The 52,456-nt window shown below is 36.5% G+C and overlaps 1 protein-coding gene across 1 annotated transcript; it reads left to right on the top strand.

Annotated features, from left to right (window-relative positions):
* Window positions 1–38,794: 38,794 nt before the first annotated feature.
* LOC141703163 (peptidyl serine alpha-galactosyltransferase-like) lies at window positions 38,795–52,452 on the top strand (the record flags this gene model as incomplete). Its single annotated transcript, XM_074506758.1, has 6 exons — window positions 38,795–39,300; window positions 39,434–39,604; window positions 43,471–43,714; window positions 43,816–44,016; window positions 51,104–51,579; window positions 52,305–52,452. Coding segments are annotated over exons 1-6 (1,578 nt in total), but the record flags the coding sequence as incomplete, so codon positions are not given.
* Window positions 52,453–52,456: the final 4 nt, after the last annotated feature.

The following is a 52,456-nucleotide window of genomic DNA, read 5'->3' as shown; positions in this document are numbered from 1 at the left end:
CATATGTTCATCTTGGTTCGTGAATACGTATGAGCTTTTGTAAGTAATAGATCATAGGAGGCGGAAATGAAAGAAATTTATTGTATTTCTTCTGAATTATTTCTCTTCTCAAAATATTACTTCCTGATTGAGACAAATAGCGTTATGGTGTGACGCTTTGTCGAAATGACGAAGGGTCGGGTGGGGCGCCACCTAATCATGTGTTGTATGCCATATAGTATGAAAGACTAGCCATCTTAAGTACGAATATGGTTGTCTCATTCTTCATTCATTCTTCTTCCTTCAATTTATTAATTTACAGATTCTTCCAACTGTTTGTTGCATTGTTATTCCTTATCCGGTTCTTTTCAATCAAAATCATATTCACAAACTCTCCTCTTGTGTAGAGTCTGTTCTTTGATGATTACAAAAGAAACGGAATAGTCCCGTGTGATAGGTAGAATTACGTGTCGAAGGAGGATATGATTGCAAGCTGATAAATGGTGGACATTTGCGTGCAAGGAAGAATTGATACACCGATAACACAGTCGTGGAAAAGATATCAAATCATACAGTTTTTCATGTTACGAGGATTTCATCAGTATGGTAGATTACGTTAACGCGATGCACTTCAAATCAGAGATTTCGACGTGAAATGAATGGTTAGCGAACTGTAACAAATAAATTAGTTATAAAATAAGGAAGTAAGGTGGTATGCATCAGACAAAGCGAACGAGTGTTGGGACGATAATCAAAGATCAGGGGAATTCTGAACAATGCCTCAGACAGGCGATTAATACGTGAAGCATCCTTTCTTCGGGAAGATATTTGTCGTGAAGATTCAAGATAGAAGGAATCTTAATTGCAACCAAATTTCGAACATGTTCTTCAAGAAATTGTGAGGTTCTCTAATTTGAGTAAATAAGTTATGGTAAATTTAATACCCATAACTGGACTAGTGACGAAGGTTCGATACGGGAACATAAGTGGAGATGAAGCAATGGTGACTCGACTGTGAAACCTTTTAAGAAATAATGATCTGGCAATTGAGTTTCCACCAGATTGTGACGATAATAATGAAAATCATGCGTGGTTATTAAAACATAAACAAATTAATTAATGAAACTGAGTGTGTATCGCCAAAGATAGAGGACTGGTGTGATTAGTTGAAGGATGCGGCTTAATTTCTAAAAGCAACTATACACAATTAGTAATGACAAGAAATAAGTTAAAATACTCGCGAAATAAAATTTTTGAGAAACAACAAGATAAATTTTAAAGTTCACTAATAAAATTTTGTAATATTCTGAAAAAACTGAGAAAAGTATGGTTAGATTAATTATTATTGGTTTAAGACCTTAGTCCCATTTCAAAAAGATATATGTTATGCCAGTTAATCATACATATGTTGGTCAGAATGATATAGTTTGAATTATGGTGAATGGATGAATTTGATTGATGGAAGTGGATGGATATGATTGTGGACGATTTGGTTGATTGATGGTGTCGGCTTGAGTCCGACTGGTAGTCGATGGTATAGGGGAGGTGCTGCCCAAATTTTCAGAAATTACCCTACTTTTAAGGATAAAAAGTATACTTTCATATGTTATTGAGATACCCGGTGGTACTCCAAATGATTGCGGTCTCGGTTCTTAGAAAAGGTTGTTATGATCAAACCAACTTTATATAATTGGTCATTGATTCTAGTTAGCTAGTCAGCACTTGGTTTAATTGATCAGTTAAAAGAGTTAATTGATTAACTTTACCAACTAATGGTTAGTTAAATGGAGGTCGATTCCAATTAGATTAAGTAAAATTCTGACATGATTTTCAGTTCCGAAATCAAAGCAATTAGGAATTTGGAGGAAGTGATGGCATTAGCAGAAATCAAAAGTTTAGTGGAATTAGCGTAATGTCACTGCAGACATGTGCGAGGTTTTATCTAGATGAATAGGCCTTTGCGATAAATAAGAAGAGCAATTTGAAGAACTGAAGGTGTAAGATGAAACAGAGAGATTTTATCATCTGTAATAACGCTCCAGGAAGGACTTGAATGTATACCCATGTCGAATGGCGATTGAATGGAAGTTGCTGTAAAATAAAGGGAAACTCGAAAATCCAAGTATCTGATGTAAGACAGAGACTGGCGAAATTCGCAGGTGAATTCAGGAAAAAGAGATGTTAATCAATTGGGAAAATCCAAATATGCGATCAATGATGATTTATGCGATATTAAGAAAATAGCTACCGATGAATTTTGATAATTATGTTAGTGAGAATTTAAATATTATAAATAAAAAACCTTCATTCGAATATTAACTCTAGAAATAACCTATTTAATAATGAACAGATTAGTATTATCAAGAAAAAGAAATTCCTTATGTTTAAAAGAGATAATGAATAATGAGAATGAAGAAATAATGAAGAAAAGAAGTGGAATCAAAGGATGATAAAGAAATTTTATAAAATAATCCAGGATATATGCAAGTTGTGAACGTCGGTTGTGCCAGAACTGATAGGAGAATGAAGTGAAACGCCGATAATTGGAGATAGTAATTCATTCCAAGAATGCGTGTAAACAGGGAAATTAAACAAAGATATTAGTGGCAAACGGTTAGAAAAAAACGTTACAATGAATCTCATATCAGAATTTTTTAGAATTAAAGTAAAGTCCCGAAGGTTCTGACGAATAATTTACCAAGGTTACCTCAGGGAATGAGTAAGAATTTTCATCGGTCATTGCACAGAGTCGAGCTGGTATCAAAAGCCCTGTATCGTATAACCCAGTAGGGATGAAGTGTTGAGTGAAGGAAACTTCAGGAGTGTGGAATGAAAGAATAATGAACTACGCACAAAAGTGGTCATGGGAAAAAATGGAGGTATGAAGTTACGCATCGATTATCAGAAGTTGTAAGTTTGAGGATTATATGAACATTGTGTATACGGAATAGTTGGATAGTGTAATTGTATTTATTGATAACACCTCGCCCATTCAAGGACTAAGGAAGACCAAGTTGAACACCTGAAGATATGCCTGCGAAGGGTTGAAAAGTAGCAACTGCGTTCTAAGCTTCAAAGGTATGAACTCTGGTCATAATTGATTATGAGCTACGGAAGTATGGTTAATTACCAACCAAGCAAGATCCCTTTAAAAACAGATGTCTTGGGTAGAAAAGAAAGAGTGAATGTCACTAAGATCGTTGGGGAGTGGATAAAAGAATTGGAAAAGTTAGAAATTAAAGAACAGGTTTTGATCCGACTTCTGGATTATGGTGATACTTACTTTGTTATTGGATATCAAAGGTGGTATTAATATAGATGATTGATGTTGACTTTAGTATAGAAGGTTGTGAGCATCAAAGTCCATATTGATATCTAATTTGATATGACAACAAAATGAGTATTATTACCAAGAGTTCAGTTTTGAATAAATTTAAGATTCAACACATATTCCAAATTAATATATTTCCTTTCAGATAGTAAGAGATTCTTGCTCGATGAATATACTTGATAGTGGTTGAAAAGAAATTGGGATATACTGTTAAGTGGTAAGTTAAATGCAATTATTGAAATTTTTCTATTAAGTTTAAGCTTTTGAATAGATGTAGGACATTTTGAAGAATAAAATGCCATAAGCTCAGTATATCAGACGCAGATGAACGAAAGTACAAGAGATCGGTTAAAGATTCTTGAATATGATTGAAAACGATCATAGGTCAGGCTAATCGAATGGAAAGAGACATGAGAAGTAAAGTTGAACAGCCAGTAAAAATGGGAGGCATTCATGAGCACGAATTATTAGGATTAGAACCAAAATAAGATTAGTACAAACTAAGTTAGTCCTTTGAGACAGTAAGAAAATAGAATGATTGTAAATGAGTTGGTCTTGTTGTCACAAGTATAACGAGTTCATAAGACGTTCATGTGTGTATAACCAGGAAGAGTAATTTAGCTCCATATATACGGAATGGAGATTTAAATTAGGTTGCATGTGCAACTGATAGATGTTAATATTGGCTAAAGACTGGAGTAGTGATGAAAAAGATGAGTCCTGAGAAATTTTAAGTAAGATACTCGAAATGTATCAGTGTCTGTTCCTTAGCATGATTCTGAGGACAGAATCCTTTTAAGGGGGGAAGGATGTAACGTCCGAGAAATATTTTGTAATTATTTTTTTATCAATAAATAATTATTATGTGATTTTTATGTGATTTTAGGTGAATTATTTGATGATTGATATTAATATTTGGATGTTTATTTCTGATAAAATTTAGATATTTTAATCTTTAATAATCCAGAATAAAATATAGATAGTTTTGGTTTTTTTAGTAATTTTTGGAGTGTTATGTAATTTTATAAGGATTTATAGAATCATAATGATTATTTTTACGTGATTATAAAATTACTTTTTAGAATCATAAATCGTCCCACTTCAACCGTTTTTGCATTTTTACAACCTGAAACTCTTCTGAATACTCCTTCCTAACCTAACCTGATAATTCTGAACACTTTTCATGTTTTGACTTTTTCGATCCGGGGTACGGTTTGATCCGTACGAGTCCCGGCGTGAAATTTTCGATACACTAATCATTTTATATATCAATAAAAATCCGTATTCTCAAAACGCGAGATATTATTACCTTACTTTCGTATAAAGTGTTTATATGAAGCTCCATTTTGATAATTATCCAAATCTGGTATTAAAATCGTATGGTCTTTTTAGTTACTTAGCGGCTAAGTAACCTATTTTCTGATCCGATATGTAAATGTAATTATCGAATTATTAAATAAATAAAATATGTGATGAGTCTGTCAGCTGTGTGTTGCCTTATTGTTAATTATGGGTAATTGATGGATGCAAACCTTATTTGTATAATTAATTATTGAGCTGTATGACATTATTTTGTTTTAAAAAGATTTTGTTGAATATTTATTCTTATAAATGCTAAAATTATTTTTGTTACTTTATAATTTCATTATTTTTTGGGAGTTTGTAAAATTTAGAAATCAATATTTTATTGATTATTTATCTCTAAATGATTTTCTGACTTTATTAAATTATAAAATCAGTATTTAATTCCAGAATGCTTCAAAAATCACGAAAATTTTATTTTATCAAGGTTGGAATATTTTGAGAGTTTTAAAATTATTTCGGAAATATTCTGGCTTTTATGCACCCGCAAGTTCATTCGTTAAACCATTAATTGCAGACATATTATGCATCTCAAAAGTATTTTTAAAAATTACAAAACTTATGTTTATTTGTTTGGAATATTTATAAAAATTTAAAAATAATTTAAACTATTTTGAGTTACCGCTATTCGCAAACTATATCACGATATCGCTAAATGCGGAACAAATCAGTTAAAAAGAAAAAAATGAGAGACAAAACAAACAAAAACAAAAATAAAAACACCCACAGCCACATCACCGCCTCTCATCTCTCCCCTTCGATCTCTTTCTCTCTCTCTAATCTCTCTATCGTTCTTCTCTCTCTCTCCTCTATTTCTCTCCCCTCTCCCATCTCTGTTTTCCCTTCCTCCGTTTATTCGCTGCCCCGAAGCTCCTGATGTTGCTCCTTCTCGGTATCTCTCTGCGGTTTTGTTGGTAACCGCCGTCGCCCCTGCTTTTTCCGTCACCGCCTGGCTTGCTTCATCGGCGGGTCGTGGTGGCGCGTATAGGTGGGGTTTTGACTGGGGGTTATGTGTTGCTTGTGTGTGTATGTTATATGAATGTATATGTTGTTGTGTGTTATGTGCGTGTATATGCTGTGTGTTATGTATGTATATATGTTGTGTGTGTGTGTTTTACTGTGCGAGTTTGTGTGTGTTGGTGGCTGGGTTGTTTCCATCGTCGGCGATCCCTGTGATTCCGGTGACTGCAAGTGTGTTCTGTTCGGGTGTTGAGCGCGTGTTGCGCGTGCCTGACTTGTATTTATTATTATGTTTTATTTTCTACGGGAAATTGATTGAGTGATTTCGTGAAATAAAAAGATTTTCGTGCGAATAATATTATAATTAATCGATGGAATTTACGTATGATGCCCGATATAACGGGAACCGTTAAATTTTATCGCCGTCGGCGATGAGCCTCGGCGAGCCGACGGTGGGCGATGATGACTTTTATCTGAGTACTACGTTTATAAATTATAATTAAATAAAATTAGTTGATAAAATGAATTGTGAAATAAAAAATACGAATAAAAAAACATAAAAACATGGATGATAATAATAATTGATAATTGAGTTGTACCAGTGATTGGGAATTGTGAATTTTGAATTGTGATTGGATGTTGTCGTTTGATTGGATTGACGTCGAATTGCTTCGACGGGTAGGCCGATAAACAAAAGAGACGCTGCCCGATTTTCAGGAAATTAATTCCGAAAATACGGGAACGTAACCTATAATTATCGGAGACATCAAACAAAGATATAATTATGTGATACAAATCTAGTTATGTGTAGTAACAAAATATTTTATAATCACCCTACTATTTTCAAACCAACGAGTATACGTACTTTCGGAAAACAAACACCGAACCGAGTTTCAAAGATGTGGACCATAATTGCTATGTGTATTTCAATAATACCTATAAATACGAGACGGGGTATGAAACCGTATGGGTAGAAGTGATAGCGATTTGATGATAAGCTTAAGCGATTATCTGAGTTAGGGTATTTCAACCTTGTAGGTCCTAGATGGAAAACCTGAGTATCGACATCGGACTAGCAATGATCTAGTGATTAGACGTCAAGATCAACGAAGTTCCAATCGAAGGGCCTGAGTGTTGAGATCGTATCCAAAATGGGATAGTAGTTTGACGGTAAGGCCGAACGTTCAAGTCGAACCAAAGTCATCCATTATCAACGATTAAAGCTTATTAAGGCAAGTATTCTTGATTTTTCTTTTAAAATACTGCAATTATCTCTTCATTCCTATTCTAAGTTTAGATTAGTTAACTATTTTACATTTCGCTGCAATTACTCTTATTATGCATGTTCTTTTCATTATTGTTCCTATATTATCGATTGCTCTCTTGAGCAAATACCCATTTTTTCGGGTTATTTGCGAACCCTGAATTGGGATATTTTGAAATCAAAATGATTTGACATCAGAATACTCCACGGGCTAGATAGTAATGTGTGGGATTAATTGTTCTTAATCCTAAGGACCGGGACATAACCGGATCCTTGAGATGGGCCGTAGAGCCTGGGTACCCGACTGGATCTATATAGGGAGATATAGATATGCACTGTATCCTGGCTGATGAGCAGGATATAGGTGCGAACTATTGTCCAGTCTAATTTATTGTTGATCGCCATTAACAGCATTCTCTCTTGAAAAGTTTTATGATTCCAAAACCGGACAAAACCCTGATTCAGGAGATGAATCTGGGAATCGCTTATCACTTTTGGATTTATAATTAAAGGTTGGTAACAACCAATGTTTATTCGCTCAACTCCCTCAAATAAATAGAATTGTTTAAAATTGTTTAAAGATTTTGTCCGGAAATTTTCCTTTGATACTAATGCTTGAAACTCAAATTAAATACTTGCTGGGCATTTTTGGCTCACTCTTGCTTTGTAAATTCTTATTTCTTTCAGAAACAGATAAGGATAAAAGTGAATAGCTTTCGTTAGACAGCAAGAAGTTAGAGAGATCTCCGCTGCGAGAGGACGGAGATGTTAGAAAAATAAAACAAGGGCATTAGCATAAAGGTATTTACACTCATATTGTAGTTGTTGTGAATTGTGGAAGGTTAGATTCTTGTTTTATACCATGACCTGTAAGCGATCCAGAATTAAGGGGTTATTTATTCATTATTTTATTTTATGTAAAGATTGTTTAGTGACACCAAATCTTGACCCCGGATTTGGGTTGTTACAGAGCGTGCTGTTTCTCGAAGATTGACTTGAGATCGGGCTACCATTAGTTAAAGATTGAGCCTGAAGACATACCAAAGACTGCATTCAGAACTAGATGTGGACATTATGAGTTCTTAGTGATGTCATTTGGATTGACCAATGCACCAGCTGCTTTCATGGATTTAATGAACCGGGTGTATAAAGAGTACTTGGATAAGTTTATGATTATATTTATTGATGACATCCTCATCTATTCGAAGACTAGAGAAGATCATGCTAACCATCTGAGGATTGCCCTGCAAAGGCTAAGAGAGAAGCAGTTGTATGCTAAGTTTTAAAAGTGCGAATTTTGGTTGGATGAATTTCAATTCTTAGGTCATGTAGTGGGAAAATATGGAATTAAAGTGGATCCCGTAAAGATTGAGGCTGTATCCAAGTGGGATCAACCAAAGACCCCAACGGAAGTTAGAAGTTTTCTTGGGTTAGCGGGCTATTACTGAAGATTTATAAAGGACTTTGCTAAATTGCAACTCCATTGACCAAGTTGACCAGAAAGAATGAGAAATTTATTTGGACAGAGAAGTGTGAGGAAAGCTTCCAAGAATTGAAAAAGAGATTAGTAACAGCTTCATGCTAGCAGTTGCCAGATGAGACAGGAACTTCGTAATCTATAGTGATTCTTCCGTTGAAGGTTTGGGTTGTGTGTTGATGCAACATGATAAAAGTCATTGTTTACCGCCTCCAGACAGTTAGAAGCCTCATGAGCAAAAGTATCCAGTGCATGATTGGAATTAGCAGCCCTCGTGTTCGCGTTGAAGCATCTAGAGACATTACTTGTACGGAGAAAAAATGCGAGATTTACAAGGTCATAAAAGCTTAAAGTATATATTCACCCAGAAGATCTAAATATGAGACAACGAGAGATGGCTAGAATTGATTAAGGATTATGATTTTCCATTAACTACCACCTAGGAAAAGCCAATGTAGTGGCAGATGCCCTGAGCGGGAAGGAAAGATTGAAGGCGATCAAAGTTTCTGAGGAACTCGCAAAAGAATTGGAGAAGCTGGAAATTGAAGTTCGAGTGCCAGATGAAAATAAAGGACAATTGTATGAGATCACTTTTCAGCCGGAATTGATGCACAAGATTAAGAAGCGTCAGGAAGAAATAATGAATCAAGAACTAGATAGTTTAACTGGAAAAGAGCTTTGTACAAAAAGATAACAAGGGTATGTTCAGGTTTTCCTCAAGAATATGGATCCCTAATGTGACTGAACTGAAGAATGAGATTTTGCGGGAAGCCCATAATTCTACGTTTTCCATTCACCCAGGAAGCACTAAGATGTATCAGGATTTGAAGACGAACTTTTTGTGGCCAGGAATGAAAAAGGAAATTGCAAATTGGGTTAACAAATGCCATGTATGCCAAAAAGTGAAGGCGGAACATCAAAGACCAAGTGGGTTGTTGCAACCTTGGAGATTCCACAATAGAAATGGGAAGAAAATCCCGATGGATTTTGTGGTAGGACTACCAAAGACGAAGGTGAACCATGATGCTATTTGGGTAATTATTGATAGATTGATTGAAGTCTGCAAATTTCCTTCCGATCACATGAAAAGTATTCTTTGGAGAAGTTAGTCAGCTGTACTTGGATGAAATTGTGACCAAAGCATGGAGGTCCCTGTGTCAATCGTGTCTGAATCGAGACCCGAGATTTAATTCAAGAATTTTGGACAAAATTCCAGGAATGTTTAGGGACTAAGTTGAAGATGAGTACCCGCCTACCATCCCCAGACAGATGGCCAAGAGTGAAAGAACAATTCAAACAATAGAAGATATGTTAAGGGTTTGTGCTTTAGATTTTAAAGGAAATTGGGATGAACACTTATCGTTGATTGAGTTTCTTATAATAACAGTTATCATGCCAGTATAGGAATGCCGCCCTAGCGAAGCTTTGTATGGACGTAAGTGTAGATCCCCTCTCTGTTGATTGAAGTAGGATAAAAGAAGTTATTAGGCCCTGAGTTGGTTCAACAGACCAAGGACGCAATTGTATTGATTCGAAAAAGGTTAGAAGTGGCTCAAGATAGACAGAAGAAGAAGGCAGACCTTCATCGAAAAGACATGGATATGAAAATAGGGTCTTGGTATTGCTGAAAGTATCGCCCTGGAAAGGACTTGGTTAGATTTGGACAGAAAGGCAAGTTGAGTCCTAGGTATATCGGACCCTTTGAAATATTGAGGAAAGTTGGTAAAGTTGCCTATGAGTTGACATTACCACCGCAGTTACAACATATCCATAATGTATTCCACGTGTATACGCTGAAGCGTTATATTCCCGATTCTAACCAAGTTATTGAATATGAACCCATCGAGCTTCAGCCAGATTGTCCTACGTGAACGGTCGATCCAGATCCTAGATCGCAAAGAGCGAGTCCTTAGAAATAAGTCTATCCCCATAGTCAAAGTACTGTTGAGGAATCCTCGAGTGGAAAAGTCCACTTAGGGAATTAGAGTCAATATGCTTGACAAATTATCATCATGTTGTTTAATTGATCAGATTCTGAGGACGAATCTTTTTAAGGGGGGAAGGATATAACGACTCGTATATTTCAGTATATTTAAATGGGTAATTACTAAATAATTAAATAAATAAACTATGTTGTATGGGTTTTTTTCAGCTGGATATGGTATTATTGTTAATATTTTATTAATTATTGTGATTGATGGTGTTCGAGGATCAATTGTTTAATTAGTTGTGACGCTGTTGTATTTTGTTTTATAGTTAAAGGTGATTTTATTCAAATTTATTTCCATAAATATTTTGGATTGTCTGTAAAATCATTTTTATATGTCGATTTATATTTAATTTATTAGTTTTTAGGGAATGTATAAAATTTAGAAATTAATATTTTATTGTTTATTTATCTTTAATGATTTTCTTGATTGTATTTATTGTAAAATCAGTATTTAATTCTAGAATTCTTCAAAAATTATGAAATTCATATTTATTAAGTTGGAATATTTCGAGAATTTTTAAACATTATTTGGAGATTTTGAGATTTATTTGACCCGCACGTTATTTCGTTTATTTATAAAAATGCGAATTCAAGGTACGTCTTAAAAATGATTTAAAAATCTTGAAAATTTTGTTTAGTTAATTATTAATTATTGCGATAATTTTAAAGTTATTTTGGTAAAATTTTAAAATTTTTACCTCGTAATTTGCTCGTTAAGGTATAAGTTTCGTGTTTTGCGGGCATTTCAGAGTAGGTGTTGCAAATATTAAAAAAAAACACACAAATAAAACCCTCCCCTGTAACCCCCCCCCATCATCTCTCATCTCTATCTCAGCTCACTCTCTCTCCTTCTAATCCCTTTGCCGACTTCTCTTTCAGTTGATTCTCTCTTTCAATCGATTTTCCTCGGATGTTTCTCGAATCTATCCTTCATTTCTATCAATCCTCCTTGATTTATTTCTTTCCGCTTCTGTTCTCCTCCGGCTCGGGTAAGCCGCCGCTGCTCTGCTCTTTGTTCCGACGGAATCGCCGCCCTGCTCCTCTTTTTCTTCCTGTCATTTATTCAGTCATTTTTTAGCAGTTGTAGCATGTGTGTCGTATGTGTGTGTGTCTTTGTGCCGCCTACCCTATTATTTCCCCTTGTTCCACCGCCACCCCTCGCTGCTTTCCGGCGAGGTGGTGGCGTGTGGTACATGGTTCTGTGTATTTTGCTTGATGCGGTTTTTGTTGCTCCTATTACTGCTATGTGATGTTGATTGCTTAATCTGATTTATTTGGATTATTCATGAAATATTCGAATGAAATTGTGATGATTATTCGAATAATTATTTAATTATTCGAAGGTTATATCAGTGAAATCTGTGTTGGAAACCCGACTTTATCGGGTACCCGCGATTTCGCCGCCGTAGGCAATGAGCATCAGCGAGCCGACGGTGGGCTATTATGAATATTTCTGAGCCCTACGATTTAAAATACAAATAAGATTTAAAATACAAAACACGATTAAAATTATACAATACGAATTAAAACATACAAATACGGGTAATAATGATTAATAAGTGTATTTAATTGGTGTTTGTGAATTTACGAATTGACATTGTGGACAAATCGGTGGTTGGAAATTGGATTGTGGTTGATGGTGGTTGTGATTGATTTGACGTCGGGACGTTCGACGGGTTAGTCGATAATTAAAGGAGGTGCTGCCCGATTTTTGGAAAATTAAATTACGGAAATACGAGGTCATACCCCATGACTATCGGAACGTCGATCGGTTATATATGAGTACTTTATACGAAACCTGATTATGTGTTGTGATAAAATACTTTGCGAAAACCGATAACCCTAAATTCGAAAAAGGACAAATATACATATTTTTGAAAACGAACACCAAACCGACTTTCGAGGACATGAACCCTAATTGATACGTGTATTATTATATTGAGTATGTTAAGAGTCGGTTTTGTTAACGTACGGGTAGATTGGTAGTGAGGATAGTCAAGCATATTCGGACATCTAATTTAGGGTATTTCGGTTCCTGTAGGTTTCAGTCGAAAGTCTTAGCATCCCGGTATGTGCAAAGCCATCCAGAAATAGTTGTTAAAGCGTATTGAGGCAAGTACCCTTGACCATATCTTTATGGATCAGTAATATATGAATAATTGTTGATTTAAATTTACGTACTGGAACAGAACGCTTAAGTTACGTATCCCCTGGGTTTCGAATTGTTTTGTTAACTTGTGTTTTGGGGGAAAAGTAACTTCTTAAAATACCTATCTCTAAACTTTGAATAAAATGAAAATGTTTTGGAAAGTGTGCTGTGATAGAATTGTTTTGAAAAGAGATAGGTAAGTGATTTGGAAAACTGGATAAAATTGATCAGATAATTGTATGAGTGTGCGCAAGGGCCCATAACGGCCAGGAAGATAGCGTAAGAGGCGAAGTAGTTGTGCACCCTGTTATAACCACCAGCCCAGAGTGACAGGGACCTATCTAGTCTCTGAGTTCCGGAACAAATTTCATAGGATGGCCAAGATAGAGTTATCCTATGGAGATAGCATGAACAGCTGTCTCAGCAGGGATCATCCAATACTTTTATATCTGAATGTGATTTTATGGTTCCCGTAACGGAACAAGTGATTTTGGGTCCCCATAACGGGACAAATGATTTTATGGTTCCAGTGATGGAACCGAAGATTTAAAAATGAAAGTAGCATGCTAAACTTTTACTCTTGTATTTACACAACACAGTTAATGAGATGTTTTATAGAGCATGCTAGCTGTTGATATCCAGTTTTTAACAGTTCATCAGTTTTTATCTATTTACACTTGTTTTACTTGTTTTCTACTAACAATTTATGATTTATGTTCCTACAATTGTTTATCATAAATTATTTTGGTCAATATTCATATAGTGGTACTGCTGAGTTATTGATCGCTCACTCTTGAAAATATGTTTGTATATTTTCGCATTACAGATGCCTAGGAGATGTTGTTGTCTTGGTAGGGTTGTAAACGAATCGAGCTGTTCATTAAGCTCGCTCGAGTTCGAGCTCGATAAGCTCGGTTCGATAGCCTACCGGACTCGAGTTTGAACCAATTTTTTGTCCGTTAAGCTTAACGAACGAACTGGTGTTCGACCCGTGTTCGACAAGAGTTCGCCCGAGTTCGGCTCGAGTTCGTTAAGCCCGAGTTCGTTCGAGAAAAAAAAAGAGAAAAAAATAATTCATAAATAATCATAAGATTGCATTCATCAAAATCACTGGGTATTACACATACAACACCTGCAATATTTAAATAAATAATCAAAAACCTAGCCCCCAAATCATAAAGAGTTATGTTTCATCTTGAACATTCATACATAAAAATAGAGTCGTCGATCTTCAACTCTCGTCTCTCAGTCTCTCAATTTCTCATTATCGGAGTCGGTGGTCATCTGCTCATCCCTGCAGCCGTATGTATCTATATCTGTATGTTATCATTTCAATTTTTTAATTTGATTTTGTTTTGAATCTTTATTATTCAGTTGAACCACAATTCACGAACATAAAAAGTTGGGCCAAGAGTTATTTAATTTTGATTGGGCTTACCATTTAAAGGCCCATACAATATATTTGTCATTTTTTTAACGAGCTGGTCTGAACTCGTTCGGTTCGAGTTCGGTTCGGTAAGTTCGCGAACAACTCGTGTTCGGTTCGAGAATAATCGAACTCGAGTTCGGACAAATAATATTGTTCGCTAACGTTAACGAACATTGTTCGGTTCGTTTATTTTTTGTCCGTGTTTGAAAAATGTTCTTCCGATTTCGGTTCGTTTACAACCCTATGTCTTGGTAAGGTCCAGTTTTCAGTTCCTCCTGTGTTAAGCTCCTCTGAGTGTGTTGTGTTCGACCAAGTGTGGTCTGTGAGTTGCTGTAAAATAATAGTTATGTCAGGTTGTTTTCGATAAGTCGGGTTGTAATAAGTGTGTAACCTAAATTATAGTTGAACCTGGAAAAGATCTTGTGAAGGGGTTGTTTATATTGAAATAAAAGTGAGTTGAATGTATCATAATTGTAGTTTAATATTGTTAGTAACGTCAACTCCTGACCCCGGGGTTGAGGCCGTCACACATTCAGTGGCCAGTATTCGGTGAGGACTCTGTGTACCCACCTCAAGACACTCCTGATACACCACCCATTGGGGGTGATGACCCTGATTCTGAGTAGGTTTTCATGACTCCTTACTATTATCTTCACTAAGGACAGTGAATATTTTAAGTTTGGGGGTAGTAGTTATGGAATATATGTTATATGTGAGTCACATATAGCTTGCATATTCATGATAGTTTAGTTTATATAGTTGCATATTTTCCATGTACAAGTTTATATATATATAGTATATTGCATATAGTTTCATGCATTTGCATTATAACATGATCCCTTAGATGATTTTTTTGATTGATTTGTGATATTGATGCAAGTGTGGTGATGTCGTGTTTAGGGATGTTAAGTCCTATTGAGTTGATTTGCATGCTAGAAGCAAGTAATTTCACTAAGTCTTATAGGTTGCTTGAGGCTAGATCATGATCATGTTTTGTTTGTTTGTCGAGGTTTAATCACTTGTTTATATTTAGAATTTAGGATATTCTCTTAATGATAAATTAACATGGAAATTTAAAAATTGAAGAAAAAAATTTGGATTTCAATGCTAGTTGTGGCTAGGTGTCAAATGGCTAGTAGCCGGCTCATTTTATATGAGTAGTCTAGGGTTGAGCGAGATGGAGCGAAACGCACTCCCTCAGAAATTGAAAAAAAAAAAGAGAAAAAGAAAAAAAAAGAGAAAAAAAGAAAGAAAAAAAATGTGTTATATAGAATTGATCACGAGTGGACTCTTTAGTACTCGAGTTATTAAGTTCTTAGGGGAATTTGTGTCTAGTGACCTAAGGCTTCCATAGTATGGGATCCACTAACCTAACGCTCGCTACAGGGGTACTATTGTATAAGTCTTTTATGGACCTCACTCATTGCACGATCAAATAAGCATATATGTGTTTATTATGTGTTAGCAATAAAAGCATGGATCCATGTATAACTCCGGTAAATAAAATTGAAGTGTTATAAGTCATTTTGAGTTTAGCATTTATTCTATTTATAACTTTGTGATTGCCTTGATGAGTAGTGAGTCATGATTATTGATCTAGTTGCAAAAGTATATCTGTAAGCATTTGCACCCACGCACGCTTCTGGTTTATGAGTTGATTTGTGAGATTCGATTGAACTTGTGTGAATAACTTCATTTATTGAGATGTTGTTTATCGATTGGTTAAGTTACTCTATCGGGATCATTGCATTCATGTAGATTGCGTTCATGCATTTTTATTTCTTGTTTTTTGAGTCTGTTTATGCTTGAGGAAAAGCATCAGTTCAAGTTTGGGGGGTGTTAAGTGGCAATTATGTCCACTTAGAATGCTCTATAAAGGATTGAATTGGTGTTTTGTACTTGAGTTATTTGTGTATTTGATGTGTTTTTGTAGTGTTTTTGCATTTCAGGCATAATTAAAAGACTCGGGAGATTTAGCCTTGTTTTGGTGCTAAATTGGTATTAGGATGGTGCTCAGGAAGTTTGCTCGAGGATTTCCAACTCAAACCAGCTAAGAAAACAAGAAAATAAGGAATTTCCAGAAGGTCAGCGTGCCTACGCTCTATTAGCGCGCGGCCGCGCCGAAGATGCAGAATTGCAGCGCGCCCGCGCTGGTGAAGCGCACGGCCGTGCCGGGTCGATTTCCAGGAATCCTGTTTCTATTATAATTTTGATATGTTGGACTTCTAATCTGCATGGGCTACTATATAATGTTAACTTAAGATCTTTTTTCAAAAAACAAGACGTTCCAGAGCTTAAGAAGAAGGCGTAAGAAGACCGTATAGCATAATTCAACGAAGGCGAAGAAACCCTATTTTATTCTTGTGATTCTTTGTTCCAAGTTGTAATCTTGGATGCTAGTTCTCTTATTTGTGAACCTATACTCTTGTTATGTACTTGGTTTATTATTTATTCAGTATAAAGACTATGTTTGTTATACCATGCTTTCATCGGAATCCACGTAGATGATGAGTCCGATTATGGGCTAATCATTATCATGGGGTTCTAGCAGATTTACTTATGGATTTCTTTAGTTAATATGTTTCAATGCCTTAGTGTGTGGTGATTGTATGATAACCTAGTATTGGTTGTGATTATTCGTCTTATGAGCGTCGCGAACTTATAAGATAGCGTGTTAATATCTATTGAAGCAAAAGTGCATATAGGGGTTTAGAACTTGCCATGCTAGCATAGGTTCATATATTTGATGTAATAACCCCAAAATTTTGAACTTTTTGTAACCCTTATGAATAGTGTTTTTGCTGATTATGCTGAATAAGAAAATTTTTCATGCCACACCTTGTAGAGGTTCTTTTATTGTTATTCTGAGATCTTATTAGTACTCTATATGGTATATAAGTGTATGTAAAGATCGTCAGAATCCAAAGTCGAACACTTTGATTTTTCCCGAAAATCTACCAGATACCGAAAGAATTGAGTATAAGGTAACAGGATAAAAAGAATTTAAATTCAAGGATTATAAGAGAGGATCATAAAAGGAATATAATGTATTGAGAAAGGTTAAGGAAACCCAAGTAATAAGATCCCGGGTATGATCTCTCAAACGATAAACGAGAACAAAAGTTAAGTAAACCGTATAACAGATCAGCAGTCATTAGCCAAGTAATTAGGAGTTAATCAAATAGGTTAGTGATGATGATGTCATCACACCAACAAGAGAAGGACAAGTGTAACAAGATGACATAGAAGGATGACATAAGCATGACCAAAAAGGGAAGGAAGTGTTGGTTGATTATAAACCACACAAATTTTACCATGGTTAAAAGGTAATCAAACAAAACAAAGGAAACAACCAAGCAAAACAAATCAAAACACAAAACATAAAGTTGACCTTCATTATCCAACAAGAAAGCTCTCGGCCTTCCTTCATTTTCAAGGAGAAAAAAATCAAAATCCAAGATCCAAGCATTGTTAAATCATGAGGTAATTATCTAAGGTTCCGTGTACATAGATATAAATATCCTATGAATCTAAGCTTCAAATTCCTTCACAATCTCTTCCTATAATTCATGGAAGAAGAGAGTGAATAGTGTTTTTCAAGAACTTGAAATTTTGATCTTGTGTTTTTGTTTAGATAAATCTTTAGTAAGGATTTTCCAAGGTTATTTCAAGCTCATTACTTACTCCTACTCACAAGGAAGGTATAATCTCTTAACCTAGCATTGTTATTGAATGTTAAGAGCTTATTATGAGTAGTATAGTTCATGAGAGGCATGATTATTGAATATTTAGAGATTGGTTGGTTTTGTAATGTTTTTGGAGTTGTAAATCTTGATGATTAGTTAATGAACTTAAGTAACCTCTTAGTTCATGATTGAGAAGTAGTATAAGTTGGAAATATTGAGTTGTTGTGGCTGTTGTAGTAAAGAATGGATGAAGTTTGGTTGTAGTGGTGATTGTGGGTTGAATTGTGAATTGATTGGAATGGTTTAAATTTGGTAATCTCGTAAACATAGTCGTCGTAATGCCCGATTTACTTTAGACTGTTTTTGTTCTTAACATCAGGACCCGAGAACTCACTGTTAGGTTTGGGCCATTGCCATGATTAAGATAGTTCATGTTACGAGCTTTGTTTTGATATATGGTTCGCTTAAATCCGATGTACGGTTTAGGAGAAATGACCGTTTTAAGTAACGGCATTTCGCGACCAAACCATTACCCCTCGCCTTACTTTGAAACCTTGGTTAAGGCCTTTAAATGACTAATTGGAGTATAAAACAATTATGTAAAGTGGATTAGGCAGTTCGTAGGGTACTCGCGAAAGAATCGCCTTAAAACCCTTATTGGTTAATTTATTAAAAATGGTGGAATCGAGGGTACTCGAGCGACTTAAGTGAATCGTTAAGCGCAAAAGCGAACGTTAGGGTCTAATTGGTTAAGGTATAGATTCTTAAGCGACTTTGGTTTAATTCCAACTTATATGTTGTTTATAGGTTACCAGACTCGTTCCAAGCCTTTTATCACCCCCAGTCGCTCAGGCAAGTTTTCTACCCGTTATACTGTTGTTGTGATGTATATATGTATATGCATTATCTTGTGATAGATGCATGTTGGTTAATTAGCAAATTTTGCGATATATTGAAGCATGCTGATATGGTATATATATGCATGTCTGTTTCGTAATCTGGTTATCTATCTGTTGATTTCAATGCTTATAATTGCATAATATCTATGCTAGAGATAAGCAGTAGTTGCGTATACCTTTAGTATAGGGGACCCAAAGGTGAACATTTTCTAAAACCGGGAGTCGATGTTCCCGAGTATAGTATATATATTTATATATGTAGATAGATAGATATATAGATATAGTTTTCAAAACTATTAATCGAATAAGGTTTATTCGATAACTTTATTTTTATTAATGAATATTACTTTGAATATTCATTCGAGGATTTATGACTCCGTTTATTTTATTTAATGAATATTACTTTGAATATTCATTCGAGGACTTATGACTCTGTTTATTCTATTTAATGAATATTACTTTGAATATTCATTTGAGGACTTATGACTCCGATTATTTACTAATTAATATTCTGTATTTTATTAAAGAATAATATGTCGATAATCAAAGTTATTTTTGATTATTCAAATAAAGATAGTACTTTTGTATAAGTATATCTTTGGTTATTTAATACCCATTTCAAGTATGAGTTTTAACACTTCTACTTCGATTATTTTTAGAGATTATCCTTTTTGGGAATATTATTTAAATAATAATATTCAGATATTTTCTAATATATTGGGACTGATTTATTTTAATAAATCAGCAGTACTCCAAACATTCTTAAAAATGTTTCGAGTCTTCAAAATGATTTTTAAAAGTTAGAGCGGATCCCAAAACTCATTTTTATATTTAAGATCTTCCTTTCAAAGGGGATTTAAATACTCGCTCAAAACCTGAGGGATCCGGCTCTGTGGTGTATTTTATATTCACAACGAGGTTGTTGTTTGGATAAATGAATTGATTACTTACCCAACGTTCGGGAAGTAAGTCCATCTATTGAGTCGGCATAAGCAACATGGGCTCAGTGGGCATCCATGAAAGTGTAAGTGGCTCAGTGGGAGTCCATCAAATGCGTAAGTGGTTGAGTGGCAGTCTAGCATAAGGTCCTATTGCGGCCAAGGTGATGACCAGTGGGGAATTCGTCCATCTACTAGTAAAAAAGGTTACTTATTGGTATCTCTGCCTAGTCAGCAAGATATCAGGTTTATGCCAAGGTTTTCTCCTTCCAAATTCATTGGATATTACAACTCTGTTTATAATTTTCATAACAGAGGTTTTCAAGGAGTGTATGAAATGTATATATATATATAGGTGTATATATATATCGGGACTTAATGAAGTATCTCGTAACTTCATTATTTATAATGATATTTCAAGGATTGAATCTATTCAAATCTTATCTTGTAGTCTCATCTATGTGATGAACTTTTGAAACGGATTATACCTTGAACGGTGATAGTTCAAGTAGTATTCGGAAAAGATATAAGTATATTGGAGTATCTCGTAACTTCACCTTTTCAACTTATATCTGGTTAATGATTATATTATACATGACAAAAATTTTCATAAAACGTTGAGACAAGGTTAGATATATGAGATCACCTTGCAACGATATTTTTATACAGTTATAAACTGGAACTCTGTGTATATTATGCATGGCAGAGTATTTCAAAGATTTTGAAAAGTATATGTAAATATATACTAAATATTTTGCGACTTGGTCGCATTAAGAGGTCAAACTTCGTTCAATTCTTCTTGACCAAGACTTTCATGAGTGCTATGAGAATGCTCATATATTGTTAATCATTATACATATTATTTTGGTGGGCTTGTTGCTCACCCTTGCTTTCTTCTTTCATCACACAACATCAGATAGACAAGATGAACAGGACCAAGCTCCCAATTCACGAGCGGATAGGAAACGTTCCGCAGTTTCCTATAGGCGTTGATGTCGTTGTAGCTAAGGTAGGAACTACCAATAGGCTAGGCTTTCAACTTTTGATGTACCGGACTTATGTATCTTTATGAATTGTAATAATGGCAAAGAAATGTAAATTTATTCAGAAATCCTTTTAAGGTGTAATGGCATATAATTGTGGAATAAAATGACTCGTGTTATTTTTGGATATTCATCTCCGAGACTATAACTTGTGGTGTGTGTGTTTATTATGGGGTCACAGTACGGAGTAATTGATTGTTTATTAAGATTGGGTGTTATTAAGGGAAATGGAACTTGTGACAACCCGGATCTCCGACCCCGGATTTGGGGGTGTTACAGAAATGGTATCAGAGTTAAGCGTTATAAACCTCAGAGATGATTGTTAGGAATATGTGTATTAGGTTGATGATAAGTTAAGCAAAACACTTAAGTAGAAATCTAGTGTTTGTAGCCTCAACGGATAAGACCATCTTGGCTATCCGTTGAAGGAGTAGCCTTACTTAGCAATAAGTTTGGTATTGTAGCACATTTCACTCTCTGGTTTCAAGCTGTAATTCTTAGATATTGTTAGGAAATAATCAGTCATGTTGACTACTAATGGATGTACAAATAGGAGGGCTAATTGTAAATATTTCATGCCTTGTAATTTTGTATAAGTGAAGAAGTGTCAACGGATATTGAAGACCTTCAACGGATAAGAAACAAAGCTTCAACGGATGTCTTTAATGCTTCAACGGATAATATCCATCAACGGATAAGTGCTTCAACGGATAAAGCTTCAACTGCTAGAGCATCAACGGATAAAGCCATCAACGGATGAAAACTTCAACGGATGCTCAGTCTCATAGCAGTTGATAGTGACAGTTAACAAAGCTGACAGAGGCACATGGATTGACAGAGATGTGGTAGCCTATTTCAGGAACAGCAGAAAAAGCAGCCGTTTTTAGTCTGGTTCAAAATGGAAAGTCAACAGATAATTCCATATTACACTGGATAAAAATGGAATAGAAACAAGTGGAGAACTATTGTCTTATTGTACTTTATCTTTGTCTTCACTTGTAAACTTGGTGATATATAAACCAAGTAGTAGCTAGTAATTAGATGTGAATTTTCCCTGAGCTGTTTAGAAATATCAAGAGAGAAAATCATCTAGTTTGTACTAGGAAGCAGCTGTGATTTAATTTTGAATCACAGATTTTCTGAAATAACACATCTCTGGTGGAACAACAAATCCACCAGAAAAGTTTTTAAGTTCTTTGTGTTCATTACATTTGTGTTTGAATATATATCTATCTGCATCAGCTCCAAGAAATTCACACAAATTTGATCACTCAAACACTTAGCCTTACAAACTGCTCAAAACTTGAAAAAGTTTTGAGATTTACATTCAACCCCCCTTCTGTAAATCTCATTGTTAGTCCACTGGGAATAACAATTGGTATCAGAGCAAGCTCTTAACATATAAAGAGTTTAAAGATCTATTCTGCTAACATCATGAGTGCACAGAAGAACTCTCCTGTTACCATCATGAATAGGAAGGATATTGGTGTAAAGATTCCAGTCCTGGAAAAGGATAATTATCATCACTGGAAAGTGAAGATGCATTTACATCTTCTTTCTCAAGATGAAAGCTACATCAACTGTATTGAAAATGGTCCTCACATCCCTCACAAGGTAGCCACAGCTGCTACTGCAACAGTTGCTGTTGGACAGTCTATTCCCAAGCCAAGAGCAGAATGGACTATTGAAGACATGGAAGAAATCCGCAAGGATAAGAGAGCCATGAACATTTTGTTTAATGGCTTAGATCAAGATATGTTTGACAATGTCATCAATTGCCAAACTGCAAAGGAAGTTTGGGACACTGTACAAATCATCTGTGAAGGTACTGAGCAGGTCAGAGAGAACAAAATGCAGCTTCTTATTCAACAGTATGAATATTTTCACTTTGAAGAAGGTGAATCATTAAATAATACCTTCAACAGGTTTCAGAAACTGTTAAATGGATTGAAGCTGTATGGTAGAGTGTACCAAGTCAAGGATTCCAACTTAAAATTTCTTAGGTCTCTGCCAAAGGAATGGAAGCCCATGACTGTCTCTTTGAGAAACTCTCAAGATTATAAGAACTTCACACTTGAAAGATTATATGGAATTTTGAAGACTTATGAACTTGAAATGGAGCAGGATGAGCTGTTGGAAAAGGGAAAGAGAAAAGGAGGAACAGTTGCTCTTGTAGCTGACTGTGAGAAGATGGAAGCCAGGAATGAGGAGAAGACAATGCCAAGTCTCAAAGTTGGCACAAGCAAATCAGAATCAAGCAAGGGTAAAGAGCAAATTGCTGAGGATGAAGACAATTCCAGTCAGGATGAATCTGATGATATTGAAGAACATTTGGCCTTTCTGTCCAGGAGGTTTGCAAAGATGAAGTTCAGGAAAAACACAAAGTTCACTAAGCCAAACAAAAACATGGTGGACAAATCAAAGTTCAAATGTTACAACTGTGGCATTATTGGACACTTTGCAAGTGAGTGTAGGAAGCCAAATTCTGAGAAAAAGAAATTTGAGCAAGTTGATTATAAAAAGAAGTATTTTGATTTGCTCAAACAAAAGGAAAGAGCATTTCTCACTCAAGATGATTGGGCAGCAGATGGGGCAAACGAAGATGATGATGTGGAATATGTCAACCTAGCCCTGATGGTTAATTCTGATGAAAATGAAACTAGTTCATCAAGCAACCAGGTAATTACTACTGATCTCTCTCAGCTCTCTAAACATGAATGCAATGAAGCCATAAATGATATGACCAATGAATTATATCATTTGCGTGTTTCCCTTAAATCTCTAGCAAAAGAAAACACTAGGATCAAGGAGAATAATGTGTTTTTAAGTGATAGGAATGCTGTGTTAGAGGATCAGGTAATTGAGCTTGAAAAGATAAAACTTAAATGTCTGACTGTTGAGAGTGAACTAGCAGAAGCTGTTAAGAAAGTGGAAATTCTTTCTAAACAGTTAGAAAGTGAGCAAGAGGTAATCAAGGCCTGGAAAACATCTAGGGATGTCAGTGTTCAGATTGCAAAGGTCCAGGGAATTGAATCATTCTGTGAGGATGCCTGGAAGAAAAATAAAAAGAAGTTAAAATTAATTGATGGATTGTCAACGGATGTGGAATCAACGGATGATGAAAGTTATCCGTTGAAGAAAGAAAAGGAGCATCCGTTGAAGGCTCATCAATTAAAACAGGCAAGTTCTTTTAAAAATAAAAATCTAAATAAAAAGAATGATTCAACTCTCAAGAACTTTGACAAAGAAGGAGCTAGCACATCCAGAGATGTTAGTAAGGTGCATATAGGACATATGACTTTAGATCAGCTAAAAGATCGACTTAAGTTGGTTGAGGATAAGAAGGAAACTAAAAGAAAATCTAAAAGAAATGGGAAGGTAGGGATTAATAAACACAACAATTACACACCTGATAGGTATGCTCCTAGAAAAAGCTGTGTGCATTGTAAAAGTGTTAATCACCTATCTGATAATTGCAAATCTGTTAAAAATACTCCCATGCCTTCAAATCCCTCCATACCTAACATGTCTATGTCATCTCTGCATGCTATGCCTGTTATGTCTCACCAGAATCCCCATGCACATTTTGCAAACATGCCATACATTAACAATCCTTATTTTACTTCATTTAGTATGCCTCAAATGCCATACAGTATGCCTATGTGGAATAACATGCTTGCACAACATATGCCTTATCAAATTCAATCAAATGTGTTAAATGATTCTGTGACTAACCCTACCCTTCAACCAACCACATCTGAGACCAAGGTTGACCCAAAGTTATCTAAGTCAAAAGATGCAGGAGGAATGAAGTCTAGGAAAAAGACTAACAAGGGTGGACCCAAGGAAACTTGGGTACCAAAATCAACTTGATTGACTTTGTTGTGTGCAGGGACAAAGAAGGAATCTATGGTACTTGGACAGTGGTTGTTCAAGACACATGATAGGAGATTTCACCCTGCTCACAGAGTTTAAGGAGAGAGATGGCCCTAGCATAACTTTTGGAGATGACAGCAAAGGATTCACTATGGGATATGGCTTGATTTCAAGAGAAAATGTCATCATTGATGAAGTTGCATTGGTTGATGGTCTCAAACACAATTTATTGAGCATCAGTCAACTATGTGACAGAGGGAATACTGTTTTCTTCAATTCTGAAGCCTGTATTGTCACAAGTAAAAAGGACAATAAAGTGGTTCTAACTGGAGTTAGAAAAGGGAATGTGTACTTAGCTGATTTCAACTCTACAGATGCAGAATCCATTACTTGTCTTCTCAGCAAAGCAAGTCCAGTTGAAAGTTGGCTATGGCACAAGAAGCTGTCCCATTTGAATTTCAAGACAAGGAATGATCTAGTCAAAAAGGACTTAGTTAGAGGAATGCCTCTAGTGGAATTCACAAGGGATGGACTGTGTGATGCTTGTCAGAAAGGAAAGCAAAAGAAAGTATCATTCAGTAAGAAGCTTGAATCTGCAATTGATGAACCAGTGCAACTTCTACACATGGATCTTTTTGGACCAGTCAATGTATTGTCAATTTCAAGGAAAAGATACTGCCTAGTGATTGTAGATGATTTCTCAAAGTTTTCATGGGTTTATTTTCTTGGATCAAAGGATGAAGCTAGTGAAATCATCATCAATCATATCAAGCAAGTCAACAATCATCCTGATTTCAAAGTAAGGAATATTAGGAGTGACAATGGAACTGAGTTCAAGAATTCAACCATGAAGATGTTCTGTGAAGAAAATGGGATCATGCATGAGTTCTCAGCTCCAAGAACTCCACAACAAAATGGTGTGGTGGAAAGGAAGAACAGATCACTAATTGAAGCTGCAAGGACAATGCATGAGGAGTCAAAACTCCCAACTTATTTTTGGGCTGAGGCTGTTAACTGTGCATGTTACACTCAGAATATTTCTCTAATCAATCAAGCAAAATGCATGACTCCCTATCAATTATTCAAGAGAAGAAAACCAACTTTAAACTTTCTACATGTCTTTGGTTGCAAATGCTACATCTTAAGGAATCAATCTGATCACAAAGGAAAGTTTGATGCAAAGGCTGATGAAGGAATATTTGTTGGTTATTCTGCTGGAAAATCATATAGGGTCTACAATCTAAGAACCAACATTGTCATGGAATCTGTACATGTTGTGTTTGATGATAAAAAGATTGATGGACTAACAGATGAGGGACATCATGAAGGACTCAAATTTGACAATATTGAGATATATTGTGATGATAGTGAAGATGAGAATGATGAAGAAGGCATCTCAAGAAGAAACCAGAGTCTGCCTTTGGATAATGCACAGAATGATGCATCCGTTGAAAGTCATAATTCAACTTCCGTTGAAAGAAGCAATGCAGCATCCATTGAAAGACAAAGTGCATCATCCGTTGAAGTTCATAACGAAGCATCCGTTGATCACAGTCTGTCAACGGATAATCAATTCACCTCATCAGTTGATAGAACTCCCAATTCCTTTCAAAGGATCAGCAACTCAGGGGGAGTTTCAACAAATCAACATTCTATCTCACATCATGACAATACTGAGGCAACCTCATCAAGGGCTAATCTACCACCTCAAAGGAAATGGACCAAGAATCACCCTTTTGAACTGATCATTGGTGATGCTACATCAAAAGTACAAACTAGAAGGGCTACTCAAGATGAATGTCTGTATAGTAGCTTTCTATCACAGGAGGAACCTAAGCGAGTGGAAGAAGATCTTTTGGATCCAGATTGGATTTTAGCAATGCAAGAGGAGCTAAACCAATTTGAGAGGAACAAAGTATGGAAGCTGGTACCCAAGCCAAAGAACAAGAGTTCTATTGACACAAAATGGGTATTCAGAAACAAGATGGATGAAAATGGCATTGTCATAAGGAATAAAGCCAGATTGGTTGCTAAAGGCTACTCTCAACAAGAGGGAATAGATTTTGATGAAACATTTGCTCCAGTTGCCAGACTTGAAGCCATCAGAATCTTTCTAGCCTATGCAGCTAATGCCAATTTCAAAGTCTATCAGATGGATGTCAAGAGTGCATTTCTAAATGGAGAATTGGAAGAAGAAGTTTATGTAAGCCAACCTCCAGGTTTTGAAGATCCAAATTTTCCAGACCATGTGTATTATTTGTTGAAAGCACTCTATGGACTAAAGCAAGCACCTAGAGCCTGGTATGAGACTTTATCAAAGTTCCTTCTAGATAATCACTTCACAAGAGGTACTGTTGACAAAACTCTCTTCTTTAGAAATGTTAATGGCTCTAAGATACTTGTACAAATTTATGTAGATGATATTATATTTGGATCTACAGATGATAAACTTTGTAAAAAGTTTGCTAAATTAATGCAAAGTAAATATGAAATGAGCATGATGGGAGAGCTAACTTACTTTCTTGGTTTACAAGTTAAACAAGTTAGTGGTGGAATTTTCATTAGTCAAACTAAATATATTTATGATCTTTTAAAGAAGTTTGACTTAATGGATTGTTCACCTGCAAAAACTCCCATGGCCACTGCCACTAAGCTTGAATTAAACAAGGCTGAAAAGTCTGTGGATATTACAAGTTATAGAGGCATGGTTGGCTCACTTTTATATTTAACTGCTAGTAGACCTGATATTATGTTTTCTACTTGTCTCTGTGCTAGATTTCAAGCTGACCCTAAAGAATCTCACTTAGTGGCTATTAAAAGAATTTTCAGATATCTCAAGGGGACTCCAAATCTAGGAATTTGGTACCCTAGAGAGTCTGGTTTTGATCTAATTGGCTACTCAGATGCAGATTATGCAGGTTGCAAAATAGACAGGAAAAGCACAACAGGCACCTGTCAATTTCTAGGGAACAAGCTTGTATCATGGTTCAGCAAGAAGCAGAATTCTGTTTCCACATCAACAGCTGAAGCTGAGTACATTGCAGCTGGTAGTTGCTGTGCACAAATACTATGGATGAGGAACCAGTTATTTGACTATGGTATAACTGTTGACAAAATTCCAATATTTTGTGACAACACAAGTGCCATTTCCATTACTGAAAATCCAGTGCAGCACTCAAGAACCAAGCACATTGATATCAAGTACCACTTCATTAGGGAACATGTAATGAAAGGTACAGTGGAACTTCATTTTGTTCCAAGTGAAAAGCAGATTGCAGACATATTTACCAAGCCACTTGATGAATCAACATTCACAAGATTAGTAAGTGAGTTAGGTATGCTTAACTATTCATAATCTATGTCATCTATGTAATCTGTCTTGTAGCCTGAAATGAATTTGCTGCAAGAACAAAGTTGGCTTTAATCAAGACTTATCCTGTCAACGGATATTCCCTATCCGTTGAAAGCCAAAATTGTTCTATCAACGGATATTCGTCATCCGTTGAAAGACAAATACATTTCTGGTAATTTTATCCTTCAACGGATAAAATGGTGTTGTTCATCAATGGATAACTATTTACCTTATCCGTTGATATGTCACGTCAGTGAGTCACAGCCGTTGATTCTTTTACTCAACCGTTGATACAGATATACAGTGTTGTATGTATTTGTATTTACAGTAGTTTTCAGAATTTCTACAGTTTTATTTATTCCTGAACGGCTGTCACTTACTTAAAAGTATCATTTAATTATTTTATTTATGTTTTAATTCAAGAAAGTATAAAAGCCCAATTGAATTCTTATTTTCACTTTACGCTTTCTTGCAATTATCATTCTCTTTCTCTCTCAATTCTCAAGTTTTTCTCTGCAACCTCTACTGACAACAATGGCACCAGTAGTCAAAATTATGTCTCAAACCGGATTTGTTTATGAAAAGAATAATTTCATAGTCTTGGTTGAAAAGAATGAATCCCATTCTGATTATCACAAGATGATGGACTTCATCAAGAACTGCAAACTGAGCTATGCAATGCTGGAAGCCCCAACCATCTACTGTGAAGTGATTGAGGAAATTTGGACAACTGCAGAGTTCAACTCCACAGATATGACTATTGCCTTCTCTCTCAAAGGTAAGGACTATTGCATTAATTGTGATGATATACAATCTTGCTTTAAGTTGCCTGAGAATAATGCCATGACACCACATACTGATAAAGATGTCTCTGCAATGCTAGATTCCATAGGCTATGCTTTTGATTCTGCTAGTTTAGGTAGTATTAGAAGGAAAGGCCTTAGGAAAGAATGGAGTTTTCTTGGAGATGCCTTTATTAAGGTTTTCTCTGGGAAGATTAGCAATTTTGATGCTATCACTTCATCTCTTGTTAATATGCTCTATATGCTAGTTTCTGATAGGTACTTTAATTTTAGCAACTGTGTTATGCTAGAATTAGGTTCCAGATTAGGCAACAAAGCTAATAGACCACATAACATCTACTTTGCTAGATTCTTTATGTTATTGGCTAACCATGTTGCTGAAGGTTTGGTTATATCCAATGAGAATAATAAACTCAAATGCTGGGCACAAGAGAAAAGGGTCCTTGCAGACCTTTTGAGAATGAACCTCAACAGCCAGGTGCCATTGGTATACTTGCCAATCATGAATGTACCACAGGTAAGTGAGGTAAATGTTTCTATAACTCCTACTATTTCCAACCCCAATGTTTCTTTGCCTTCTAGTGTGGCTATGGAACCTGTGTCTTTGTCCAAACAGGCTCCTACCAAAGCCACCAAATCTAAAGTTTCCAAAGTCAAGTCAAAGAAACCTACCTCTGTTGTTTCTCAAAAGATAACAGTTGTAACAACTACCATAAACCCTGAAGGGAGTGAACAGGGTGTGAGTGGTGAGGGGAGGGGTGAACATCAAAAAACCCCCCAGGATAAGGTGGGAGAGGTGAGTGGTACCCAAACCAGCCAAGCCACAGTCTCTCAAAAGACTGTGGTGGTTCAAAAGGAGTCCAACACATCCCTAGTTGCATCCTCCCAAAAGGTTGTAACTATTGAAAATAGTCCCCAACCAGGGACACAGAACAAAAGAGGGAGGGACACTGAAGCCACACATTCACCATTTAAAGCCTTTTCAAGGAAGAAGAAGGCCAAGACCCTAGTTTCCACACAAGGGACACACACAGCACAGATACATCCACCTGTATCTGTGCCTTCTCAAATTCAGCTTGATGTGATTCCAGCAAATGTGGAATCACAGCCCCATTCTCTCAATATAGAAACACACCATTCATCAAACTCTCCAACACCCTCTCTGGATGTGGATATGATATTCACATCAATTCCTGATTCTCCCTCATTAAAACTCAGGGAGGAGCCCCACTCAAAACCTGGTGATCATCATCTTTTAGATGATTTGTTGGATCATCAGCCAATTCTTTCAGATGTAGTTACAGAATCTGTGTCACCACACTTAAAATCAATCCACACAGATTCAACAATTATGTCACTTTCTATATCTACATCTTTTCCTTCTTCAACGGATATCTCTCATCCGTTGACAAGTGGTTGTTCTTCAACGGATAAGCTTAACAACAGTTATCCGTTGATACCATCAGTTTCCACTTCAACGGATACTCCCTATCCGTTGATGGCCTCTACACACTTAACAGAAACAATTCCAACTGTAGAGGACATGGCAACTGTACAATCACTTTTAGGCTTGAGGGAAGGGAGTGATTTTTTGAGTGAGAGGCTGGGTTGCTCCCAGGCAAAAGGAGAGGTTGAGAGTCACCAAATGCATGCTATTTCTTCCAGCATGGCAAAAGTAAGTGAGAGGAGTGCCACCTTAGAAGGTGAAGGTGAGGGTGTGAGGGTGTGTGTGAGCCAGGGGGAGCCCCTGATGCAAGAACAGAGAGAAATTGAGAGAAAGGCAGGTACAGAAGCTATAAGGGTGGATCCAGCCATTGCTAGTGAGTTAATGAAAGTGGATGATGCAGATAAGGAAAGACAATTTCAGCAACATTACAAAGCTATCATTGATAACATTTCCTTGGATGCTGACACTTTTACTCACCCTGTTTCAGCCTTTCAATTTTTGGCTGCTCAGGGCAATGTGGAGGCAGAACAGACACTACACATTGTACACACTTCAGAATCTCTTCTCAGAGACAAAGCTGCTGTCAACAGGCTGCCTTCTCAAGCTGGTGAGCCATCTGAAGAATTTGGAGTAAATTCTAATGATGATGACTCTAATTCTTTGAATGAGAGCATGAACTTAGGGGGAGTAGAAGGCCCAAGTTCTGCTCCTGCTCTTCCTGAATGGGCACTGGCCAAATCACCAACACCAGGAGAATTTGGTGTCACTTTGGTCAGACAAGTCATGACAATTCAGAAGGCCTTTCAGGAGACTCAAGATGCTGGTACCAAGGCAATTCTTCAAGCTCATCTGGAATCTCTGCATCTCTTGCAGTTGCAGCATTACCAGCAAAATCTAAGTGTGGATGAGCTCAAGCAGGACATTGCAGATCTGAAATCCTACAATGCTGAGAAATTGGATTCAGTTATACCCTATGGTACTATGCAAGATTTGTTGGGGAGACTGAGGAAAGCATCTGATGCTGACAAGAGGCTGGCCAGATTGGAAGATAGGGTTCAAATCATTGAAGACTATATGGTCACCATTCTTCAGAATCAACAAACTCAAACAAATCTACTCATGCAGCTGGCAAAAAGCACAAGGCTTGATCCCTACCCTTGATGATAACAAAAAGGGGGAGAATAAAGGGGAAGGGGAAGGAGAGCCATCTACAACAGTTCAGATTTCTCAAGTGCTAGTTCCTGTCATCACAACTTCTCCACCAATTCAAGTCAAAGGAAAGCTAGATGGAATTGATCTAATCCAGATAGCAGCAGCTGAATTGCAAGTCAAAGAGCAAAGGAAGAAGATTGATGAAAAGATGCAACTAATATTTGGTTCTACAACTTCTCAATCACAATCTGTGAAGCATAGCACAAAAGTGGAATCAATTATTATGGAACTCAAGCCAGTAGGGAGGCATAAGGATGGAGAAACTTCTTCCAAAGATCTGCAACCTATGGTTCTCAAGCCCAACAACAGCTTCAACAAGGACTCTACAAAGAACCCTCTAAGCCTTGCTCAAATGAAAGGAGTGGATTTTCCCTTCTAAAGCCTGATGAAGACAAGCTTTTGGGTAGAAGTATCATAAAGCTCAAAGAGAACATGGATGAGGCTGTAAGGAGGAACATGGCTGTTATCTTTAGAGAGGGAAAGAGCATCTATGTGATGCAAGGACATCCCAAATTCTCAATAGCCAAGAGGGAAGAAACCAAGAGGTTGAAGGAAGAAGCCAAACAGCTAAAGGCTAACAAAAGAGCACAAGCAAAGCTTGAAAAACAGCTAAAGTTAAGTCAGGCTGAAGAACAGAAAGAAATTGAAGACAAAGGTGAAGATAGAGCTATGGGGGACATGGTTGGTACTGAGATGGAGGAAAGAAGTAAGGAAGAATGGCAGAAAGGGAATAGAAAGAAGGTCAATGCAAAGAGAAAGATGGTAGATGAGACTGAAGAAAACCAATCAATATCCAAACCACTACCCTCTATTCCTGAACCCATTGTGCCTGACCCCTTCATAAACATTCATGGTGAACCAATCATTCCTAAGGAGGAACCAATTGATTGGGACACCATCAAATTGCCCACCTTCCTAACCTCTTTTACACCATCAAAGAAGCAGAAAAGAAGAATCAAATCAACACCCCCTAAAGCCTCAATCAAATTCACACAGAAGCCTAAGCCTAAACCTCAAACCTCTAAAGATGATTATGTTCACATCTGTGACATAAAAGAATTTTCAGACATTGAACTCTATCTGGATGAGCTGGAGGATGTAAGGGGAATAGCTGCCTACAGACAGCTACCAGAAAGACTAGTGTTCAAATACAAAGGAGCTGGGGAAAGAACATGGCCTCTTCACATAATTCTGAATGAAGGCTACTCTACCTTGATTAGAGTCTACTCAGCCATACAAAAGGATTCTGGCTTTACCAGGACTGCCAGGACTGAGATTCTCAACAAGATTGCCAATATAAGGAAAACTTGGAGGGAGCCCAATGCCTTGCCTAGAACTTTACTCATTCAAGAGAGAGGTATTATAATTCACAAATCACCTCATTGGTTGATGGAGTTCAGAGACAACAAAGGAGTCAGAAGATTTTTCAGAATTGAAGATCAGCTAAAGATTGCCAGTAATGAAACTCTCAAGGATATGCAGTCTAAGTTAGATATCAATGAAGAAGATGAAGCTGAATTCTACAGACAACTTCAACTTCAAATAGAGGAGAATGACAGGAGGCTAGGAAAGAAAACCAGGGATCAAAGGAAAAGAAAGTAATTTGCTCAGGCTAAAGGAGCACCCTTGGAAACAATGTATTTCTTCAATTTCATCTCAGCATATACACTTTTGTAGCACTTTTGAATTTCTGCTTTGTTACAGTTTATATATTTGTTAAGTGTTTTGTTATCATCAAGCTAAACCCAAATTTATGCCTACAGTTCTAGTAGACATAAATAGGGGGAGATTGTTAGGAATATGTGTATTAGGTTGATGATAAGTTAAGCAAAACACTTAAGTAGAAATCTAGTGTTTGTAGCCTCAACGGATAAGACCATCTTGGCTATCCGTTGAAGGAGTAGCCTTACTTAGCAATAAGTTTGGTATTGTAGCACATTTCACTCTCTGGTTTCAAGCTGTAATTCTTAGATATTGTTAGGAAATAATCAGTCATGTTGACTACTAATGGATGTACAAATAGGAGGGCTAATTGTAAATATTTCATGCCTTGTAATTTTGTATAAGTGAAGAAGTGTCAACGGATATTGAAGACCTTCAACGGATAAGAAACAAAGCTTCAACGGATGTCTTTAATGCTTCAACGGATAATATCCATCAACGGATAAGTGCTTCAACGGATAAAGCTTCAACTGCTAGAGCATCAACGGATAAAGCCATCAACGGATGAAAAGCTTCAACGGATGCTCAGTCTCATAGCAGTTGATAGTGACAGTTAACAAAGCTGACAGAGGCACATAGATTGACAGAGATGTGGTAGCCTATTTCAGGAACAGCAGAAAAAGCAGCCATTTTTAGTCTGGTTCAAATGGAAAGTCAACAGATAATTCCATATTACACTGGATAAAAATGGAATAGAAACAAGTGGAGAACTATTGTCTTATTGTACTTTATCTTTGTCTTCACTTGTAAACTTGGTGATATATAAACCAAGTAGTAGCTAGTAATTAGATGTGAATTTTCCCTGAGCTGTTTAGAAATATCAAGAGAGAAAATCATCTAGTTTGTACTAGGAAGCAGCTGTGATTTAATTTTGAATCACAGATTTTCTGAAATAACACATCTCTGGTGGAACAACAAATCCACCAGAAAAGTTTTTAAGTTCTTTGTGTTCATTACATTTGTGTTTGAATATATATCTGTCTGCATCAGCTCCAAGCAATTCACACACATTTGATCACTCAAACACTTAGCCTTACAAACTGCTCAAAACTTGAAAAAGTTTTGAGATTTACATTCAACCCCCTTCTGTAAATCTCATTGTTAGTCCACTGGGAATAACAATTGGTATCAGAGCAAGCTCTTAAAATATAAAGAGTTTAAAGATCTATTCTGCTAACATCATGAGTGCACAGAAGAACTCTCCTATTACCATCATGAATAGGAAGGATATTGGTGTAAAGATTCCAGTTCTGGAAAAGGATAATTATCATCACTGGAAAGTGAAGATGCATTTACATCTTCTTTCTCAAGATGAAAGCTACATCAACTGTATTGAAAATGGTCCTCACATCCCTCACAAGGTAGCCACAGCTGCTACTGCAACAGTTGCTGTTGGACAGTCTATTCCCAAGCCAAGAGCAGAATGGACTATTGAAGACATGGAAGAAATCCGCAAGGATAAGAGAGCCATGAACATTTTGTTTAATGGCTTAGATCAAGATATGTTTGACAATGTCATCAATTGCCAAACTGCAAAGGAAGTTTGGGACACTGTACAAATCATCTGTGAAGGTACTGAGCAGGTCAGAGAGAACAAAATGCAGCTTCTTATTCAACAGTATGAATATTTTCACTTTGAAGAAGGTGAATCATTAAATGATACCTTCAACAGGTTTAGAAACTGTTGAATGGATTGAAGCTGTATGGTAGAGTGTACCAAGTCAAGGATTCCAACTTAAAATTTCTTAGGTCTCTGCCAAAGGAATGGAAGCCCATGACTGTCTCTTTGAGAAACTCTCAAGATTATAAGAACTTCACACTTGAAAGATTATATGGAATTTTGAAGACTTATGAACTTGAAATGGAGCAGGATGAGCTGTTGGAAAAGGGAAAGAGAAAAGGAGGAACAGTTGCTCTTATAGCTGACTGTGAGAAGATGGAAGCCAGGAATGAGGAGAAGATAATGCCAAGTCTCAAAGTTGGCACAAGCAAATCAGAATCAAGCAAGGGTAAAGAGCAAGTTGCTGAGGATGAAGACAATTCCAGTCAGGATGAATCATGATGAAAATGAAACTAGTTCATCAAGCAACCAGGGACAAAGAAGGAATTTATGGTACTTGGACAATGGTTGTTCAAGATACATGACAGGAGATTTCACCCTGCTCACAGAGTTTAAGGAGAGAGCTGACCCTAGCATAACCTTTGAAGATGACAGCAAAGGATTCACTATAGGATATGGCTTGATTTCAAGAGAAAATGTCATCATTGATGAAGTTGCATTAGTTGATGGTCTCAAACACAATTTATTGAGCATCAATCAACTATGTGACAGAGGGAATACTGTTTCCTTCAATTCTATACCATATCAGGCAGAATGCTATACCACTGAAGTATTTTGAGGAACTGGAACATGTTCTATTCCTACTTCAAGTGAAAGACAGATTAACAGATAATGCTGCAGGTTATTTAAAGTCACAAATTCAAAGACAGAAGAAGCTTTATTCTGTAAAGTCTGACAGCACATACTGTCCCAAGTACAGAGATCATAAAGGTGATATTGTCGAAATGAAGCCTAACTCTGCTAAGATCATAACTACTTTTCTGGGTTATAAGGTTGTGGAATTCAATTTAGAGTCTGGAAAGGCACATCTGATCAGACTAGATCAGGAGATAAGAAAAGCTAAGATAAATGATCTCAGAGCAGCTATTTTCAAACTGGTGAAGATACACCTGAATTGATAAATGCTAAAAGGAGGATGGTCAATGAACTTGAATATGTTGAGAGATGTCTTTTGAAGAACTATCTTAGAACAACTCCTGACATCAAAGAGATCAGAAATTGAAGCCAAGTCAAAGATCTACAACTGCTTAAATTCTGAAGTGTATACAGACTGAAACTGTTATCAGAAGTTAAAGATGGTAAAGCTGAAAGGACTGTAAGTTATAGTAATCTAGTCAAATTCTCTTGCATTTGTACTTAATGTTTTTGACATCATCAAATATCTGTTGAACTTGTATATTATGCTAATTTACAAGTTGGGGGAGATTGTTAGATATATTTGTGATGTCATGTCTAATATGATTGTGTTTAAGTTTTCAGATCTTACTTAACAGGACAAATCAGTCCTTAACTAGAAATCAGTACTTATACTGAAGTCAGGACTTAAGATATCAGAACTTAAGTTATCAGAACTTAAATTATCAGAAGATATTTATCAGGAGATAATATCAGGACTTAAGGAGACTTTCAGATAAGGCAGGCGGCTGATTGAAAAGAAAGAAGATAGAGACTAAGACAGAAAGAAATATACATGAAGAAAGAATTTTATGAAGAATAGAATACTTGGAAGAAAAGATAACTAGTTGATATATTTTAGGAAGCAGAATTATATTCCATATCAATTAGAACATTATCTTGTAAATGTGTAGTATATAATACAAGCATATGGTTTACACTATATGTGTTATCTTAATCGAAGTTATTATTCAATATAACCCTAGCAGCTCTCGTGATAATTTGTTCATCACTGAGAGAGGACAGTTCCATATTGTAACATAGTTTATTGTGTTGAATAAAATCTGTGTTATGTTACTTGAGTTCTTATATTCGATTTGATTGTAGTAAACACTATATTCAACCCCCTTTTACAGTGTGTGACCTAACAGATTATAATCTAGTGTTTAGTAAACCGTACTTTACAACGACCTTATATACCTCGGATTTTGGAGCTACTCACGATATTCATCAATTTAATTGAACTGCGTATTATTTGCTTGTTTATGATCTGTTGAGCAAGATTGAAGCAGAATGTTATTCTTAGCAATGTTGTTTTGAATAACTCAACATAGAACAAAGGACTTGCGAATAATCTATGTTCAACTGGAATCAATATAGATTGATTATTGGGTATATACATGATGATCTTGGTATCTGTAGTGAAAAAGACGTCAACAGAAGTCTGTATGAATTTTATTAAGATGTTCAGGCAATGGAGGAATAGGGTTGAAGTCATACGAAGCAGTTACTAGGATTAGTGTGAAGACCTGAAAGATTCTAAGTGAAGTTGATTGTATATGATAGAAGACTTAAAATGTTATATGGAAATTATAGTACGAAGGCCTGATAACAGAACTGGTCGTCTGTGAACCAGACCATTATACTAGACGTTAATTTCGTGAAGTGAAACTAAGTACTATCATTAGAAGGATTGTTAAGTGAGGATTCACATCTGAATATGAAGGTTATATGGTTTATACGAAGACTCGGAGAGAAGACATGAAGACGCGACCGTTTAAGGGTTAAAGCACTCTACAAAAACCAAGTCAAAGTGATCACTACCATGTAGTAGGAGTCACCAAGGCTACTCTATTACCTAGTAGGAGCAAGTACCTTATAATAAGGCTAAAAAATAAGTACCAGAAGTGGTCTTGACCTAGTAGGAGCATTAAGAAAGAAATGAGATCAAAAACTAAGTCAAAAGTGTACCTTGTTCACTCTTTGCACAAGTAGCCTCCCTTGTACATTTAGTAGGCGCAAGTTGGCTTATTATTTTAAGATAAAACACTCTCTACATGCTATTAGGCGCAAGTAACATGAAAATCTAGGGCAAATTAAATATTCATCTCTTGATTCTCTCCTTGGTAGTGCAAATGTGTATAAAAACTAGGTACAAAGAGCCCTTGCGCAAGTAACATGTCCATAGTTCCTTGGAGGCGCAACAAGTTACAAAAACTAAGACAAAATCATCTCTTGTCCACTCTAGGAGCAAGTAACACTTCCGTTGTACCTTGTAGGCGCAAGTAGTAATTAAAACTAAGTAAATAAGTATTCTTGCAAGCTGAAAAATAAATCATAAAACACAAAATAAAGTACATTCACAACTTCAATCACACTATACAATCAAAATAATTTTAAAATTAAGAGTTTATTTAAGAAACAACACATATACATGCACATATTCACAACTTCAATCACACCATACAATCAAAATAATCATAAAATTAAGAGTTTAATTCAGAAACAATACATATGCATACACACAGATATAAAAGGAATTTTTTTACTTTTACTCTATTTGTAAATATTTTGAAGCATTCTTTTAACTTGAAGAGAAAGTTTAGAAAATAATAATAATTTTTTTTTTATTTTCCTATGACTTGTTGTGCAAAATTAATTCTTTTTGACCTGAAGAGAAAGTTCAGAAAAATATTAAAATATACTTTTTACTTTCGCCCTATTTGAAGTTTTTAATATTAAAATATTAAAATTTAGTAAACCTTTTGAAGTTTTTTTTGACTTAAAAAAGAAAGTTTAGAAGGATATAAGGTGATTATATCTTTTATTAATACGATAATTTTTTTTTGACTTGGAGAGAAAATTTAGAAAAATATTATAATATATTTTTTACTTTTCCTTTGTTAGTAAATCTTTGAAGTTTTTTGACTTAAAGAAAAGTTTTAAACAATTGTAATAGATTTTATGAATTTTTATTTTAAAAATTGAGAAAATTCGAAAATAGAAAAGGCGCTGTATAGATAACATCGACTTCTTCTATAGATATATTGATGATTTAAAAGTTATTTGTAAATAGTGTTTTTGTCCTAAAAACAGATTCCCTTTACTTTTATAAAGAAAACTGTCTTTTATTTAATTAATAATTTCACCATCAAATTTTATCAAAATTTTTATTTGTTTTTACAGTTTTAATCATCAATTTGGAAGGGAGCCCAAAATTAGTAAGGAAAGCAGGCCCTAGCTAGCCTCCGATTCACATGGGTAGATCGGAAGTCCATTTTCATCCCAGTATGAAACACACGTACGTACGTACACGCGCACATGATAGATTAATAAGTTTGACTTTTAAACTAATAAAACATCAGTTTGTTTGTTTCAATTATTTTAATAATTATATTCCTCCCATCTCCTCTGTCTGTCACCACCCCCAAAACAAGATTACAAAATAACCAATGTTGTGTATTGACCTTTGAACAAACCAGATGAAATTCAGATCGATACTCATTTGAAATCAAGGGGTCTTCTGTAATGGCTAAATTACGTGTGTTTATATTAGTATGTGTGTTTTTATTAGGTGGTTTCATTGGGTGGGCCCCGGCTCAGGCCCAGGCTCAGGCTCAAGATGATGAAGAAGAAGAAGGCGCCAAAGGAAGGAGGATCCACACATTGTTTTCCGTCGAGTGTCAGAACTACTTCGACTGGCAAACTGTGGGCCTAATGAATAGTTACAACAAAGCCCAACAGCCTGGCCCAATTACCCGTCTCCTCAGCTGTACTGATGATGAGAAAAACTTATATAGAGGCATGGATTTGGCTCCTACTTTTCTGGTCCCTTCTATGAGTAGGCATCCTAGGACTGGAGACTGGTACTATCATTATTGTTTTATATATTATTATGCCTTTTCATCCTGTGTTTTTTTTTCTGTTTCAAGTATGCCAATATTATTATCTTTTATGGACACAAATATTCGGAGTTGTAACAAATTAAGTGTTCACCAGGTATCCTGCAATCAACAAACCAGCTGGGATTGTTCACTGGCTTAAACATAGTGAAGAATCACATAATGTTGATTGGGTGGTCATTCTAGATGCTGACCAGATCATTCGAGGACCTATTATCCCCTGGGAACTTGGCGCCGAGAAAGGGAGGCCTGTTGCTGCTTATTACGGGTAATACTTGCCTCTCATCTATACCTGTCTTCCAAATATTTTTCTACCTTTGAAATCTCACCAGTATACATTATTTACAATTATGTGTAAGATTGTCTGAGCATGATTACAGTTTAATGATTTTTTTTTTTACCTACGATGTTAATTCCCTTCTCAAGAATAAACTTTTAGATGTTTACCACATGTGAATTTCATCTTCATGACCTTAAAAGCTCTGTTTCTTCAGGAGTATCTAACTTCTATTATATAGACCCCGTGCAATGAATGTTAGGTATTGGTGGTTGGCTAATACTTAATAGGGTATAAAGTTGGAAGTATTCTTACATCCCTTATACTTTGTGTTACTTCATTTCTCTGGTAAATCCTTCCAAGTTTCAGGTAAACGGAAACTTATATTTTGTTTCTTTGCAGCTCATGCAATATTATAAATGTCACGGTTAGTTAAGTAGCTAGATTTTATGCTAAGAGGCTCCTATAGTTAGGAGCTGATACGTGCGCACCCTAGATTTATAGGTGCACACCTTTTGTTGATATTCAGACCAAAATAACCTTGTGTATATATATATATTTAACTCAAACCTACTTTCATGTTCAATGAGGATAAATTTGGTCATTTAATAAATGGGTGTGCACCAATAAATCAGGGTGTGCACATATCAGCTCCCATTTTAGCAATAAGCGTCTTACTAAAGATAGTTGAGGACATTATTAGTGGCATAAGCCACTTCCCGGAACTCATTTAATGTGAGCATCTAGAGTTGCTGAAATTATCAAAGAAATATGTTAGCTGTTAGTCAAGTTTTAACAGCTTTATTTTTACCAATGTTGCATGGATTTATGAATAGCATTTCCTGTCCAATGATTAGCGCACAGGAAACTTGCCGAATAAACTACAGATGAAACAACATTCAGCATTTAATTGTCGCGTGCTTTGACATATCCACTAATAAGGGTTTCTTATTGTTTGATTTAATTTCCTCTATTATTAAATATGAAAAAAATTAGAAAAAAGGTTAAGTTCACAAGGCCTTGCTGCTACTAAGAGGAAAGGTTTGAGATGGTTATAAATTACTACCTTCTGAGTAATGTTTTTTTTGCTAAATCGAAATGAATAGAACTAACAAGAGAGTACACAGTCTAGGGGGCATACCCCGCAAGAAAAAAAAAAGAAAAGGCCTCAGCCAAACAAAGAAAGAACTAGCAACCAGGAAACAATACAAAGAACTAACAGATCTTTCACTAATATAACAGAGGAATTAGAGAAGGGTCCCTTGCAACATGCTGTTTGAAACCAGCACAGGAAAATAATTTCTCCCTCACCATGCGATTAATATTAATTTTCATTTAGACTGTTGGCCTTAGATGCCCCACTTTGTGAGTACTATTGTTCCATTCCTGCCAGACAAGTTATATGACCACTGAAATATATCAATGCGGCAAGGTATATAACTTTTAACATCCAATTATCACCAAACTACCATCGCCATCATCACTATTAATCTTCACAAACACCAAAAACACCGGAACCACAAAAATCAACTGCGTCATCACAACTAGCACCACCACACCACCATCATATTATTACCACCACGGCCTAATCTAAAATCAAGTCATCACTGAAATTTTAACCACAACCACCTCGAAATCACCAGATTAAAACTAAAAATATTAATAATTTAACATCACCATATATAGAATCACCTAATTTTAGGCAGAATCGCCAAAAATTTAACACAAATCACCAAAAAATTTGAGCGTTAATTACCAATAAATCACAAAAAAAATCAGATATGTGAGCAACACTGCTGTTAAAGGAGGAGAAAGGAATGTTGTGTATACAAGTATCACAAGAATTCCAACGATTTTTTTTTGTCGCATTCGTAGTCAATTTCAAATCTAGGAAGAAATGTAAGCGACAACATAATTGCAAATCTAAGATATGATGCAGTTTCGAGGAAGATGATGTGAAAACTAGTAGCTAGAGCGGAATGGGCAGAGAGAGAGTGTGTATATATATATATATATGTAAGTAAAAAAGAAGCGGTGGTTGATGGCCGGAGTTATAATCAGAGTAGAGTGCCGTCGATGGGTGAGTGATGGTGGATGGGGGACAGGGAGGTAAACAAAACAGATATTACAGGACAGATCGGGAAAGTGAAGGAAAAGAGAAACAAAATGCTGAGTTTAGAGGGGTTACTATATATTGGAGGGCTGGGATGTAGTCTCAGTTCTTATTTTAAGATGGATTCTCATTTGAGCACCTCCCTATATATATACTGTTGCTCACTTGCTCTAAATATGTGATTAAATTAAAATAGTTATGTGATATTTAATTAAGATTGATTTTAAAAATATTTAGGCCCAATAAAAACAATATATAAAATAAGTAGAATTAGAAGATGCGTTTTAATGTAATTAGACCCGTTAAAATAGGTTTTTTGATAAGTAGAATTTAAAGATGTGTTTAAAGTAGAATATTAGGTTTTTATAAATATTAGGCCCATTAGAATAGGTTTTTAATATAAATCAGCCTTTACGCAGCTTAAATATCAGTGAACGATCGACTACCAAAATTTTTATGTTTAAGATTTAAAAGTACAGTACATTTTAAGAGTGTTGCTATGTATATTTTTATAATTCTATTGTGAAATCCTAGCTAAGATCTCAGTAATTCCGTAAATTCGTAACCTGTTAAAATTTCGAGTCCTTATTAAAGTCGGGTCTAATTCTGAGTCCAAATCAAGCATATAAACTTAGTGCACTGACCCAAATGCAACAACTTGAGTAATATACGAATTGACCACCACATACCCCCAAAAGATCATGATTTGTTTGTGTATTTGGAAAATGACCCCCGGAAAATCATGATTTTTTGGTGTATTTTGTAGTGTTACTGAAGTTATATACTAAATAAATTGCTCCACATACCATGATGGAGTGTTAAAACTCCTCCATATAAATTCTTGATGTCTTTGTTAGGCTCGAACAAAGAGCTTATAAGCTTAGATTAACGCCTCTCTGGTTATTGTCGAATAATATCGGTTGGTTTCTTGTCCCCACCGCTGGACATTTCCATTAATGAATGATACCACCAAACCCGGTGAAATTTCGAGTTTCTTATACTTTTTTGAAAATCGATCTAATCCTGAATTTGAATATAGCATAAACTAGTGCACATACCCAAATGCAACAATTTGGGTAGTCTAAAAGTTCACATATAATATAAACCCAATGCACTTTCCCAATATGCAACAATTGATAGTCCACATGCTCAAATGTAAATACCCGATGCATTTTCCCAAATCCAAAAATTTGGATAGTCCACAAGCTCACACAGGTCCACCAAAAGATTAAAGTCTGTGTATTTGGTAATGTTAGTGAAGCTTATAAACTGAATAAATTGCCCAATATGCCACTGTGTGGGACGGCTGTTACCAGCCTATTCTAATTTAAACCTATTCTAATTTAAAGTAATCTTAGTGGTTATTATTGGCATCACTTTGTAACCGTCTAGTAGCTCATACGCTTCTTAAGGTTAACATTTTGGCAAAAATTTATCTTGAATTCTTGATTGTATTTTAATTTTTATATATTTAAGTACATGGAGATAAATGCATTAAATTATTCTAAAATTACATTTTACTCCTATATAAAACTATTTTTCTTATAATTGAGGCTGTGGATGTTAAATTAAATAGTTATATGTTTTTAGCTAATTAAGATCTTCATAAGTTCACCTTGGTCCATCAAATATCATACAAATTATAAAGTAATTATCAATGTAATTAAAGTAGAGGAAAACGACTATCTTTATCTTAGCAACCTTATCATGATTCATGTCCTTAAAATGTGCACTTCCTCTGTAGGTACTTGGTTGGCTGCAATAATCTTCTTGCTAAATTACATACTAAACATCCTGAACGCTGTGATAAGGTTGGTGGGCTTCTAGCTATGCACATAGATGATCTTCGAGCTTTGGCACCAATGTGGCTTTCTAAAACAGAAGAAGTACGAGAAGATAGAGCTCACTGGACAACAAACTTAACCGGTGACATTTACGGGCAAGGGTGGATCAGTGAGATGTACGGATACTCCTTTGGTGCAGCTGAGGTAACCATATATCCATTTTTTCCATTAAAACACACTTTCCTGGTATCTTTACCTTCCTTTGTATGCAATATCTTCTTTGAATGGTCCACTAAATTTTTCAGGTGGGGCTTCGCCACAAGATTAATGATAACTTGATGATATACCCGGGTTACATTCCTCGGACTGGCGTTGAACCCATTCTTCTACATTATGGCCTGCCATTTAGTGTTGGCAATTGGTCATTCAGTAAACTAGATCACCATGAAGATAATATTGTTTATGATTGTGGACGGCTTTTCCCTGAACCTCCTTATCCTAGAGAGGTACAAAGACTTCCTATTTACTTAAATCATTGAACTTTGTATTTAGCTATATGGACACACTCAGTCTCAATATGTCTCATTGCTCATTTGGTTTTATCTAAACTGATCCCTGTAGATAAACCTATATCTCTGAGTTTGTTTTACTTGTTATATTGACTACAAAATTTTATAGCTTACCTTGAGGTCGCTGCACTAAAAAAAATGGCTGAACCGCTTCAAGCTAAGTTGAACATGGCTTTTAAAATTTAACCTAAAGCCAATTTAACTTCTATTGCAAATATGGGCATACATTATGCATGCGTGGCGGTGTGAGTGTGTAAACACGGGAAATGGTCAACAGTGAAAGAAGTAAAGATAACTATTAGATATCATGCTTTAAGTAAAGTAGACTGAACTAATTTTAAATTAAGATAAATGAACAAATATGAAATTAAAAATGTAAAAGAAAATCAAGGTTTTGTAGTAAAACATAAATTCAAAGAATAATGGAAGTTCTCATTTATACTTCTGTAATGAACCATTTCCAGAAATAACAAACTACAATAGAATTGAGATAATAATTATACTGAATAGAGCTAGATTGGCATAGATCTGGTGATTAAAAAAGTACAAATGGAACAAGATAAATCGGGGCTTCGAGAGGCCCGTCTCTCCTAAGAACCCTAATTTAGAGATTACACAATTGATCGATGATAAGATTACTCAGCCCTATCCTCAATCACATATCCCCTCTTTTCCAAGTACAATTCCCTTCTTGCCCTTTGACTCATTCCCCTGTTGACTGTCACCACCTGAAACATTATTATTTCCCCTATTTGCCTCAATTACTCTTTTGCCCTTTTTCCTCTTATAAACCTTTAATGACTTTGAATTATTCGGGTGCATGACAATACCCCCCCGAAAGAGTCACCTTGTCCTCAAGGTGAAAAGCAGGAAATTGGTTGTTCAAAATATGGACGTATTCCCAAGTTGCTTCAAATGCTGGTATATTTTTTCATTTGATCTAGGCTTCCAGTCGTAATGCATTACCAACCTTAACTTGTCGTACTTGAAGAACTGACTCAGGCTCCACTAGCAATTCTAGTTCACTAGATAACTGCAATGGAAGCTCCTGGGATACAGCTGTTTGTCCAAGGGAACGTTTTAATTGTGACACATGAAACACAGGATAGATTTTGCAGATTCTGGAAATCGCAGCTGGTAGGCTAACTTGCCTATTTTTTCATGATGTGATATGGACCATAGAAGCGGGCAGCAAGTTTCTCATGGGTCTTCGGGCCAAGGACTGTTGGCGCCTGGCGGTATGGCTGCAATTTTAAATATACCAGATCATCAATCTCGAATGATTCTTCCCGGCGTTTAGGATCAGCAGCTGCTTTCATAATTTGCTGGGCCTTCATTAGATTGAAACGAAGATCATCTAGTATTGCATCTCTCTATCTTAAAGTAGTTCATCCAAGCTACACACTGGGGTTTGGCCAGTTCGAATTTGCACCAAATGTGGTGGATCCCGACCATAATGCCTTAAACAGACTGATATTAGTCGATGTGTGAGGGGATGTATTATAAGAATATTCAGTCCAATATAATCACTTGGCCCATGAAGTAGGTTTATTGTCACTGAAGCACCTCAAATAGGTTTCCAAGCTTTTATTGACGATCTTCGACTGTCCGTCGGTTTGGGGGTGATAGGACGTGCTTTTCTTAAGTGCCGTCCCATGTAATTTGAACAATTCTCTCCAAAACGTGCTAAGAAATATACGATCTCGATCAGGAATTATTTAGAGGGAAACTCATGCAAACGGACCACCTCCGTAATAAAAACTGTTGCTACCTTTAGGACTGTAATTCGAGCCGGGCGGCTGGGCTCGACTCGGCTCGTTTAGTTAAAACGAGCCGAGTTCGGGCAGAAATTCCGGCTCGTTTAATTAACCGAGCCGGCTCTACTCCACTCGTAAAATTAAATGAGCCGAGTTCGGGTAGAGTTTTAAGCTCGATTAAGTGTAAAATTAAACGATCCGGCTCGACTCGACTCGTGAAATTAAACGAGTCGAGTTCGGGTAGAGGTTTAGGCTCGATTAGTTAAACGAGTTGGCTCGGCTCGACTCGATTAATCTCGGCTCGAATTACGCCCGGCTCTAAACTCGGCTCGCTCGGCCTGAATTATAGCCCTAGCTACCTTGAAGGCATCAAAAGGATGTTTAAGCCCTACAAAATGGGCATATTTTGTCAATCTATCCACTACAACTAAAACAACATTAACACCATGCGACATTGGAAAACCTTCGACGAAGTCCATACTTATATCACTCCAAACCTGTGTAGGAATTGGTAATGGCTCCAACAGCCTGACTGGAGATCGTTGAGACACTTTATTTTGCTGGCAAATTGCACACTGCTTGATATAGTTAGTGACTTCCTTTCTGATTCCGGCCCAATACCAATCGACAGCGAACCGTAAGTAAGTCTTCAATTCTCCTACATGGCCCCCTACCACACTATCATGATATTCCTTGAGTAAGGATGCCCTGAACATAGATATCGCAAGAATCACACATCGACCTTTGTAGTATAGCATGCCATACTATATCCTGGGTGTTCTCGTGCAACCGTTATTAAATCATCTGTCAGTAATTGCAATACCTTGTCATCAACAATCTCCCTCTCCAACTTTTCCCAAGATATCACCGGTGTGGTTACCATTGCATTTAAAATGAACTCTCCCTCTGTTTCCCTCGAGAGTGCATCAGCCACACTATTCGAAGCACCACTTATGTACTGAATCTCAAAGTCGAAACCCAGCAATTTCGTGACCCACTTTTGATAGTCAGGATTGATTTCACGTTGTTCTGTGAGATACCTCAAACTCTGTTGATCACACCGCACAATAAAATGTCGTCCAAGCAAATACGGTTTACATTTTATAACGGCAGTGCAGATAGCGATCAACTCCTTCTCATATATTGATTTTTGTTGAGCCCTCATACCCAAATAGTTTGCTGAAATATGCCACGGGTCTGCCCTCTCAATTCCTTCAAGTTCCGAGGGGACTGCCATTCCAACATTGACTTCACCTTGGTTTGATCCACTTCAACCCCCTTACACGAGATCACATTGCCTAAATAACCAATTACAGCCTTGCCAAACTCACACTTCTTAATATTTGCAAACAATTGATTTTCTTGGAGTTTATCAAATACCAATGTTAGGTGGTGTTGGTGCTCAGCTTGTGACTTACTATATATTAGAATGTCGTCGAAGAAAACAAGTACAAACCTCCGCAAGTAGGGACATAACACATCGTTCAACAACGATTGGAATGAGGCCGGTGCATTCATTAAGCCAAACAACATGACGAGGAACTCGTAATGCCCGTCATGTGTGCGAAAAGCCGTTTTGGGTGTGTCACAAGGTCTGACCAGAATCTGATGATAGCCGGAGCGAAGGTCCAGCTTAGAAAATACCGAGGCCCCATTGAGTTCGTCCAACCATTCGTCAATAACGGGTATCGGGCCAGGACTGTTTCTTTATTTACAGCCCGATAATCCACGCAAAAGCGCCAAGACCCGTCTTTCTTCTTTACTAACAACACAGGGCTTGAAAACGGGCTTATCGAAGGCTTGATAATCACTGCATCCAACATTTTGCCTATCAATTTCTCAATCTCCGCTTTCTGGCTTTGGGGATACCTATAAGGCCTTACACTAACTGGGTCACTTCCCTCTTACATGATGATAGCATGTTCGTGGTTCCTCGAGGGAGGCAGCCCCTTGGGCAATTCAAATACTCGCTTATACTTCTGCAATATAGGGAGCACAAAATCAGGCTGTTTATCCACATCCTCTCCCTCTCTTTTCTGTTGGGTTGCAACCAGCTTCTCCACACTGTTAAATTCAACCCAAAAGCCACATACCTGCTTCTTCAAAGTACGTCTCATCGCTTTCAAAGATATTTGCGAATGCACCAATGACGGATCCCCAGCCAAGGTTATTGGCTCCCCTTTCACCTTGAACTTCATCACTTGGGACTTCCAATCTGTGAGCACCATACCCAATTTTTCCAGCCACGCAATTTCTAAGATCACATCTGAACTTCCGAGCTTTAAAGGTAGGAAATCCTCAGTTACTTCCAACCCTCCATCCAACTGCACAGTGACATTTCTACAAACTCCTCCACGTATAGCTTCTCCATTGCCCAACGACACACCAAACCCAACTGTTCCTTCTACTGGTATTCCCAACGCAGTCACTGTCCCTAATGAGAGGAAAATATGTGTTGCGCCAGGGTCGATCATTACAATCAGCTCCTTATTCCCAATCAACCCCCGTAACTTCATAGTTTTCGGGTTAGAGATTCCCACCACAGAATTCAAGGACACCTCAGTTAACACTTCTTCAGTTGGTGATGCTGGTGGTTCACTTTCCTCCCCTTCCGGCTCTCCTTCACCTTCAGCATCACACTCAACTCCCTTTTTTTACATTTGTGGCCAACAGCCCATTTGGCGTCACAGCGATAACAGAGCCTTTTCGCTCTCTTTTCCTGTAATTCATTCTCAGTTAATCTCTTCACGTCCCCGTGGTTCTGTGGGCTTAAATTAGAGTGTGGAGGTGACATCACTAAAGCCTGGGATTCTGCTGATAATCTGCTTCCCCACGCGTGAGATAGTGGGGGACTGGTTGGAGGAGCTAACAAATAAGGGCCAACGAGTTAACTCCCTTTCTGTAACTGGAGTAATTACTAAACCGAGAGGTACTAAAATTTATTCTCCTTGAGCTAGTCACGGGAAGCTTCTCCTCATCTCTCATGGCTTGTTCCATTGCCTGCTCAAGACACATGGTATTCATCAATCTAATTTATGCTTTTATATCCTCTCTCAGCCCATTAATAAAGTGTCCCATCAGCATATCCTCTGACACTCGCTCCAGTGGTCCTGCCGTTCCAATAAATTGGCAACGATACTCACTAACCGTCGTAGTTTGAACGGTAGACAACCATTGCTCGTAAAGTGAACCACCACTGAATGAGCGAAACTGTCGCAGTATAAACTCTTTAAAATTTGCCCATCGCCTAATGGGATGTCTTTTATTCTCCTATTAAAACCAACGCAAAGCATCCCCCTCCATAGCAATAACTACCGCTTCTAGCATCTCCTCCTTTGTCAATTACTTTGACCCGTACTCGGGATTTGACCTGATCCACCTCCGAAGCTGTCCCCATTCCACTTACCATTTATCCCCAAATTCGAACTAGGGCTTGTATTGAATAACTCACCTCGGTTCACACTGGGTTTCATATCGTGTAACGACGCCTAGGCAGCTTTGAATCCAGTTAGGGTCGACTTCATTTCCGTTTGAAATTTCAGTTGGTCATTCCTCATCGTGTTAATGAGGGTATCATGATATTCCCGGCTCCGATTCACTCTCCCTTCTAGCCTTCCAGACAATGCTTCAAACTCCGCAACCATATTCTTCGCAGCCATGGTCTGTCTCTCCATTAACGCCTCCATCAAAGAGGGACGCATCGCCTCCATCGCTCTGTCCACAGCCTTCGCCACTAACTCCTTCATCAACTCTTCTAAACAGTGTATCTTCTCCTCAATCGAATCAACCCTCTGTGGGACCGTCGGCGGCCCCATGGATGTGTCTGCGCTGATACCAATTTGTAATGAACCACTTCCGGAAATAACAAACTACAACAGAATTGAGATAATAATTATACTGTATAGAGCTAGATTGACATAGATCTGGTGATTAAAAGAGTACAAATGGAACAAGATAAATCGGGGCGTTCGAGAGGCCCGTCTCTCCTAAGAACCCTAATTTAGAGATTACAAAATTGATCGATGATAAGATTACTCAGCCCTATCCTCAATTACATATCCCCCTCTTTTTCAAGTACAATTCCCTTCTTACCCCTTGACTCATTCCCCTGTTTGACTCATTCCCCTGTTGACTGTCACCACCTGAAACATTATTATTTTCCCTGTTTGCCTCAATTACTCTTTTGCCCTTTTTCCTCTTATAAACCTTTAATGACTTTGAATTATTCGGGTGCATGACAACTTCCATACAAATATCATTATTGTAAGTTTGCTGCAGAGGCTGATTCATATGAATAGATTACCAAACATTCATTTTATGCGATGCAAAAATTACTGAAGCTGTAAACAAGTAATTAGTGAATAATGACCATACAAAGGTATTTGATTCTTTGGATATCACCTTTTTACACTTCTTATATATTGGAGTAACCCATTGGTACAACTAAAATTTTAATGTTAGTCAAGTAAGATGAACTCCATTACAGTAGAGGGTGATTCATACAAGTACCTTGCCAGATATTGATTCTATGCAAAGTGGTTAATATTGGTCAGTTAAGGTCTACACAATTAATACTTAGGGATTTTTGATGTGGAACATAATATAGTTAAATTAGTTGTTAATTAGTATATAGTATTATTTAGGTGTAAGTACGTTTTTATTTAGTAATTATATTATCTAGTTAGGAATATTCTAGAAATATATATATATATATATATATATATATATATATATATATATGGTAGTAGATAATTAACAGGTATGAGTTATTATTAAAACGATTTGTTTCCTTTTATCGTTGATTTTACGTAATCTCCATGTTACTTGTTCACCAAGTCTCAGGAATACTTTATAAACACATGTAATCACTTTTTTTGATAGAGTTGAATGATTATGAATTAAATCTGCGGATTTTGTGTGTTTCTTGCTGATTCTCTGCGGAGATAGGGCCCATATTACCTTGTTTTACCCTATCCGTAACCCTGGTCCTACATCAATTTTAGAGCTATATGATAAATTTGCGTATAAGCTGAGAAAAATGTGATCATATCAATGAAGAGCTAAGTAATGGATGATAACCATACATTAATATTTTTTATTGGATATCACAGTGTGCTCTTCATATATATTGCTCTAATCAATAGTTGCAACTGACAGTTTTATACCCTTGATAAGTTATGTGTGATGAACTGCAGATTACTGTATTATGTTATAGGGTTAATAAAAAATGCAACAAACAAATAACAAATGAATCTGCCTACCTGCAGGTGAAAGCAATGGAAACTGACCCTAATAAAAGGAGGGGTCTATTTATGAATATAGAATGTATCAATACTCTCAATGAAGGTATACTGTTACAGCATGCAGCAAATGGTTGCCCTAAGCCAAAATGGTCCAAATACTTGAGCTTCTTGAATAGCAACACATTTTCTCAACTTACTCGTCCGAAATATCTTACTCCACAAACTCTACAAATGAAGGAGACTAAGGTCCAAGATCAGGTTTTAGATGAACCTGAGAAGCCACATCCAAAAATCCATACCATATTTTCCACCGAATGTATCCCGTATTTTGATTGGCAAACTGTTGGGCTTGTTCACAGTTTCCACCTGAGTGGCCAACCGGGAAATATAACAAGACTTCTCAGCTGTACTGATGAAGACCTGAAAGAATATAAAGGCCTGGACCTTGCCCCCACACATTTTGTCCCATCTATGAGCCGGCATCCACTAACAAACGATTGGTAGTTATACATTCCTGTTGCTTATCTATCCATTTCTCTTTCATAGGTCAAGTCTGAAATTGTAGTTTAGTTCTAAATCTTCTTGTTTATTTTGTTTTTTTGGGTATCCTGATCTTTTTTAAATCTTGTCCCGACTTGGTGGCGTCAGTTATGTAGTGCCATTTTTACAATACGCAAGGATTTTGATGAAACTGCCTTCTGAATATTTATATAAACGGTTTTTCTATTGTGTGCCCATGAGCACATGATAAGCGCGGAAACTAATGATTTTAGGCCAATTTGATTGGCGGAGTTTGTGTGCAGGGGGGTCCAATACTATTATAAAAAAGGAACCAATCAAGATGAACTAAAATTATAAGTTTCCGCGCTTATGATGTGCCCATTGGCACATAAGAGAAAAACCGTAATATAAATTACTACCTTCTATAGATACTGTCTACAGATACAAGGCCTATGTTTTAAGATGCATGACATAGAGCTATGTACTACTGTATACACTATGCCCTATGTCATAGTAAAATGAAAAAAACGCGAACCATTTTTTAATGTTAGTAACACCAAGTCTGTGTATAATATAGTCTTGATCTTCCTTGTCTTGATACATTGTTGATTGTTGGCATTTAAGCGTCTTCCATATTATGTAAACTCATCTCTCCTAGCTTTGGAAGAATGTTGAGAACATATTCAAATAATATAAAACCATGATCCTCTTTCTGTCATATCAGGTATCCAGCAATCAATAAACCTGCTGCAGTCCTGCATTGGCTGAATCATGCAAAAATTGATGCAGAATTTATAGTAATTTTGGATGCAGATATGATCATGCGAGGAACGATTACACCATGGGAATTTAATGCAGCCCGTGGTCGACCTGTTT

This window comes from Apium graveolens, unplaced genomic scaffold, assembly GCF_009905375.1.
Source record: "Apium graveolens cultivar Ventura unplaced genomic scaffold, ASM990537v1 ctg6280, whole genome shotgun sequence".
Taxonomy (NCBI): Eukaryota; Viridiplantae; Streptophyta; class Magnoliopsida; order Apiales; family Apiaceae; genus Apium; species Apium graveolens.
Note: the sequence above shows the minus strand (reverse complement) of the source record. Positions and strands in the feature narration are given on the sequence as shown.